The sequence below is a fragment of the Arvicola amphibius genome, chromosome 4 (assembly GCF_903992535.2).
Source record: "Arvicola amphibius chromosome 4, mArvAmp1.2, whole genome shotgun sequence".
Classification (NCBI taxonomy): domain Eukaryota; kingdom Metazoa; phylum Chordata; class Mammalia; order Rodentia; family Cricetidae; genus Arvicola; species Arvicola amphibius.
In genome coordinates, this window is record NC_052050.1 from 138,466,629 (window position 1) to 138,537,897 (window position 71,269).

At 46.1% G+C, this 71,269-nt stretch overlaps 2 protein-coding genes across 2 annotated transcripts; one reads left to right on the forward strand and one right to left on the reverse strand.

Annotated features, from left to right (window-relative positions):
• Positions 1–5,619: 5,619 nt before the first annotated feature.
• On the reverse strand, positions 5,620–13,025 carry Mboat4 (membrane bound O-acyltransferase domain containing 4). The gene is made up of 3 exons (XM_038329123.1): positions 12,907–13,025; positions 8,436–8,660; positions 5,620–6,589 (listed from the first exon to the last, which is right to left on the reverse strand). Exons 1-3 carry the CDS (start codon positions 13,023–13,025, stop codon positions 5,620–5,622), a joined length of 1,314 nt encoding a protein of 437 aa, XP_038185051.1.
• Positions 13,026–18,499: 5,474 nt separating this feature from the next.
• On the forward strand, positions 18,500–38,235 carry Dctn6 (dynactin subunit 6). Its single transcript, XM_038328741.1, has 7 exons — positions 18,500–18,594; positions 25,651–25,715; positions 32,023–32,128; positions 33,543–33,631; positions 35,106–35,153; positions 36,083–36,225; positions 37,802–38,235. Exons 1-7 carry the CDS (start codon positions 18,569–18,571, stop codon positions 37,898–37,900), a joined length of 576 nt encoding a protein of 191 aa, XP_038184669.1. The 5' UTR covers positions 18,500–18,568; the 3' UTR covers positions 37,901–38,235.
• The last annotated feature ends 33,034 nt before the right edge of the window (positions 38,236–71,269 follow it).

Below are 71,269 nucleotides of genomic sequence, written 5' to 3' on the forward strand. Positions count from 1 at the left end.
TCTCAGCTGGAGGAGTGTTTGCTATGTATTCATGGACCAGGGTGGACACTCAACCCCCACATAGGAAGCCAGGTGAGCCAATGAGTATCTGTAGCCCCAGTACTTAGCGGCCGATCCCTGGCGCTCACTGGCCGGCCAGTCTAGTCAAAACTGAGTTCCAGGTTTCTTGGGAGACTCTTGTCTCCAAAAATAAGGTATAGATAGGACAATTGAGGAAGGAAGCTAACATACCTGTAGCCTCTGTGTGCCCGAACACCTCCACACAAACATGCACTCACAAACATGTATACAGAACAGGCGCATCTTTGAGACCTAGTTACCAGTGGAACAGTGAAAACTGAAGACATTGGTCTCCCATCAGGAGAGGGATGTGATGTTAAGGCCATACATCCTATTAGTACTGGCATTTGTCACCAATATAAGTAAAAGTAATTCCTTTCAAGTGTATTGCTCAGAACAGTGATTTTAAAGTAGTCGTTTTTTAAAAACTTCAAGCATGGCATTGTTAATGTCTGTAGTTCCAGGGCTCTCGAAGGAAGGTTGCAAGTTTGAGGACAGCCTGAACTACAGAGACCTTCAAGAAAACTAAGTAAGCAAATAAACACATAAATTGGAGCACATAGTCTCCCATTTACCTAAATGGTGAGATAAGACACCTCAAAACAGATCAAAGGATGCAAGCCCTTGTCTCTGTAAGGAGAGAACTATGAAGACTCCCAAAAGGGAAGATTTGAGAAGCAGCGGCGTTGGCAGAGCGGCGCTCAATTCCAGACTGCCCTGGCATGCAGGACTGTGGAGCTGCGGGTGTCTGGGGCAGAGCTCTCCTGTTGACTCTTCCTGGGGCTTCAGCAGGAAACTGAGGCAGCTTCAGCTTCCTCCCCCTGCCTTCCCCCATCTCCCTGCCTTTCCGGGACTCCTGCCCCCTCTCTTCCTTATAATTTTTATTTGTTCACCAAATTGCATTTTAAAATTTTACTTACTATAATTGCATGTGTGCATAATGTGCACATCCCACAGCGTTCATGTGGAGGTCAGAGGAGGATTTCATGACTGTCATTGTTTTGATCTTTATGTGGGTTCCAGGAATTGAACTCAGGTCGTTGGGCAAGTACTTTTTATCCACTGAGCCTCCTTGCTGACCTGCTAGAGCATTTTAACTTTTATTGACCAATTTCTTTTAAAATTTTTAACATTTCACTCAATGTAAAAAGTGACCTGCCAGAGCATTTTAACTTTTACTGACCAATTTCTTTTAAAATTTTCCTCAGAACCATTTCACTAATTGCGAAAAGTGCTCAAAGGAAATATATATATGTTGAAATATATATATATATATGTATATATATATGGAAATATTCATATGAAAAAAGAGAGAGAGGGAACCACAAGCCTTAATGACATCTTGAAGGATATTTCTTAAGCTGAATACACCCAAACAGACAGCTCTCCAGAAGCATCCCCATACAAAGTACTCATTTTTAATCTCTGTGACCATCAATCATAATTTAATTCGTGTTATTGTTTAATGCTCTAAATCGTCAACTTTCCCAAATTTCCTTTTCTGTAAATAATGCTGCAATGATAGTTAAATTTCTTGCCACGTAACATGTCCCTCGCCCCGCACTACCTCTCTGAGTTAGCCAAAGAATGGCCATCATAATGACATGTTCATAGATCCTTATACCCTCCTTGGCCACCAGTCAGTACCTCTTGACCACTTCCGGCTGAGGGAAATCCTGTGTCCACCTTGGCTCTTCTGGGCTGTTGGATATTGAGAAGAAGTACAGAAAACTGCTCTGGGTAAGACTGTACAGAGTCTGCCATCTCTGTTCATCAGATGGTGGTTGCTGGGCCATGCGCTCTGTGCTAAGATTTGGGTTTGTCTCCTTGCCTCAGTGTGAATAAGTCTCATGGGCCTGTATTTTTCTAGATGACCTATATTAACTCACTCACCCTCTCTCTACTCCCCCCCCCCCCCCCGTGTGTGTGTGTGTGTGTGTGTGTGTGTGTGTGTGTGTTGGAGACTGAATCCAGGGCCTTGCACATGTATAGTCCCTGTACAATGCCTTCTACAATGGAAGTCCTCCCAGGTAAGCAGATTCGTTCAGTTGGCACACAGACATTTTTATTTGAACAAGCGTGTGCTTCTTTTAGCGTGTGCTAGAATGGCTTAAAATTAGTGCACTGGACATGGCGATGAGGCTTGTAACCCCAGTGCTCAGAAAATGGAAGCAGGGGAGTCCTGGTTTGAGTCTAAAGTGGGCTGCACAGTGAGATGGTTTCTCAAAACCGTCCAAAACTGTGAAGAAAAAGTGAGTTGACATAAAGCTGATTTAAAGAAAAGTCAGGCTGGAGCTACGACTCAGTAGGTCAAGTGCTTGGGGAGCGAGCATCAGGACCCGAGTTCAATCACCGGCTCCTACATGAAAGCAGGGAACAGCCACGCTGGGAAGGAACAGCCGCACTGGGAAGGCAGAAGGACTTGCTGGCCAGCCAATCTAGCTGAACCTTTGAGCTCAAGATTCTAGTGAGGGACCATGTCTCAAACAATAAAGTGGAGAACAATTGAAGATACCCAGTGCTCACATATATGCCTATGAACACACAACACATGCCTTTTGTTTTTTAAAGAAAAAAGAGTAATTATATATAATCCAGGTGCCCACAGGTGTGGTGTTACTTCCTGGCTACGTTGGAGGTTCTGAAACCATGCGTGGGTATGTGTTGAATATAAGAAATGTTTGTTAAGGTGAGCCAGGGGAAGGAAGGAAGGAAGGACCGCTGCCTTACAGTTCTTACCGAGACTGTTTGCCTTCTGCAGTGGGTCTCTCCCTTTGTTACATTTCAGTCGGCTTTGGTTTCAACAACTACATAAGTAGTTACTAAGTGTTTGGTGGTGTCCTAGTTTGGTTTCTGTTGCTGTTTTTGTTCTTGCTTTCCTCCTTGGGGAGGAAAGGGCTTATTTCACCTTACTTCAGTCTGTCACGGAGGGAGGCTGAGGTTAGAACTCAAGGCAGAGACCATGGAGGTTTGCTGCAGACAGGCTTAGCTTCTGGGGCTTCTTCAGCCTGCTTTCTTCCACAGCTTAGGAGCACAGAAATGCCCACACTCCATCCAGCCTAATGGAGACGGCTCCTCAGCTGAGGGTCCCTCTTCCCAGATGGCTCTGCCATCTTTGAATCAAGATGACGCAATAATCGACACAGGTTGGTTTTCCACTTTTTCTCCTCTGGGAATAATAAGAGCCTTTCTATTTTTCTATCCAAATTTCCAAGTTTAGTCCTGCATGGATTAAACACATTAGTGACTGGCTTCAGGTTTGCCAGTAATGCATTGCTGTCTCATTAGGGAAAGAAAGAAAAGCACTTCCCCTTGGAGACAATTAACTGACAGCGAGTCCAGATTTGGATAATCTGCTTCCTGCTCTATGTTTTCTGTCCTCTGTCTGTCCTTTGAGGCTGTATCTGTGCCTGCCCTGTTTTGTTTGTGTCTGTCCCTGACAAAGGGCTTTGCCCACGGAGAACAAACGGGATAATCTGCAGAAACACTTAATAGGGATTAAGTCTCTGGCTCCCAGCTGATCCAGATAGCAAGTATTATTGTTTATCAACCAATAAATGGATGCTTTCAATGTTTAAGGTAGATCTTAAGAGATTTCTCTCAACTTTGAGATTTCAGAAGCTCAAGCCAGGCCCCGTGTCACTCTCTCTTCCTGCCGCCTGAAGATCCAGATGTAGGACTCTCGGCTCCTTCTCCAGCACCATGTCTGCCTGCACCCCGCCACGCTTTCCACAGCGACGATAATGGACTAAACCTCCAAACCTGTAAGCCAGCCCCGGTTAAATGTTTCCTTTTTACGAGTTGCCACGGTCATGGTGTCTCTTCACGGTGATAGAAACCCTAAGACAGCTGCTTTCAGCACCTGACCACACCCGCATTACCTGGGTCAAGGACACAGAAGAGCATATAATTTAAGATTACAGCTACTCATTAGCTTAGGTTGTAAAAGTTGGCTGCGTGGGAAGTCCAGGGCAAATAAAGTTGGTTGTTATGTTGTCCTCTTAAAGGCAGGTTAAGCCAACAGTCTAAGTATACAGTAAGAGAGCCGACACAAGTCTTCCGTGACCTCAAGGTGCATTACCAGCTCAGCCGTGAGGTCCAGCAAACGTTCCAGTCTCTTAGGATGTAAGAGACATTTTCAGAATTTGGATGGCCACATAGACTAAATTTTTCAAGCTTGTGGCTAGGGATGAGTTCGTGGGACAGAGTACTAGCACACGGTTGAATTTTGTCACTTTTGCTTTGTGTCTGATATTCTCTTTGTTTTCTGGCTGATTTGAGTGTTTTCGTCTGTTTAAGGCAGGGTCTCACTGTGTGGACCCCAATGGGGTCCTGTCCCCCAAAGAGTTGAAGGTGACGCCTCTCAGTGTTTTTCCCAAGAGGATTGTTAGGAAAAGCTAGTGCTGGACCTGACAGCTCTCTGGTTTTCTGTTTGAGTTGTGAGCCACCATCCCTACCTGCTTCTGCTGTGATGTGACAGCATCCACCATCAGGGTCTCAACAGAAGCCAAACCCATAGGACCAACCAATCTTAGACTTTGTGTCTTTAAATAAACCTCCATTTCTTCATAAGTTAGCCCGTCTCTAACATTCCACTATAGCAATGAAAAGACGGTTCATGCCAGATTACTATAATCCACATTCCAGAGTCAATGGGGCCCATCAGACACTGGGCATTTGAATCTCCATGTATTTAACATGTGGTTCATAGTACTTGGAGGTTGGAGGGGTTTTTTTGGTTTTTCAAGACAGGGTTTCCCTGTAGAGGTTGGAGGTTTTATCTGGGTTTTTGTTTTGTTTTGGGTTTGGGTTGTGAGTTTTTTTGTTGGGTTTTTTTTGGGGGGAGGGGATGTGGTGATAAGGATTGAACCTAGGACACGTGATGGGCACACACTCATTGAATTATGCCCTGCACACACACCTTACATTTTGATACAAACTTCACTTCCACATCTAGAAAACTAAGTCCATATGCTTCTCTGCTTTGTATCCCAGTAGCAACAGAATAGCCTGTTAAATGTAGGTGTCTTAGTCACTGTTCTATTGCTGTGAAGAGACTCCATGACCACGACCACTCTTATAAAGGAAACTATTTAATTAGGGCTTGCTTACAGTTCAGAGGGTTAGTCCATTATCATCATGGCAGGAAGCATGGCAGCACGCAGGCAGACATGGTGCTGGAATAAGAGCTGAGAGGCCTACATCCTGATCTACAGGCAAGCTGCAGAGAGCCTCAGCCTGGCCTGGGCTTTTGAAACCTCAAGGCCCACCCCTGGTGACACACTTCCTCCAACAAGACCACACCTCCTAATCCTTTCAAATAGTGCCACTCCCTAAGCATTTCCCTTTCAACCTCTGTGAGCCATTCTTATTCAAACAACCACAGCCAGCAAGTACATTTCTGTGGCCAGCCATCACATTTATCCATCCAATACTTAAAAACTTTTATCTTGAAAAAAAATTGATTAATCATCAAGGCATCCTCTGGTGTTTTCTGAGCTCTGGTGTTTTCCAAGCTCTGTTTCATGGCTGAATGAGATGGAAAGCAGAGGAAAGATTTCAGTTACGTTTCTGTTTTCTCTTCACTAATAGAAAAAGCAAAACACAGTACACCCCGGGGAAGATACTGTTATAAGAATAACACAGCCGACTGAGAGAGGCAAGGCTCCTGCCCTCCACGGCCAGCATTATGTAGGCGATGATGAGCTGGGTATGGACCCAAGTGAAGGCTCTATAGAGCAGCTGCAGGGACCAGGAGCTGAACCATACACTGGCAAAAGCGTGAATCAGATAATCGGCTTCCACCATCACAGACCAGCATAGGAAACCAAACACTTGTCCCGGATGGAGCCCGTGCCACCAGGCGGAGAAGGCAAAAGTCTGCAGCACCGGCCAGCACCGGCTGTTCTGAAAGATGAGCCGCCTGAGCCACCGAGCCGTGCTCCGGTTCCACTGCCTCGCGAATAGGGAGATCCTGTGGGTAGTTTCCAGTGTCCATATGTCCCCGTCGGGGATGTATCCCTCCTCTTCCTCCCCAGATCTCTGGCCAGGCTCAGACCCAAAGCCCGCCGCATGGAGGAGAGAGTCGTCCAGGATCCAGTGCGAGTAGTAGGTGAGTTTGAAGAGCCCAGCTGTGGACCACATGATGTAGACGCATTCCAGATGCTGGCAGTCGTCCAGCCCGGCTCCTGCGCTCACCATCCTCCTCAGCGCCACCTTGAGCCACTGCAGCCCGACGATCTGCAGACCCCTCCAGGTCAGAGCCCGCAGAGAGAGACCGGGCTGCAAAGGGCTTGATCTTTCAACGCAAGCCTGAAACCTCTGAAAGGAACACAGGGGGCCTCCCAGGAGGGCAGGGAAAAAGAGCAAGTAGCTGAAGTAGGGCAGAGCCTTACTCAGGCACTCAGACAAAGAACTTCTGCTCCCCAGGCCGCCCGAGGCTGCCTCCACCTTCCCCTCACGAATGTCCAGTGAGAGCGACGTGACTCTCTGCGTCAAGAGCATGAGGGAAGAAAGAGCAACGTAGAATCTGAAAGAGATTTAAATTAATCCATGTTTGAAGCCACACTGGACTTATTCTCTCACTCCTGGCCCGACCTGCCCACAGATCTCATAGCAAATCATACTCCACAAAGACTCTTACATTCTATCAGAACCACACACACATTATTCCAGGGCAAAAGCACTAATCATTGGTTAGAAATGGGGGAAAAATGATGAGGAATACTAGGAATATTGACGATAATTTTTTGACATAGGGTTTCACTTGTAGCTCTGACTGAACTGGGGCTCCCAGGGCTACTCCTGACTATCTCTGAATGCATTGTGCCACCATATCCGACTGGCTATCATATATATAATGTGTTTAAATTTTTATTTTTATGTGTATGGATGTGTTGCCTGCATGTAAGTCTGTGTAATACTTATGTGCCCGAGGAGGCCAGAAGTTGAAGTTTTTAAATAAAAGTCAGGCCCCGGCTGTGATATTCTGATGACTGGAGATATGCACTGAAAAATGCATGAGGGTGAGCGGTGGCTCATGAGCAATTGACGTTTGCATCAGGGTGAGATTGTATGTGTGTATGTCTGTGTCTGTGTGTATCTAAGTGTGTGTCTCTGTGTGTGTGTGTGAGATGTATTCCGTCTGTGTGTGTCTGTGTGTCTGTGTGTATGAGAGATATGTATCTGTGTGTGTCTGTATCTGTATATCTGTGTGTCTGTATCTGTATATCTGTGTGTGTGTGTGTGTGTGTGTTGTATGCATGTGTGGAGGCCAAGGGAGAACATGGGATGGGTTTCCCGCTCTACCACTGTCTACCCTCTTCCTTTGGTATACAATGACAGTGGTTGTCATCAGGCCCCGTGGTCCTCCTGTCACCTCTCCTCCCCCAGCAGACACACAGAGCTGGGGTGGCAAGTGCACACACAGTCATGCCTAGCTTTGTCCATGCATTCTTGAGGTCCTAAGATCTATCTACACAGCAAGCGTTCTTGCCCGCTGCACCATTTCTCTAGCCTGCAAGTCTGAAGTCTTGGCGAATACTGCCTTATTTTTTTTGTTTGTTGTTTTTGAGACAGGGCTTTACGCATCCCAGGCTGGTCCTCGATTTGCTATGTGAGCATCACCTTGACCTCTGGATCCTCCCACTTCCACTTCCTTGTGCTGGGATTACAGGCAGGTGTCACCAAGTCTGGTTTGTCATAATAATTCCCAAAGGATTCTAGATGCAGTGGGAGTGGCAACTCCAGTGAGCTAATAGCTTAGAACCAGACAGGGGACCTGCCCTGTGCTGACATAGCCTGTATTCTCCGAGTGGCACAGACCTATGCCAGCAGACAGCCACGGGGCACCAGGAACACAGACAAAGTTACCTATTCCCCTAACCTTGTCAACTCCCCTGGCTCATGACACGCCTCTAGTCTGTAATTAGCTCTTGGGTTTTGTTCTTTATTGGCCCCTAGATGGGGTCGATATCCTTCTTGGGGGTGGAAGGAGAGATGAAAGAGCTGAGCCGGAGTAAAGAAAACGCACGGCGGTGGCAGCCAGGCCCTCTGTGGTTTGGCTGGGCCCAAACTTCCAAGGCTGAGACGAACAAACTGTCATCACTGCCAGGCACAATGACAGTTACAGCAAGTGCCAGATAACTGAGTCTCTGGACATCAGCACGGAATGGCTCTGTGCAGTTACGGAGCCGCTTTTGCATTGATTATCTCTACCGCCACAGCCTTTCAAGAAAGCTATGCCAACTCCGTTACTCTTTGTCTAAGGAAAAGAGACTGAGCCTTGGGAGAAGCCAAATAGCTTAAGAGCATGCTCCCCGGATGCGCAAGGATTAGAATTGGCTCAGTACAACCAAACCAAGGGCCGCATTTACCCCACAGGCGGAGGCTCTTGTAGGTAGTACTCGGTGTAGTGAAGACCCAGGTGGCACAGGGTCTGCCAGCCCATCTGAGAGCCGAAGGTCAGCTTGTGGACTTCCCGTGGGCCGAGTGAGCAGACCAGAGCCACGGCGCAGAGGGCAGGGATGAAGACGAGCAAAGCATAGGGACCCATGGCAGCCAAGGCCAGGACACCGCCTCCAGCCAGGAGAAAGAGGTACCTGAAAGAGAAGAGACCACGGAGGTGACTCTTAGGACAGTACAGCAAGGAATTCCACTGTCATCATCCCCAGGAATTTCATACAACATGTAAAGAAGCCATGTGTCGCCTCAGCGAGTCATCCGTTCTGAAGGGAATAAAGCCCACGTCCCCTGTAAACTCCCGCCGCGGGAGACAAGTCATGCTTTCCTCCCTTTGTGACCCTGGTGGCTCTGGCATGTGTGTCATACAAGTGACTGTAACCACTAAGAATCTGTGATAATTTGAATGAGAATGCCCCCTCCCTGCTCATATGCTTGAATGCTTCATCCACAGTTATTGAAATGTTGGGGGAAAGGTTAAGAGGTGTGGCTTTGTTGGAGTAGGTATGGACTTATTGGAGGAGGTGTGTTTTGAGGTTTCAAAAGCCCACGGCAGGCTCTCGCTCTCTCTCTCTCTCTCTCTCTCTCCTCTCTCTCTCTCCTCTCTCTCTCTCTCTCTCTCTCTCTCTCTGTGTGTGTGTGTGTGTGTGTGTGTGTGTGTGTGTGTGTCTCTGTCTCTCTCTCTGTGTGTGTCTCTCTCTGTCTCTCTCTCTGTCTCTCTGCCTGTGGATCAGAATGTAAAGTCTCAGCCTCATGCCTGCCTGCCTGCCTGCCTGCCTACCACCATGCTTCCTGGCAGGATGATAATGGACTATAACCCTCTGAACCCGTGCAAGCCCCCAGTTTGATGCTTTCTTTTTTATAAGACTTGCCTTGGTCACAGTGTCTCTCCACAGCAACAGAACAATGACTATGACAGTCCCAGACAGCTCGCCGATGGGACCACTCACGATCTAACTGAGAAGCACTGTGAACAAAAGTGGGGGGGGGTGGTGCTGGGGGCTGGAGAGATGGCTCAGCGGTTAAGAGCATTGCCTGCTCTTCCAAAGGTCCTGAGTTCAATTCCCAGCAACCACATGGTGGCTCAAAACCATCTATAATGACATCTGGTGCCCTCTTCTGGCATGCAGACATACACACAGACAGAATATTGTGTACATAATAAATAAATACTTTTTTAAAAAAGTGGGGGGTGCGGAGGAACTAGCAAGTCCTCCACCCACAAAGAAAGAAAAGAAAGAAGCCATCTGGCATGGCTTTGTCTGTTTAGTCAGTTTTCCCCAGTTTTTTGTTTTTGTTTTGTTTTTTTTTGGTTTTTCGAGACAGGGTTTCTCTGTGGCTTTAGAGCCTGTCCTGGAACTAGCTCTTGTAGACCAGGCTGGTCTCGAACTCACAGAGATCCGCCTGCCTCTGCCTCCCGAGTGCTGGGATTAAAGGCGTGCGCCACCACCGCCCGGCTCCCAGTTTTCTTTTTTATATTGTTGCCTTCCTAGTGTAAAGATTCATTGCCACTGAAGTAGTCACGTGGTCAACATGTCTTCCATGATGGCGAACAGTCGTTCAGATAGCCAGGGAAGAAAAGTGTAGCGTCTTCTTCAGCACTGTAAGGTGCCCACCTCGAAGCAACAGTATATGTCCCAGTTCTTGCTCAGAAACCTCAAGGGGGAAGGTGTGCAAAGTCTGGGAGAGTCCATTTCGTGTGGACTTGGTTCTTCTTTCTGCATTATATGGGAGGTTTTTATTTCGATTTTGACAAATGAATAAAGCTGGAGGCAGGCATCAGAATGCCCGCAATTCTGATGGGTTAGGCCAGGTGCAGCGAGGTGGGCGATCAAAGCTTAAGTTTCTCTCTAGTACTCAGAACTCAGAGCCACACATCCTGGGGTGTGAGTACAGTGCCTGACACGCGTCAACCACAGACACTTTCCTGGGACACCAGCAGATGCCTCAGTGTGAGGAACTCGATGACATAAAAGTTCCAGAGCATTCGTAGGCCTTCCTTTTTGAGCCTCTGCCTCATCACCCCGATTAACACTATACCTAAGCCTTCACTTGCTCTGTGTGGCAGTTTGAATGAGAATGACTCCCATGTGCACATAGGAACATCAAATACCTACACGTGTCTACAGTGTAGGATGCATAACTTACTGATTTCATTTCTAGGCCTTCTGCTAGTAATGAGCAGCACTGAGGAGGCTGAGACCGCACAAGCAGGAGTTCAAGGCCAGCCTGAGGTATACATTGAGACCCTACCTCAGAAACAAAAAAGTAAACAAAGGCGAGGGTTAGGGCTGTGACTCTGGTAGCGAGCCTTTGATAGCATGTCCAAGGCTCTGGGTTCCATTCCCAGCACGGATGTGAACTTGGCTGCAAGGTACAAGAGACAGGCTTTGTGTTTGTGCGTGCGTGCGTGCGTGTGTGCGTGCGTGCGTGCATGCGTGTGTGTGTGTGTGTGTGTGTGTGTGTGTTTTATAGGTAAGGACAGGTGTCTCAGGAAGCTTATTCCCATATACAAGGACTTATAGAGAAAATTAAGACTCAACAGTCTTGGGGCTGGAGAAGTGGCTCAGTAGTTAGGCGTGGTTATGCTCTTGTAGAGGACCTGGGTTTCTTTCCAAGCACCCAAACAGGGTGGGCCACAAGCATCTGCAACTTCAGTTCCAGGGATCTGATGCCCCTCTTGTAACTTTTATCAGCTCTTGCACACACACGCACACACACACACACATACACACACAAAATAAATAAATATTTCTAAAAAACACTCAACAGGACAAGAGTTAAGGACAATCTCAACCCTAGAGTTAATCCTTAGTTTTAAGCTTTAATGCTTTGTGAGTCTTTGTATACAGAAAGTTTCTTTAGAACTATCACCCTGAAACCTGGTGGTGCATGCTTCTAATCCCAGAACTCAAGAAACAAAGGCAGGCAGATCTCTGAGTTTGATGCCAACCTGGTCTACAGAGTGAGTTCCAGGACAGCCAGGGCTTTAAAGAGAAGCCCTGTCTCACAAAACAAAAACAAAACAAACAACGAAAATCTGTTCCCCTGTCGTCATCCCCCAGAAACAAGGTTAAGAGCCATCTACAAGATGGGAACACAGGATAACATACCCTAATTTAGTCAAACTCAATAATTACAAATATTAAATGCAGCTAGATTTTACTTAAGATGATTCCCTAGGTCTAAAAGGTGGTGCTTAGCAGTAGAGAGCATTTTCAGCATGTGTAGAGTTCTGGGTTCTACTCTGAAAACCACACACATGCACACACATGGACACACACACACAGCTCCACTAAATAAAAATCTTAGCTTCCTAAGTAAGAAAAATTAGGAGGCTTATTGCTTTGGGCAGTAGACTGTGGGCTTTTCAGAAGGATCTTCCACTAAGTCCTCTTCAAAACAGAGTGTGCTTCTAAGGCATTGAGCCTCATAAAGAGAATGTATAATCAGCTCTTCAGTGACACCAATTTTAGATCAAACTGAGGTAGACTTTACCAAGATTTGTTTTGACTTATTTCCCAAAAACAAAGAAACAAAAAGCCAACCAAAGGCAAATTTTAACACTCCTACTTTGTTATAGATGTATACACAAGCTATATTTTCCACACAGTTAAATTTCATGGCACACATAATCCTACAAAAGTAAAGACTGCTGAAAACTAACCAGGATCTGTGGTGAGCACAGAGGTAGACGTTTCGAGACTTCCAGTATCAATCATCTCAGTCTCTCCACTTCCCATTTCACACAAACCTATCTGTCCATTTTTTTTTTGTTTGTTTTTTTTTTTTGGTTTTTCGAGACAAGGTTTCTCTGTGGCTTTGGAGCCTGTCCTGGAACTAGCTCTTGTAGACCAGGCTGGTCTCGAACTCACAGAGATCCGCCTGCCTCTGCCTCCCGAGTGCTGGGATTAAAGGCGTGCGCCACCACCGCCCGGCTCTATCTGTCCATTTTTGAGTCAATGCAAACATGAAGTTAATTTCTGAATCAGTTTTGTGCTAATCCAGAGATTCTCAACCTGTGGATCACAACTCCCTTCGGAGGTCAGATATCCTGCATATCAGATATTTACACTATGATTCATAACAGTAGCAAAATTTAATTATGAAGTAGCAACCAAATAATTTTATGGGTGGGGGTCACCACAACATGAGGGATATTATTAAAGAGTCTCAGCATTAGGGAGGCCGAGAACCACTGCTAATCTATAGACAATCATTATGGAGCACCCAACGATTGGTAGCAAGGCTACTAAGCACAACACGTGCATAAAGAACAAATTGAGAGTAGTTAATGGGTGGCCTTCTCATTTAGAGACCACTCTGTGCTTTCTACCCTATTATTGTACTTCTAGATGGAAAAGCAATATGAGCCATTCTGCCTACCTGGCCCAGGTGGAAAAGGAATCCATGATGCAGAGATAATTAAACAGAAGTGCAAAGGGGAAAGCAGCCCCTTGATAAAATGATACGGGATGGAGAAAGAAGATCCAGAGCCAATCCATTATGAACCTGAAGCACGCGGTCCTTCCTAGAGTTCTGCTCTGGTGCCCTCCTGCAAGAGAAGTCACAGCCGGGCCCTCTCTGGCCTCTTTACGGGGTGCAGAAAGGCCTGAAGGAGCACAATGAAATGGAAGCTCTGGAGATAAAGCAGTGGATATCAGGTTGGCTTCCTGATAACGGGACCTCGCTATGGAAACCAAATCACACTGCAGTGTTCCCTCACCTTGCTGTGTTTACTGAAAAGTCGCTCTAGAGGTTGTACCTCGTGGGCAACGTGGCATATTGTTTGTCTTTCCAGCCACCACGCTGTCCCATATTTTCTTCACTAAGTTAATGAAAACAAAATCTATTGCTGTGGACAAGCAGGTCCGGACTAATACAAAAGGAAGGCAGATCCGCAAGAAAGAAAACAAGAGTCTTCTTCTCAACTGCCTTTCTCCCAGTGCCTTGTCTTCCATAACAGCACCCTCCCCACCCTCATCATGTACCTACATCCTGATTAATTTATTTTCACTCTAAGCTAAGCGAGAGCTCTTCAAGAGGCAGGGCCCTGTTTCATTTATTGCAACATCTCCAGCACACAGAATAGGGATACAAACCTATTTTGTATTTAGTAAACATTTATAGAAGTTAAGATTTGAAGGACGAAAAACTGTGGGGAGGAAACACTTAAAGAGAGTACTTTATTTGAGGGCTGGGTAATACTGAGGAGATGTCCTCAAAGCGAGACAAGATTGAGAAGCCGTCTCTTAGCTAGTGGAGACTGCTGCTGAGCCCGGGACATTCAGGGCTGACCTTACACAGTAGGACTCAACACATTTGGGAGGGAGTTATCAACCACACATCACTCTGGAGCTAAAGAAAGAACAAACAGCATTTAGGGTCTCACTCTCCATTCTGGGGGAGACGGTTGTGTTGAAAGCCAGCTTTGACAAAACTCGTACGTTCCAGGGTAGGAGCATGAGGATTAGAAATATTAGGCAAAAGCCCGGCGGTGGTGGCGCACGCCTTTAATCCCAGCACTCGGGAGGCAGAGGCAGGCGGATCTCTGTGAGTTCGAGGCCAGCCTGGTCTACAAGAGCTAGTTCCAGGACAGGCTCCAAAAGCCACAGAGAAACCCTGTCTTGAAAAACCAAAAAAGAAAAAAGAAAAAAAAAAAGAAATATTAGGTAAAAGGAATAGATATAGGAGATATGAGACAGAAACACATGGATGCTGAATTCACCTGGTTTATTCTCCCACATGCTTATATACTTCACTCCAAAAGGGGAGGAGGGGGGGCAACAGACTTCATTAACATGATAGAAGGAATAGACTTGAATTCTCGACCTTTGGTCCATGTGGAGTGGGATCCACTTCTACAGCCAAAATACTAATTAGCCAAACCCTATGTTAGAATCTCTCCTTTGTAGCCATACCTGTTGTCAACAACTTTGAGAGAGCAAAAATAAGTTCAAACTTTGAACTCCAGTCAAGGTAGAACAGGCTCACAGCTCTGTAGGCCCTCACACAGTTGTCTTAGTTAGGGTTTCTATTGCTGTAAAGAGAGACCACGGCCACTCTTATAAAGGAAAAACAATTAATGGGGTGGTAGCTTACAGTTCTGAGGTTTAGTTCATTATCATCATGGTGGGACATGGTGACATGCAGGCACAAATAGTGATGTGCAGGCAGACATGGTGCTGGAGAGCTAGTTGAGAGTCTTACATCTTGCAGGCAACAGGAAATGGACCATCTCACTGGATGTGGCTTGAGCATATATGAGACCTCAAAGCCCTCCTCCACAGTGACATGCTTCCTCCAACAAGACCACACCTGCTCCAACAAGGTCACAACTCCTAATAGTGCCACTCCCTTTGAGGGCCATGTTCTTTCAAACCACAACAGAAAAAGAACTAATGAGTTCATTTTGAGTTCTAATGAGTGCTTATGGAGAAAAACAATCAGAATAGGGGAACTGGAGAGATGGGGTAGTAGTTAAGAGCACTGTCTGCTCTTCCAGAGGTCCTGATTTCAATTCCCAGCAACCACATATTGGCTCATAACCATCTGTAATGAAATCTGATGTCCACTTCTGGCCTGTAGGCATACATGCAGGCAGAATACGATATACATAATAAACAATTTTTTAAAATAAACAATCAGAATAGAAGGGTGGTGGTGTTTTATTACATAATGCTGTGTTCAGAATGTCTATGTCCTTAAAACCTAATCCTCAAGGTGATGGAAAGAGATAGATGCTCAGAACCTTTACTGGTAAGCCACAGCCTCCTGGCAATACACAGATTAATAGAAATGGGTCAGTTCAAGATGTACGAGCTAGCTAGAAATATGCCCAAGTCATTGGCCAAACACTGTTGTAATTAATATAGTTTTGTGTGATTATTCGTGTCTGGGCAGCCAGGAAACAAACGACCAGTCTCCTACACTTCCCAGCCTCTAGAACTATGAACAATAAATTTCTATTATTTAGCTCCCACATGACGTCACATAAAAGGTGCTAGAGCCAGAGAGATCTGAGAACTTTGCCTTTACCTTGGCACAGCTGTGCTGGCAATTCACACCACAAGAATTCCTTTTATCTCACATTATCTACTATTTAACTTCCATTATTGCATATATGTCTCATGAGGTTTTTGCTCTTGCTTGTGTTTTGCTCAGTTAGGTCTTAGGACTGTTGCTTATGTCTCTCCATCAAATTTACTACAACACATTTTTTTTAATTATTTATTTTTATTTGTTGTGAACTGCCATGTGGGTGCTGGGAACTGAACCTGGGTCCTCTGGAAGAGCAGCCAGAGCTCTCAACTGTTGAGCCATCTCTTCAGCCCCCATCATGAACTCTTATCCTTCTGGAACCATAAGTAAAAATAAAATTTTTCTTTCTTAAGTTCCGTTTGGTCATGATGTTTTATCTTAGCAAGAAAAAGATAATATATAGTAATGCATTTAAAGTTTAAAAAAAGAAGTTGTGAAAGGCTAGGCATGGTTCCACATGCTTCTAATCTCAGCAAGCAAAGGTAGGAAAATCTCTGTGAGTTCAAAGCCAATCAAGCCTGGTCTACACTGCCAGTTCCAGGTCAGCCAGGGCTGCAGGGTGAGACCCTGCCTCAAAACAACAAAACCCAACAAGAAACCCATGGAAAAAGAAACAGACAGACCAAGGAAAGGACAGAATATTTGATCTTAGAGACATCTGTAGAAACAAGAACAATCCAACAAGGACAAAGGTGAAATAATTTTCAAAAAGTATAACTGGGAATCCCAAGATCTCCTCAGCATTCTAAGACAAAGTCTACAGCTTACAGGCATACGAGGTGAAGAATCTCATCCTAAAGGCATAGAAAACATTTTCAAAAGAATTTCAATGGGAAGTGTCCCAAGGTTCTAGGAGACAAAGGAAATGTTCCACACACAGGAAGAGTTTAGGACACTAGACAGACCAGAAAAGAACCTCCCTTGCCATATTGTAATTAAAACACTAATCTACGGAACAAAAGTAAGTATGCTGAACATTGCAAAAGAGAAGCACAGTGCCACATGAACAGGCAGGTCCATCAGATTAACAGCAGTTTGTTCAACTGAAACTTTAAAAGCCAGAAGAACTTGCAATGACTTATTTCAAGTTCTGAAAGCTGACAACTGCCGTCCCAGAATAACGCATTCACTAAAGCTACCTGTTGTAACTAAAGGAAAACTAAAAACTTTCCATGACGAAAACAGTCTAAAGGAACACAAGACAACTAAGCCAGCTCTACAGAAGATAGTTACTGAAGACAGAAACAAATTCCTCTGCGAGCCCACCAAAAAAAAAAAAAATCAACCAGCCAGGTGGTGGTGGCGCACGCCTTTAATCCCAGCACTTGTGAAGCAGAGGCAGGTGGATCTCTGTGAGTTTGAGCCCAGGCTGGTCTACAGAGTGAGTTCCAGGATAGGCTTCAAAGCTACAGAGAGTAAAACCCTGTCTCGAAAATCAAACAAATCAACCATACTAGAAAAATTTTAAAAAAGGCTAAGCAATCAGAGGAGATAAACACCACTGTAAAAATCAACATTGCTCCTTCAAATATGGCAGGAGCAATATACAGTTCTGACTAAACAAAAATGACCTTAATATTTGTGGGCCCCCTGGGCTGGGATTATGGGTGTGCTCTGCCATGCTCAGTTCCACTTGACTCTGGGGAAATGAACTCAGAGCTTCATGCAGGCTAGGCAAACGCTGTACCAATTAAGCCAAACCCCTGGCCCTCATTAAGGCATTTCTTGGTGTGATTCAAGCTCATTACCTTTAAATTTAAATTATCTTTAGGAAACAAATTCTCCCAGATAATTTGGGTGGGCCTGATTCAATCAACTGAAGCTCTCTGGGCAGCACCAAAGTTTAGAGTTGTGTGGGGGAAAACCCCACTTTTGGTCAGCAACTTAGACATCCAAATATAAAGTCACAGCCTGCTGTACAGGTTTTGATCTTGCACAGCAGGTCCCGAAGAAACCAACTCCTTGCAAAACTGTCATGATTCATATCTTCTGCTGATTGCTTCTCAGAATGAATCCTGAATATGCCATCTGGGACTTGAAGAATTAGAACAGTAGTTCTTGACCTGTGGGTTACAACCCCTTTGGGAGGTTGAATGACCAGGGTCGCCCAAAGACCATCGGAAAACACAGATATTTACTTTACAATCGTAGCAAAATTACAGCTATGAAGTAGCAACAAAAATAATTATATGGTTGTGGGGGGTTCATCACGACATGAGGAACTGTATTAAAGAGTCCTAGCGTTAGGAAAGTTGAGAACCACTGAATTAGACGATGCCACGGGTAGGGGAATAGCAGTAGTTAGAGGTGGAGAGTTAGCTCCGTGTCTTGACCGTCAGAAAAAAAGAGCCAAATACACACACACACACACACACACACACACACGGAATGCAAGGTTTAAAATTTTGATTTGATGTTCAAAAGAAATTTTTTAAAGACTTATTTATTTATTTATTTATTTATTATGTATACAACATTCCTTCCCTGTATGCTTGCATGCCAGAAGAGGGCACCAGATTTCATTATAGATGGTTGTGAGCCACCATGTGGTTGTTGGGAATTGAACTCAGGACCTCTGGAAGAGCAGTCAGTACTCTTAACCTCTGAGCCATCTCTCCAGCCCGTTCAAAAGAAATTTTGACGAGAAAAGCCCTGGCTAAGGCGTGGGGAGGGGGCTTGGGAACGGGAATCTAGCCACTAAAGGTAGAGCGAGCTAACGATAAGGGACAGGGAATCCGGGGTTAGATCAGACTTGGAGTAAATACTGCCAAGTGAAGAACGATTTCCCGGGAAACGACCCCGCAGAATCTGCGCGTGAATTTCATCTGCTGGAGTGCAACAAGCCAAGCCCACTCGGGCAAAAGCAAACCATCCGCGGTGCGCAAGCGCGAGCCGGTCTCTCAGGCCCCGCCCCACCAGCCGAGCCAGGCTCTGCAATCGGATGTAGAGATCATCGCTCTAGCCAGGCAACAGGGTCGATCTCGGCTCTTCCTGAGTTCCGGGTCTGATGATGGCGGAGAAAACTCAAAAGAGGTGCGTGTGCTGCTCGGCCGGCCGGAGCCTGCTTTCACTCTCCAAAAGGGCGGAACCTGTTTCTGGTCGCACTTAGGGCAGTGGGGGGATTGAGACGGTGTTTAGGTGGATGGTTCCAGAATCCCACACTTGGCGATCGCAGGGGGCGGGGAGGGTTTGTTCCTGGACCCCCCATACACACAACACACACACCAACAGACCCACACACACAGCACCACACACACACCAACAGACCCACACACACAGTCCACCCCAGCACGCCTGTGCAGACTCTCTGTGCCACCGAGACGCCGCCCAGCAGTGGCGGCTCCATCGGCCCTGTCTCTTGTCGGGAAGAGGAAAGGGCCTGGAAGATGTCACTGGAGCAGTCACCCTCTCTCTACCCTGCAGCCGGGGACTGGGAGCTATGGCCGCTTCTGTCACGGTCTTCACTGATTGGGGCTGTGTTGGGAATAGACTGCGTGGGTGACTGAGAAGCAAAGAGAACAGAACCATTTGCAACAGCAGCAGTGTTGAGCACCCTCTGTGTCAGACATTTTTGTAATTTTCTAACGCTTTCCCCCCTTCTTTTGAGATAGGTTTACAGTATATAGCCCTGGCTTTTTTTTTTTTTTTTTTTTTATTCTCTATGTATACCAGGCATGTCTTGAACTCACAGGGATTCGTTTGCCTCTGCCTCCTTGTTGCTGTGATTAATGTCTTGAGCCATTAGGCTTAGATTCATTTGTTTCTTTGTTTTTAAAGTTATGTGTGTGCGCATGTGCGTACAGGTGTCCCTAAGGCCAGAAGAGGGCGAGGGCTCCCCTGGAGCTGGAATTACAGGAGGTTGTGAGCTGTCTTCTGTGGATGCTGAGAGCCGAACCCGGGTCCTCTGGAAGAGCAGCAGTTGCTCTTAACTCCTGAGCCATCTCTCCAGCTCTTGTGCTGACTTAACAGAACCCGTGTTGCATCCACTGCTGTAAACTAAACTCTTAAGTTTTTCTTGTATTTGTGCTGGCAACCTGTCGCCCTTTTCATGAGCTGAAGAGAAACAGATCAGCAATAAGTGTCACTTGCACAACAGTGTACGCTCACACAGCCTTCAGAGAGTGGGGCTGTTTTGTCGTTTGCCAGGTCTGAGCCCCACCTTCCAGCTGCCTGCTTCCCACTGTGTCCTACCACCCATTACAAGGTGCAGTGGACCCGTGGGGAGATGTTGGTAACAGTGTTTACTGCTAAAAGCAGTTGATCTAGTAGTAAGTTTATTAATAATTAATGTTCTGCCTCCCTGAGAAGTGTGTTGATGCACATGAACAATACTTGGGGTTTCTCTTTAGGGCATTAAGCAAGGCGTACTTCAGAATCTCTTCTACCCTTAGCTGCTCATAAGGCTTCCTTCATGAGTGGGAGTGAGCATTATTATTTATTTGAAGGAGGTGAGTTGTGACAGGAAGTTAGAGGTAAAATTGGAGCTTATGGAAGCTAGGCAAGGTGTCAAATAACCTTAATACCAGCTCTTGGGAGGTAGGGGCAGAATCTCTGAGTTTGAAGCCAGCCTGGTCTACGTAGCAAGTTCCAGGCCAACCAGGGCTACATGGTGAAATTGTGGGGGTGGGGAGGTGTTACTATAAGGAGTCTTTCTCTGTCCTGCCCTCCAGCTTCCAAATCATGAACGACATGGAGACTTATAATTATTAAAGCCAATAGCTTAGGCTTGTTTCTAACTAGCTCTTATAACCGAAATGAACCCATTTCTATTCATTTACTTCCTGCTTGTACCTTTCCTTTGTGACGCCCATGTTGCTTGTTCCGCCTCTGCTCATCTTTGCCTTCTTCCCAGTGTCCTCTCTGCCCTGAAAATCCTGCCTAGCTATTGGCCATACATCTTTTTATTAAGCCGGTCCAAGTGACAAATCTTCACAGTGTGCAAGAAGATTATCTCACAACATATTATAGGTTAGTGTATTTGAACAGAGCTTTAAACAGTGCTGTGTTTTAACACCAAAACCACTTTAAACGAAAAAGCATCTAATATATGACACTTGAAAGTGATGAGCCGTGCAGTGTGGTGGCACACGCTTTTAATCCCAGCACTCAGGAGGCAGAGGCAAATGAATTTGCAGATCTGGGTTTGAGGCCAGCCTCATTTACACAGTGAGTTTCCGTGCTGCCAGAGCTACATTAAGAGACCCTGTCTCAACAAACAAACAAACAATAACAACAAAACACCACAAACTAAATAGTAAATAAATCACAGTGGGCCCTCCACAGAGAACCATCCAGTTACCACTGGACTAAGATCCGCAGAGGCAGGGGCTTCTGGGCAACTCTCGCCTAACAGCAGAGAATACCCTTGAGAGAACAGTGATGCCCTAGGAATGGACTTTGCTTCCAGAAAGTTCTGGTATGCATTTCCGTTTGACCATCTATAAAAATTCTAGGGTTAATGTCCCAATTACTTTTTACCACCTGGGAAGAGGGAATCTCAGTTGAGATACTGCCCAGATCAGGATGGTCGGCTCTGTGTCTTGATGGATGGTTGCTATGGGAGGCCCCGCCCACTGGGAGGGACAGTACCGCCTTGGTCAGCCAAGGCTGGGCTGATTAAGAAAGGACCAGCCAGAGAGCCAGTGAGCAGCCTCCCATTTGGACTCTGCTCACACTCCAGCCTGAATCCCTGCCCTGACTTCCTCGATGAACTGTGCCCAGGAAGTATAAGGCAAACACATCCTTTCCTTCCCAGGATGCATTTGGTCATGGTCTTTATCCCAGCCACAGAAAAGCGAGCTAGGACAGGTAGAACGTGTGGTTTCTTTTCTCAAGCCCGATAGGAAACTTACCTTCTGATGATTTCAGCAGACTAACTCTTGATCGGACTTGTGGTAACCCAGGGTTGCTTGTAGGATTTTGTGAGCTTATTCCTTATGGTAAACCCGTGTCTGACCAAACGGTGGGCACGGAGGTGTTATCTAAAGTCACTGTGGCCTGAAGAGGTCTGCCTGGAACTGTCGCCTCTGCCCGGTTCCCTTTACGTCTGTTCATTTCTTTTGTTTTTGAGACAAAAATCTCGCTGTGGAGCCCTGACTGGTCTGGCCTTGAACTCAAGGTGAAATGACTGCCTCTGCCTCCCAGCGCCGGTATAGCAATGTCCAGCCATCGTTTGATTTCTTGAACTGGTGTCTTGCAGTGTGGCTCAGATTGGCTTCACATTTGTGGCAGTCCTCCTGCCTCAGCTGGGATTACAGATGTCCACCACCATGCCTGGCTGATATATTTTATCATAATTTGTAAGAATATGTTCACTGAAATTGGTATTAGAAAATTTATGTGTCTTTTTCAGTTCTTCATACTAGTAGGAAAATTGGTGCAATTTTAAAAAGTAAATATTTTCAGTGCTGTTTTTGCATTATTAGGGAGCATTTGGGCAATTCTGCAGCATAAATGATGAGACACATGTTGAAAAGGAGACCTATGCTGGTCTGACGACCAGAGACATCTTAGGCCCTTTTCATGAGTTCTGTATGGATACTTGCAGTTGCTTTGACTAGCATTCACACCTTGGTTGCATTCGTATACTGTTCAGTGAAGTTCATAGCTGTATCTTCTGTCAAGGTCATTAACACTATGTCTCCATGCAGGCAGCCAGTATCCATTCCTGTCTGCCATCCCAGAGCGTTAACAAGGTGGCATAGAGCTGTAGCCAAAAAGAGGTTACTGTGGGTTTTTCTTTTTCAGCATATTTTATATTAAAAAAGTCTTGAAACACAAGTAGAAAATAGCATTAATCTCTTGTTATCTGCATGAACATACGCATGAATAATGAACTTCACCTAGAAGGTGAATTGATTGATACAAGCAAACCAGCGTGATCTGGATTTCCCGTCTGGCTTGCTGCAGAACCTATGTGCTGAATGACAGCCCTTCTGGGCGTCAGTAGAGCCAGCTCCACTGTTTCCACCTGCAACGCTTCGACTGTTGGACTTACCAGGTCCTAACTTGGGAAGCGTGAAACTCTGAGCCTAAGAGAGTTTCCAGGGTTAGTGACTAAAAGTATTCCCTCCGCCACTGGAAATAAGACGAAGAGGCATGGTCTCCTGACGCCTGTTTAATAGTGATCAGCCCCTAAAGCCAGAGCTAGGTCGTGGCTCAGTATCCAAAAGCACCAGCAAGTTCTGTGGAAATTGTCTTCAAATTAAGACTAAAACTTAGTCTTTAGTCAGTTTGTACTACAGTTTTTATTATTTGGTAGGTAGCTTTAAAACTTATTTGTTGAGGGGCTGGAGAGATGGCTCAGCGGTTAAGAGCATTGCCTGCTCTTCCAAAGGTCCTGAGTTCAATTCCCAGCAACCACATGGTGGCTCACAACCATCTGTAATGGGGTCTGGTGCCCTCTTATGGCCTGCAGGCATACACACAGATAGAATACTGTATACAATAATAAATAATAAATAAAAAAAAACTTATTTGTTGAGCTGGAAAGATGGCTCAGTGGTTAAGAGCACTGACTGTTCTTCCAGGGGTCCTGAGTTTGAGTCCCAGCAAGCACATGGTGACTCACCACCATCTAAAATGAGATCTGGTGCCCTCTGCTGACCTACCAGCATATATGCAGGCAGAGCACTGTATACATAAAAAATAAATAAAAGATAAAACTTTTATTTCCTGTTGGAGATTAATAGAAACATCTGCTAATTTTACCTTTCCAACCTGTTGCTTTGCTGTCTATTAAACAGAATGCACACCACCACCCCACTTACAGAAATAATGGCACATTACATACTGCCAGCATGTAGGGCGTTGCCATTTGCTTTAACTATATATCCTGGAAGTCATCCCACATCCTGTCCTTTCCCTTCTGCCTGCCCTTGCTGATTTCCGCTCTTCCTCTTCCTTTTCTCTCTCTTCCCTTTCTCCCTCCCTCCCTTCCTGTCTCCCCTCTTTTCTTCCGCTGCGCTGCATAGCTCAGGCTGGCCCATGAATTTACAATCAGTCCTTCTGCCTTGTTCTCCCCAATGCTGGGATTACGTGCGTGTCCTACCGTGTCCAAATCTTTATATGAGGAATTGCTCTTTTTGACCACTGCTTATTAGTCCATACCATAACTTCTTAGCCAGCCCCTGCTGATGGACATCTCGGGGGCGGGGTTAGGTTCTTGTTTAGATACAGCACCAATCTTAAATGCTAAGAAAAGATCCAAAGCTGTTTTCTTAAGCATGTGAGTTTGGCCTACAGGACTATGTGTGGCTTGAGAAGCCTGTAATATATTAAGCCCTGTAAACATTGATTTTCCATTTTTTCTATGAATTTTTTAAAACCTTTTTCTTAACTACAGAGTCAGCATACCTTCATTAAAGATTTTTTATTATTTTTTGGTAGTGTTAGGAAGGTTTGGGAGGCGTGGCCTTGTGGGAGGAAATGTGGTGCTGGAGTTTTTTTTTTTTTTTTTTTTGGTTTTTTGAGACAGGGTTTCTCTGTGGCTTTGGAGCCTGTCCTGGAACTAGCTCTTGTAGACCAGGCTGGTCTCGAACTCACAGAGATCCGCCTGCCTCTGCCTCCCGAGTGCTGGGATTAAAGGCGTGCGCCACCATCGCCCGGCTTTGGTTTTTTTTTTTTTAACTCTTTGGGGGCCCACCACCCAGCTCCCAAATAAATACAGGGAGACTTATTCTTATGAATGCCCAGCCTTAGAAACAAGCTTGACTTGTTTCTAGGCAGCTTTTCTAACTTAAATTATCCCATTTCTCTTTAATTATATTTTGCCTCTGGGCTTTTTACCTCTCTTTGTTCTTTGTATCTTTCTTTCCTTCTTACTCAGCGGCTGGCTGTGTGGCTGCCCCTGGTGTCCTCTCCTTGCTCGCTCTTCCCTCTCTCCTAGATCTCTCCTCTTATTTATTCTCTCTGCCCACCAGCCCCACCTATGTCTCTCCCCTACCTAGCTATTGATCGTTCAGCCCATTACCAGGTCAATCTGGAGTTTTAGACAGGCAAAGTAACACAGTTCCACAGAGTTAAACGAATGCAACATAAAAGAATGCAGCACATCTTTGCATCATTAAACAAAGGTTCCACAGCATAAGTAAATGTAACACATCTTAAACTAATCTTCCACAACAACTGGAAGGCTTTGAGAGTTCAAAGGCTCTTGACATTTCTCGACACTGAGTGCTTGCGTGTATTCAATCTGTCTGTCTGTCTCTGTGTACTAAAGGTGCACACTTGGTTCAGAGTGTGATGTCTCAGCTTCCTGTTTGCTGCCACTCGCTGCCTGCCTCCCCACTGTGATGGACACTTTCGTTTCGTGTTTGTTTGTTTGCTTTTTAAGACAGAGTTTCTCTGTGTAGCCCTGGCAGTCCTGGAACTCACTCTGTAGACCAGGCTAGGATTAAAAGGGCGCACCAACACTGCCCAGCAGATTTATTTTTATGTTATATGAATTGGTGTTTTGCCTGTATGTGTTTTGCCCTGGGATTGGAGTTACAGACAGTTGTGAGCTGCCATGTGGGTGCTGGGAATTGAACACCGGTCCTCTAGAGGAGCAGCCCGTACTCTTAACCACTGAGCCATCTCTTCAGCCCCCACCCCCATCTCATGATGAACTCTTATCCCTCTAGAATCCTAAGCCAAAACAAATTTTTTTCTACCAATAATTTCTCTGGTTAAGGTGTTTCTTTCTACAACAGAAAGGTAATCAGTGCACATACATACATACATTTATTTATCTATCTATTGTGGGTGTTTACATGTATGGGGCTACACAAATGCAATCGTGTGCATGTGGTGCTCAGAGGACAACTTATGGGGAGTTGGTTCTCTCCTCTTACCGTGTGGGATCCAAGGATTGAACTCAGATCATCAGGCTTGGCAGTAAGTTCCTTAGTCAGCTCCTTACCCCACTGAGCCATCTTGCCGGCTCCAACACACCTTCTGTAACAATACGTTTTGAAATTTAATGTTCTTACCTTGGGTTCCAAGAATTGAAGCCGGGTCACCAGGCTTGCTCAGCAGTGCTGCATCAGTGGCTCCGCCTCGGGCAGTTAAACCCTACTGAGGAAGAGTGTCACCTCTCTCTCCCTGCAGTGTGAAGATTGCTCCTGGAGCCGTCGTGTGTGTGGAAAGTGAAATCAGAGGAGATGTGACCATAGGTAAGGATTGTTCATGGTGATCCTCTAGACACAATGCTGGGTGGTGATGCTCTAGTGCTCCATGCCGTGTGATCCGCTCTAGTGCTCCATGCCGTGTTATCCGCTCTATTGCTCCATGCCGTGTGATCCGCTCTAGTGCTCCAAGCCGTGTGATCCGCTCTAGTGCTCCATGCCGTGTGATCCGCTCTAGTGCTCCATGCTGTATGATCGACTCTAGTGCTCCATGCCGTGTGATCCGCTCTAGTGCTCCATGCCGTGTGATCGACTCTAGTGCTCCATGCCGTGTGATCCGCTCTAGTGCTCCATGCCGTGTGATCCGCTCTAGTGCTCCATGCCGTGTGATCGACTCTAGTGCTCAATGCCGTGTGATCGACTCTAGTGCTTCACCTTTACTTCCTGTCTTCCATGTCTGTTTCGCTGTAGCCTGCGATTTCTTTGGTTTTGTTTTTAAACTTATTTCCTTCTATTAAGTGTTTAGTACTTACAAAACGATACAGTGTGATGGAGGCCGTGTTAGAATTTCTGTGGGAAATACCAGTGAGTCAGTGTGGCTCAGACACTGCTTGAGTTGAGAGAGAGCTGTTGTTTACCAGAGGTGTGCCAGCAGTGTGCCCTGGAGCGACAGCCGTGAGCCGAACTCTAACAGTGTGGACCCTGGAGACCGCAGACCCGGGATAGCCTGCCACTCCAATGCTGGGTTTCCTCGGATGCATTACTCAGCCTCTGTTTTTCTCTGTGTAGCCTTGGCTGTCCTGGAACTTGCTCTGTGGACCAGGCTGGCCTTGAACTCCCAAGAGGCCTCCTGAGTGCTGGGCTCAAAAGCGTGTGCCCACTGCCCAGCAAACAGCTCTGTCATTAAAGAAGGAAAGGGTGCAAGAGAGTGATGTAGTTCTACGGTGTCGTCTCCCACAGTTTCTCTCCTATTTGTTATGAATATTTCTTTTTTGAAAGATTTTTATTATTTATTATTATGTACATAGTGTTCTGTCTGTGTGTATGCCTGCAGGCCAGAAGAGGGCACCAGATCTCATTACAGATGGTTGTGAGCCACCATGTGGGTGCTGGGGATTGAACTCAGGACCTCTGGAAGAGCAGCTAGTGCTCTTAACCGCTGAGCCATCTCTCCGGCCCTGTTTTGAATGTTTCTTATCTTTCCTCCACCCTGTGCTCAAGCCTTGTGTTTCTTTGGTTGTGTATATAAATAAGGATGTTTTTCCCAGAGTTCGTGCTTAGATAACTGTTTCTATCGTTACGTTATCTCTAGTCTTTGGGCAGCTAGTCATTTTTTTGAAATAACACCTCTGATTCAAACCTTCCTGAGAGACACAATTATAAAGTTTAATCAGAGCAGAGTTATCTGGCTCCAGCTCTCCCACCAGGTCTTGGTTTTCCTTTTCAAGCTTTTTGGTTTGTTTTTGCTCAGGTTGCTGGCATAATTGATGTATCCTTTCTGCTGCGCTGTGGAGTTGGCTGTTTGGGCACTTGATAAACTGCTTACCAGACAGCTCAGGAGCAGTGACAGAACTGTGGTTCAGGTGACCCACGCAGGGCCACTCCGTGTGTGGACTGTCATTCTTTTTCACACTTATTTAAAGAGGGTAGGTTTTTCTTTTGCCGTGTTTAAAGTCTTTGGAACCTTAAATCAGATCTGCGGTTTTCCAGAAACTTAGTTATCTGTGTGAATGTCGGGGTTCCCTACAGCACATTGTCTGGAAATGAGCAGGGAAGGGGGGGCTCGTATGCCAGAGGTACAGAGAGAAGCACTCTGGCTTACAGCTCTGAGGAAGCACCCCCCCCCCCCCTTGGAGGTTGCTTAGACCTAAGAGTCCTGCTAATTTTCATAGCTTCAAGCCTGGTTTTCATTAGACCGCTAAAATTATTTTTCTGTAAATCCTCCTTGTGAGAGCTGACTAGCGGATGAGGAGAGCCCTAGGCCACATGCTTGTGCGAGTGAACTCGCACAACATGAGGGGGCAGATTGGGCACAGTGGGAAACTGTCCGCGGAGCCGCTCTCCCGGTGGAGCACACTCAGACCCAAGCCTCCTTGCTGGAGTCTTTTTCAGTTCGCAGAGCAGTGGTCAGGGGGGTTGTTTAATTTTCAAAAGAAAGAGCTTGAGTTTATTTTAAAAACTATTTATTGACATATGAAAGCGTACCCAGAGATGGCTGCTGCCCGTGGCAAAGGTGAAGAGCGCCCTTTACCAAATGAGGGAAAAGGGGACATGGTGCAGGAATGTCTTCCTGGCCGTGCTCCGGAAGCCCGGCCAGCCGTTTAGAAAAATAATTCATCCGCCAGTTAAGGCAGCTCCGACTCCAGACACATTTGTCCAAACAAGGAGATAAGCCAAAGGGCCTTTCGGCACACTCAATGGGAAAACACAAGAGCTACCCTGCCAGGAGCAGCGCCAAGAAGGGCTGCACCGGAGTTAGATGGGAAAGGGGACTCTGCGTGGTGACAGTTTAGGTTTTTTGTTTGTTTGTTTTTGAAAACATTTTAACTTCAAGACCCTTAAACATGGCTCTCAATCAGACCCAGTCTAGGTAAAAGTTTTCGTGAACTGGAAAACCCGGAGGAAACTGCCTGGCGACAGCATACAGCCGGGTCTGCCCAGACTGCCCTCCGCTCTGCAGCCGCCATCGTGAAACTGCAGACAGATGTGCCTCCTTCCCGTTCTCCAGACCACACTCTTAGCTGTCACATGTGCCAGCCACGCTCTGTTCAGTTATCGCTGCCTCCGACATTTGTTTTCATCTCTCAATTCAAAGCAGATTGGTTTACCTCAGGCTCTTCCAGCCCTGTGCCACAACCTGCAGTTGGGCCGTGACACCAGCAGGTGGCAGTAGTGTCAAAATCAACCGCCTAACCTAAGCTGTATCTGCCTTAGCTCCATGGGAAAGTCCCTGAGATTTATAACCAGGTGCTTTCCAGTTACCTATTAGTAACTAATGATTAACAGATAATAATAGTGGTAATAAAACACCAGTTTAAACTGCTCAGACGCTAGACAGTGGTGGCACACGCCTTTAATCTCAGCACTCAGGGACACAGAGGCAGGCGGGTCTCTGAATTCAAGGTCAGCCTGGTCTTCACAAAGTGTTTCAGGCCAGCCAGGGCTACCCTGCCTCAAAAAAAAAAAAAAAATCATCCTGATTAGGTTTTGTTATATAGTAGCTTCATTTTATTTTGCTTGTTTGGCTTTGGGTTTTTTGAGACTGTCTCATGCAGTCTAGGCTGGCCTTGAACTTAGATCTTCTTGCTCTCGGCTGAGTGTCAGGATTGCAGTGGTGCCCCCATGCCAGGCTGTATTGTGTATGGAGGGTGTCGAGTGTGCGTTTGAATGCCGGGTACATCGGGACGACCTCAGGTGTCACTCTCAGGCATTCACCTTTCATGCTGTAGAACCCAGCAGGTCCAGGGGTCCCGACCGAGCTCTCAGTCCTGCGTCGTGTGTTTTTTGAAAGAAAAAACAGTGCCATTTATTTTCAAAGGTATACACTGGAGCAGTGTTAAAAAGGAAAGAACACACGTCCCAGCCGGCCCCTCGTCTTCATAACCATCTTCAGGTGGCTTCTCTTAGGTTCTGCTTGCCAAAGCTGCAGCTTGCCGGTCAGCAGGCGGCCTGGCACCTCTGGCTGCTTAGTCAGCACTCACGGGAGTTCTCCTGAGCTAGCAGCGGTTCCCATGATGCCTGCGTGAAGGAGAAAAGCAGGCCCTGCTCTGTCCTTGGCCTAACTTAGCCATTTTGTTTATTCTTCAGAGGTTCTTAGCACTTGTGGCAAATGGTGGACTTCCCATTGTTACTGTTTGTTTGTTGGTGTGGGCAAGGGTGTGTGGAGGTCAGACAACAGCCCCAAGAGTCATTTCAGCATGGGCTTAGGGACAGAATGCAGGTCACTAGCCTGGCGGCAGTGTCTTTACTGGGCCACTGTGTCAGCCCCTGAATGCCACCTTAGGAACTGTAGGTTGGGTCCTGTGGTCCCCCTTTCAAACACTGTTTCTAGTATACAGCCCACATTTCCACCCAGTAGGTAGGTTGTTAAGGATCTCGTCCTTCTGTAGACGTGAAGGTGGGCCCTCAGAGAGTGCAGGCCGCTCAGCGTGAGTGATGGAGCCCAGTGATGGAGCCTACTACAAGTTACAAAGAGCCTACAGTAGACTGCGGCCCTATATTTTGAATATTTTGAAGCAAAATAGAAATCCATATTGCGGGAACTATAGCTCTCTATTGGCTCGTACCACTAGACGATGTAGAACTTGTTATTTCGGAAGAATCCAGCATTTGTGATCGCATTGTTGAGCACCTGGAGACTGTACATGTCTGAGCGGCCATTGACAGGAATGAGTCGGTGGGTGGTATTGTATTAATGGAATGTGAGATGTTTTGTAGCCATGGAAAAGAAGCATTTGAATACTTTCCTCCAAGTTTTATTTATTTTTAAACTCGTTAGTGATTTTTGTATGTACTGGTATTTGCAGGTCTCAAGTGTATGTGCCTATATATGTACATGTACAGATATACATGAGAAGAAAAGGCACATGTGGTCGACTTGGGAATCTTCCCAGGGATCTCAGCAACCTCATCTTCTCTCCTGAATCGCAGACTTTATTTGAGAATTTAATTAGTAGTGAAGGTGTCGGGGACTATCAAGCCCACTTATACTATTTCTTACTGTGTGCTGTGGGACTCTGAGGCCTGCTTTGGACCCCCACCCTCTTTATCAATTCCCCTCAGTTCTTCGTCTTAGGAAAAAGAATGAGGTGCACTGAGGTCCCTCCCAGATCTCACCAGGAAGGCCTCCAGGAAGGTTTGGGAGCTGGTGCACTAAGTATTCCCAGTTTCCAAGAGAAGCTTAAAGGGACAAAATAGTTTGTGTTCTCTCTCTCTCTCTCTCTCTCTCTCTCTCTCTCTCTCTCTCTCTCTCACACACACACACACAGAGAGAGAGAGAGAGAGAGACAGAGACAGAGACAGAGAGACAGACAGAGAGAGAGAGGAGAGAGGAAAGAGAGAGATTTGGTGCTGGGAACCTACCCAGGGCCTTGTCCCTACCCACATTGCTCACCAACTGAGCTGCAGTCCTGGCCGGTCATATGTTAATTTTTGTTGCCCTGTGACATACAACATTGTGTCTTACCTTTTATAACCCGAAAGTAACTTTTTATCTAAAAGTTAACAGTTTATACCACAGAGCCCTGGGAAGTGTCACCTCTGCCCCTTTCCTTCTGTCCACCTTCCTTTCTGAGTGAGTTGCTATTTGTTGCCGTTTCCAAATAGAAATGGCCACGCTCAGGAGGTTGGGCAGAGTCCAGGCCAGCCTGGGATACAGAGTGGAGCCTGCCTTAAGAGACAAAACAAAACAGGGAAGGAAAACAGCTTCGATGCTGAGATAAGGGTGGCTGGGTGTGGGCCTGAAGGAAGAAATGCTTTCTTATCAGTGGTTTCCCTATCACCAGAGTACAGGCCTGAGGGCAGGTGTGCGTGTGTGTGTGTGTGTGTGTGTGTGTGTGTGTGTGTGTGTGTGTGTGTATGCCGGTGTGGGGGTGTGTCTGTGCCCACCCACTTCCACACAGTTGTCCAAGGGCACCCTACTTGTGCCTTTAGATTGATACTAGAGGTATCTCAGGTCTCCAGACCTCAGTGTGACTGGCCCAGCATTCATCTCTAGCTCCTCCTCTTCTGTCCTCTTTGGTAGCTGAACTGTCCGGTCACGCTTGTGCTCAGATAACACAGAGCAAGGCTGAAGATAACATGGACAGAATGTTGTTGTTGCTGCTGAGATGGGGTTTCCCTGCGCACCCTTGCCTGTCCTGGAACTAGCCCTGTAGACCAGGCTGGCCTCCAGCTCAGAGATCACAGGTGTGCACCACCAGTGGCCGGCCATGGACAGATCTAAATCATGTTAAAGATGGAAGTTCTGTGTTATAAGCAGGGCTGGCCTGTCTAAAAGACACGGCTCCACGAGCCACACTGTCTTCAGTGTCACTGCGTCTGGCTCTTCCCACACTCCTGCGGGACTGCTGCTCTCGTCCCCCGCGTGTCCTGCAGAGGCCACCGAAGGCTGGAGCTGGAGGCTGGGCTGTCTGGCCCGCTGCATGTGCCTTCCGCTTACTTTGGCTCTAGATCTGGCACTGCCCGCTGCCGCTAACAGCCAGAGATAGCGCTGGTAAGGTACCTAGCATGGTGCCTGGCGCAGACTTAGAGAATGCTCCTCCCGACAGCCTCACCCAGCTCCATCACCTCCCACCCTCCCCCTGGAAGCAGCGCCTACACCCACAATGTCTTCTCACCTGCCCCCTTTTCACAGGTCCTAGGACGGTGATCCACCCCAAAGCACGAATTATTGCGGAGGCCGGGCCCATAATTATCGGCGAAGGTAACCTAATAGAAGAGCAGGCCCTCATCATAAATGCGTGAGTAAGACTCGCTGGTGCTCCCAACTGAGTGCCTGGGGTGGGGGCGTTTTCCAACGTGGCTGCTGCACAGGAGCCTTTTACAGCTTAGCTCAGGAAAGCACACGTTCAGAGCTAGAAGGGGGTGGTTAAGGCGTCAGCGTAAGCACACGAGGAACCCAGGAGAAAAAAAAAACCCAGACCAAAAAAAGACTGCCCAAGGTGAGAGAACAGAGCGCCCCGCCCTGGGTCTGGTAGTCTCCCAGCGTGACACTGCTTTATCCATCATCAAACCTGTAATGGTTTCTTCCTGATCCACCCAGTATCCTCTCTTGTGCCTGTCAGGCTGAAGACGTTTTGGGTTGGCTCTCTTGATGTTCCTATGTGAATTTAACTCTGTTTTCCATGTTCCACATTGGTAACACCGAGACTTACATTTACACAGTGTGGGATCCTTGTAGCAATTCGTAAACTTTAAAGATTAAAAACGTGGTGTTAGACGATGTGTAATCTCTGTGAGCACCCAGTCTGTTTTCAAGAGTGAGCATAAATTTTTCTAGATAAAAGTTTGGCAAGAAATTCATGCTTTTACCTAATTTGTAGCAGCCATGTATGGAATTTGCGTGGGAAAATGTTTAGCCGTGATAAAAAGACTGATTTGTCTGACACTTACACAGGACATGTGGGCGTTTCTTACGGTGTGAGGCCATTCCCCCTCCATTAATACCCTTTATTTGGCGGTGAGTCTGCCATTGGATAAAGCCATCCTCCTAGAGCAGAGTCTCTTCTAGTCCACGGACTTCACTAAGTATCCATCTCACAAAGTAACTGCTTCATGTGGGGGACTGTGTGCATTTCACAGTTTTTTGGGTTTTTTTTTTTTTTTTTTTTTTTTTTTTTTTTTTTTTTTTTTTTTGGTTTTTCAAGACAGGGTTTCTCTGCAGCTTTAGAGCCTATTCTGGAACTAGCTCTTGTAGACCAGGCTGGTCTCGAACTCACAGAGATCTGCCTGCCTCTGCCTCCCAAGTGCTGGGATTAAAGGCGTGCGCCACCACCGCCCGGCCTGCATTTCACAGTTTAAATGGTTCCTATGAGTGGGGGGCACAGGGCTGCTCCGTAGCCCCGGCTGTCTGGGACTTGCTTTATACACCAGGCCGTTGTGGAGCTCACAGAGACCCACTTCCCTCTGCCCCCAAGTGCGGGGTTAAAGGTGTGGCACCCTCTTCTGAGGTGGTTTTTCTGTCTGTGACGTCTTCCGTTTCTGTAGTTCTGGACACCTCAGAACCTAGCCTTCCCTGGCCCGAGAGCTAGATAAACACAGCTGTGGATTTTAAGTTTGATACAGGTAAAACTGAGACAGTTGCTCCAAGTTCTGAAAGGGATGGCAGCCGTTTCCTGTGTGGCCAGCCTCTGACGATCGTCTGTTCCTTCACAGCCATCCGGGTAATATCATCCCAGACTCTGAGGACCCAGAACCCAAGCCAATGATCATTGGCACCAACAATGTGTTTGAAGTTGGCTGTCGTATCCTTTGCTGTAACCTGCCATCCCAGATGAGTCTGTTGCTCAGATCCCTCCCCGTGTCACACACATTTAAAATCTGTGTAGACAAGGCCGGCAAGACTTTAAACAGCACACCCATTTGCGGTGTGTTAAGAAATCTTCTGGGGGCTGGAGAGATGGCTTAAGAGCGTTGACTGCTCTTTCAGAGAACCTGGGTTCAGTTCCCAGCACCCCCGTGGTAGCTCACAACTGTAACTCCATTTCTAGGGGATCCGACACCCTCGCACAGATAATACATGCAGGCAAAACACCAGTTCATATAAGATAGAAATAAATCATTAAAAATTTTAAGAAAGAATTCTTTCCTAGGACGGGCGAGTGAGGGGACAGAGCCATGACAGGGATCTGTCTTTCTGGGGTGGGGCTGTGTGTAGGACGCACGGCTAGCGTGTCTCGTCCCTGACACCACAGGAAACAACGTCCCTCGGGAAGGTAAATATTGACCCTGACACACACGCGCTCTCGCACGCACGCATGCACTCTCGCACACGCGCTCTCACACACATGTGTGCTCTCTCACACCCGCACACGCATGCACTCTTGCACACGCGTTCTCACACACACACGCTCTCACACACATGCACTCTCGCACACACGCGCTCTCTCACACACGTGCTCTCATACACGTGCTCTCACACACGCACGTGCACACATGAGCTCTCTCACACATGCACACACACGCTCACACACATGCACGCATGCACTCTCGTACACACGCACTCTCACACATGCGTTCTCGCGCACACACGCTCTCACACCCTCTCTCACATGCACTCACGCACACACGCTCTCACACACGTGCTCTCTCACACACGCAGTGCACACATGCGCTCTCGCACACGCGTGTTCTCACACACACGCTCTCACACACATGCTCTCTCACACGTGCACGTGCACACATGCGCTCTCGCATGCACTCTCGCACACACGCACAGCTTTAACACTTTGAAAGTCATTGACTAGGACTGCTCCACGGCAGATAACTGTGGGGAGGACATTAGACACTGAGAAGCTAATTCTAGCTCCTGTCTGATGTAAGAGCTGGCACACTGGCTCAGAGGTCAAAACACTTGCCCCCAAGCCCGACCACCTGAATTCAGTCCCCCGGTTCCACAAGATGAGGGAGAGAACTGACTCCCTCAGTTTGTCCCTGATCTAAACACACAGACCTGGCACTCACATGTGCTCGGGCACAAACATTCACATATATGCAGTAAATAAGTAAATGTAGTCAAATATTTAAAGGCTTATGGGTCATTTCTTTATACCTGGGGGTATTTGTGTTTCGGAATCAAAGCTGTGCTGTAGATTGGCCCTAAGCAAAGAATTCTGGCAAGACTGAGTCTGCGCAGCCTTTCTCACGCCTCTGTCCTCGGTACACGGCGAGGACATTCTGCATTCATGGGAAAGGTGTTTACTTAATTCAGGCTCACAGATTCCCAAGCCATGAAGATGGGAGACAATAATGTCATTGAATCAAAAGGTAAGCTGTGTCCAGAGTTTTAGTGTCAGAATAATTGCCTCCTTTCTCTTTGCTGTGTCCAGGGAAACGACCTCAGTACAAGCAAGGTGGAATGCCTGGATAGGAGCAGAGTCGCCGTCACGTTAATTCTTTGCCTCAAAGGAACCTAACCTAGTTACGTGGTCATCTGATAACGTGGTTATAACTGCATTAAGTTGAAAGGCCAGCTGTGTACAGTTATGGGCTGGATTAAGGCTCTACCGAAAGACCCGACATGGGCTTTTGCTAAAGGTGTTGGCTGTGCTGTAGTTGATGAGCACTCTTGCAGAATGAAAGAGACAAATGGCAGTTTCGCCAGGAATCACCTTCTTTAGTTTCAGATCTGCTTTACCCTAGCCAGTCAGAGACGAACCGCATCTACTTACCAAAATTAGAGCCGGGCAGGGGATTATGTGAGGTCCCCAACCTTGGTGGGAACCAGCTCCCACAGGTCTCCCCTGCCGCTCAGAGAGAACACTGCTTCGGCTTTCTGACCCTGGCTGCCGCTTCTCGGAAATAGCGAAGGTGCCCTTTCCGTTCATCTGCTCAGCAGTTCTAGTTTTCACTATGGACTGTGGCCACCGTTGGGCCGTTGTGTGTTTCTGAGTGTCAGCCATGTGCTCGGCACTGTATGCTCATTGCCTATGGATCCTTAAAGGGAGCAGAGAAGGGGGTGGACTCCCTGCTCCAGGTTCGTACACTGATGTGCCCAGGGCCCCACAGCCTGGGGGCAGGGACTCTAATCAATCCACCTGCGCTCACACCCTGCCTGCTTCCGTGCTGTCTGCCTTCACCGTACCTAGGCATTGCCTTTCAGTTTCTTCTTAAGGCCTATTTGTGGGAAAGAGTAAACAATGAGAGATGTCAGAACTCACTCGCTGTCTTAAGTTGTGATTCCGTCTTCACCGCAGCGTACGTGGGCAGAAACGTAATCTTGACCAGTGGTTGCATCATCGGGGCCTGCTGCAGTCTAAACACTTTTGAAGTCATCCCTGAGAACACAGTGATCTACGGTGCAGACTGCCTGCGAAGGGTGCAGACGGAGCGGCCACAGGTACTAGGACCTCTCGCTAATAAAGGAGTTCATCTAGGGCCACTAACTTTCCCAGAGTCCGTGTGATTGCCTCAGTAGGCACCAGATGATTAGGGGTTGGGGGCGTGACTCAGCAGTTTGATTAGCATGCAAGGCCCTGGGCTCCATTCCCAAAGGCAAATGAATAAAACATTAGAGAAACATTCCCCAAATTTGGATTTATTTGCAATTCAATCATGATCTTTAGATTAAAATCAAATATATAGAAAGTGTGTGGATCGGGAATTGTTATTCTGATGCACCACTGACCCTCACACCAAAATATTAATTCACTGATAATCACTTCCAAAATACAAATCTTCAAGATGAGGAATGACCCTACAAATGGCAGGCTGGGTTTCTAACTTAGTTTATGAAAGTACTGTGACTGGATCGTAAACACAGCTTATGAATAAAGGAAGTATGTTTAGATATTTCCCAGGCTTACAAGAAATCCTCCCCTCCTAATAACCCAGGTGGAGAGTAATGCTAGACTAGGGGATGAAAGGCTTAGGCCTTTGGGCGTCCCATCAGCACAGACGAGCAGGCTGGAATTGTAAAGCTCGTTTCTTGGCATGCTCAGTATAGATTTCTTGAGCTTCCCTTTCCTCCCCCCAAAGAAAATATTTTCAAGACATTTGATACTTGACCTTCCTTAACCATATTTTTAATCATAAATTAAAACCAGTTCTTTCTAGATGATTCCACTTTTCCATTCTCAGAGTTTCATATAGTCCCTGCCAGTCTGGAACTTACTGCCAAGGATGACCTTGAACTTTTGTCCTTCTGACTCCAACTCCCTAGGGCTGGGATTACTGGCGTGCAACGCTGTGCGTGATTTATGCAGTGCTGAGAAGCAAACCGAAGGTTTTATACATGCTAAGCCTCAAGCTACTGACTTCCTCACCCCCGTGGGTCACTCTTCCTTTGTAGTCTTGGCATTATTATTATTATTATTATTATTATTATATTAGCTGGTATTCCATAGGCTACAGGGGAAATTAAGTCTTTTAAATTATCTTTTTGTGTGATAGCAGAAGTGACTAAAGGAGGGGAAATAAAGCTAGAATTGGGGAAGACAATGAGTGACACGAACGGGAGCATCAGAATCTAATGTCGTAGGTGTGGTCTCCGAAATGTCACCAACAGTAACAGAATGACCCTTTATCAGGACGGGTTCCTGGGACTCTGACCCAGTCTCTAGGGTGGAGCTCCTGCTTTCCCTCACGTGAGCTGACTGTCGGAGACGCCAACGCTGCTCCGTGCAGAGAGGAGCTCAGCTGACGGCATCACAGGCTGTGTGGGAAGCACTCTTAATGTTTAGAAGCCAAATAAAAATCTATAGACAGAAATTCGAAAAGATGTTCCTGTATGTTTTTATATGGTAAAGTCCTGGGCTGTATGTCTTAAGACATGACCATTAGAGGTTTAAGACAGCAAACGGACGGGTAAAGAAAAGTCGGTCAATGAAAATCATGTTGAACGCACAAACTCATAGCATTTCTACCTGGTGTTGTTGACCATGCCTCTGCCATCTTCATCCTCTTCCTCTTTTCAGCCCCAGACACTACAGCTGGATTTCTTGATGAAAATCCTGCCCAATTACCACCACCTAAAGAAGACAATGAAGGGAGGCTCAACTCCAGTTAAGAATTAAGAGGCGGTCCAGATGGCGCTCCGTCTCTGCTGGCTTTTGAAAAGACCCAGTACTTTACGTCCTGGTGACTTTATGTGGGACACTTGAGTTAAGGAGAGAGGTAGGCCCCATTGTAACTTGTGTGGACTGTACTGTTTATCTAATTTATGCGGACTGTATTGTTTCCCTGTCCTTGTTCTGGTCATTTATAGACTCGGTTTTTCTTTTGTGATACAAATATTAGCCATGCATTTATTATGTAAAAGATTACCCATGATGACATGTCATGTGTTGATAGTCTGATGTAACAATAATAACTAAATAAAAGTTTAGCTACTTGCATTAATCTTCCCAAATTGCTGCCTTAATTTTTATTATTAATATTTATGATACATCAAAGCTGAGGTTCTTTATGTCTTGTACATTTATAGCTGTTTAGAAAATGGAGGTGAGGGACTGGAAAGATGGCTCAGTGATTAAGAGCACTGGCTGCTCTTCCAGAGGACCTGGGTTTGATTCCCAGCACCCACATGGTGGCTCACAACCATCTGTAACTCTAGGTCCAGGGCATCTGATAGCCTCTTCTGACCTCTGAGAGTACCAGGCATGCAAGTGGGGCACATACATTATATGTCAGCAAAACACACACACATAAAAAGTGACTTCTAAGAAAATTATAATACATGTGAAGGCTGGGAGATGGCCCAGTGTGTGAAAGCTGCAGGCTCGTGCCACCAAGTCAGGTGACCTGAGTTCGTTCCCAGAGCTCACAGTAGGAGAGAAGTGACTCCCACACGCTGTCCTCTGAGCTCCACACATGCTCCATGGCACAAGCACACATGTGCATACCCACAGATGCTCAAGCAGAGCAGTAAATGAAGTTATGTTGACGTGGTACTCATCACTATTAAGTATGTATAATGTTGTTGCTTGTCTACTCACACACCTACGCCTACAGCCCCTCATCTTAATGATCCAGTACAGTAGTACCTGCAATCAATAGAAAATAACTTTCAGCTTGCGAATGACAGTAATACAAAATACTAAAGTATAAGGTTAATGCTGGGTGGTGGTGGCACGTACCTTTAGTCCCAGCACTCAGGTGGCAGAGACAGACAGATGTCTGTGAGTTTGAGGCCAGCCTGGTCTACACAGAGAAATCCTTTCTCAAAATAAAATAAAAAATAATACTAAGAAATACTAAGAAGGTAAAATACTAAGATAATATCTTTATACTTAATTTTCATATGAATAGGACCTAGAACTGAGTTTACATTTCTGAAACTGGTGAGATTTGATTTGGGTAAGAATCCATGACTCGGGCTGGAGCATTCAGCTGTAGTGGACTGAACAGGGCCTTGGGTACAAGAAAACATGGCTCTGATGCCCCATTTATAGCAACTGTCCCTTTTCAACACCTGACAGTGAAGTCAGAATTCTGTTGGTCGTGGAAATTCCAGTAGAACATCAGAGATTACAGACCTGAGCTGGGGCTGGTGGTACAGCCTGTAACCTCAGCTGTCCCAGAGACTGAGTGGGAGGAAGGAATGTCAAGGCCTTCCCTCTTAACGGCCATCCTGAAGCCCTATCATAGGCTATTTTCTAATAGAAAGCATGCAGGGTTTTCCCAAGTACCAACTAGGTGTGTCTTGACTCAGTTTTCTTCTGACACTGGGCCCAGACCCTACAGACTGGAGACTGACTCTATTACGTTTGCTAGCTGCGAGTGGACAAAACTCTTCATTCTGCTGCCCAGTGAAGCAGAAAGACAGAGTTCCTGTGTTCACCTCTCTGGGTTTAATAATTATCTAAAAAGACTCGTGGGACTCAGTAGAGTGTGCTGGCCAGTTTTACGTCAACTTGGCATAAGCTAGAGTCATCTGAAAGGAGGAAACGCCAATCAAAAAGATGTCTCCATAAGGTCCTGTTGTAAGGCATTTGTTTAAATTAGTGGTTGATGAGAGAGGACCCAGCCCGTGGTGGGTGATGCCATCCCTGTGCTGGTGATCCTGGCTTCTATAAGAAAGGCTAAGCAAGCCGGTAAGCAGCACCCCTCCATGGCCTCCACGACAGCCCCTGCCTCCAGGCTCCTGCCCTGTTTGAGTTGCTGTCCTGGTTTCACTAATGGACTACAATGTGGAAGTGTAAGCCAAAGGAATCCTTTTCCTCCCCAAGTTGCTTTAGGTCATGGTGTTTCATCATAGCCACAGAAACCCTAACTGGAACAAGAGTTACACTCACTGTTACAGACCCACTGTAGAGGGTACAACTTAGGATAGCAGAGCAAAGAGGTGAGCAGGGTAAGAAGTGGAGTTGGGATGGCATGGGGCTTCATTTCCTTGGGGGTACCATTCTCCCTGCATGGCAGTGTGTTGCCAACTGGCAGTTCAGCGAATGTCACCGGAGGGGTTTTTATCCACTTTCTGGAGTGTGTAGGGTGGAACTGGAGCATCACCTGGTCTCAGCACCCACAAGATGGTAAGTTCCAGAAGTTTGTGGAAGTCAACACCAGGAACCGAGACAAAAACCAAATATTTTTGTCTTACCGTTTAGAAATGCCACTAAATATAACATAGATCTCACTAGGCAACTTAACTTGTCTAGGCTTAACAGGAATTAACAAAAGCCTTGAAGGGTAATATTCAGAGGGAGAATGCTGGAAACGCTAAACTATCCCAGCACTAATAAACACATATTCCACCCTGAATCTGAAAAATTGTGTTTGTTAAACTTGTATGGAGGAGCTAGAGAGATGGTAGATAAGAAAGTGAAGTGCCTTCTAGAGGACCTGAATTCAGTTTCCAGGACCCGTGTCTGACAGCTCACAACCACCTCTAATTCCGACTCAGGAGGATCTGGTGCCTCTAGCCTTCAAGGGTGCCTGCACTCCCATGCCCACTCCCTGTCTCCTCTGTACACATAATTAAAAACAATAAAAAAAAATAGTGTCTACCAGGTGTGATGGCGCACATCTTTAATCCCAGCATCGGGGAGGCAGAGGTAGGTCAGCCTAGGTTCCAGGATAGACAGAGAAACCCTATCTAGAAAGAAAAAAAACTTTATGTGTGCATGAAGCTTACAACACATGGTAGCTCGTTTATTATATAGTGACTCCTTCAATTCTTACAATCAGATAAAGGCATCTATCTATCTATCTATCTACCTATCTATCTGTCTGTCTGTCTGGATATCTGTCTAGATATTTATTTATTTAGGTTTTTTTAAGACAGGGTCTACTCTGTAGCTTTGGAGCCTGCCCTGGAACTCACTCTGTAGACCAGGCTGACCTCAAACTCCTCTGCCTCCCGAGTGCTGGGATTAAAGGTGTGCACCACCACCACCTGCATTTTGCAGATGTGGAAACAGAACACAAAGAGGTTAGGTAGCTTTCCAGGATCCCTTAGCTAGTAAGGGACATTAGGGCCCCACAGCTGACAATCTAAATCATCCTCTGTGTTGCCTCTGGAAGTCTCGTTCAGCCTTCTAAACTTCAGACTTTATGTAGTGAGCTCCCTAGGTACTACATAGGAAAATGGGTTTAGATTGAAATTTTTCAGTCTATAAAGTTCTTCATCTGCATGAAAACAAAAACTGGGTAATTTCAAGAAGAAAAGGACATTTCGTCTTTCTACTGAATTTGATAAGAATTAACCAAACAGAGGCCCTCATGTTTGAGGCTCCCTGCCAGTCTGCCCAGAACTCTAAGTGGGGCCTGCATCAATCACATTACTGCTGGGGCTTTACACTGGTGTTTTGCTTTTTAGTTCTTGGTTTTTGCTGATTACAGTCATATAATTTCATTTACAATGATTTAGGAGGTGGGAACCCTTCCAATTTCACAGCCCACCCTCAGGCACCACCTTTTCTCATTTTGAGGGCTCCTTCCTGGTGTACAAACTGAAGAGCTCCGGGTTCCCTCTGCGAGTGTTAGAGTCCCTACTGCGGACCATCTGTTTTATCCAGAGACACCAGCAGTGGAGTATTGCCTCTTCCTGGTGCTCATAAATGCTTGAGAGTCCTTGTGGAGACTTTTGTCACCTGTGGTAATGACACTCAGACTTTAATCAAACATAAACCAAGAGCAGGGTCTTTTCTGACTCCTCTAAAGTGTAAATATGTTTAAATATTTTAGAGTGTTAGCAGAGATCAGTCTCCCGTCCCTAAACACATTGTACAGGAGATACCAGCCACACTGTCCTGTGGGAAGTGCTACCAATCCCACTAGAGACCTGCAAGAAGGGTTTGACCAGATCCTCATCCCTTCTGAAGCTTCCAACAGTCCTTGCCGTCCTGTGATTTTGAATGGCGTCAAGGTCCTGAAGCTAGATTTTCCTTTTTGCTTTTGTTTCTTGGTTTCTATTTATTTTCTTTTGATGATTTGCTTCAAGACAGGATTTCCCTGTGGTTGGTTTAAAAGTTGCAATTCTCCTGCCCCCTCCTTCTGGCATGCAAGGATTACAGGTGTGCACCACCAGGTCTCACTTAGAGATTCCACCTGTGATGTCCACTCAGCTTCTCTTCACTCCCTGTGTGCCTTAGACCTTTGAACTGCCTCTGCTCCCAAGGCTCCTTGCATTTTCACAGCTAGTGAGTTGCCTGCTCTTTGGTGGGCTAATCATATCCCTCCCTGGATCCATGCTTTCCGAAAGCTAATTATATTTGTTCCCAACCCTGTTTATGCAAGCTGTACTTTGAAATTACATAATTTAGTTCAATATCACCCAAAACAAACAATTCTGAGTGTGAAAGAGAGCTGTAATCTTTATGAAAATAAATTGAATGTTTAGGAGTTGATAAAGACTTAACTAAAAAAAAAAAAGGAAAGAAAACTGTAGAATTACGTGCGGAAAAAACAATCCTGAAGGTTTGGGCAGAAGGAGGAAAACTAAATTCTACAAGAATTTTTCTCACACTTTTCAAGGGTTCTGAGTCCTCACAACAGTGAACCTTAGCTTGTCAATGCTGGTCTACCACAGTCTGGCCTTACACAGCCCCAGCTGGGAGCCTGTGGCCGAAGAAAAGGCTTATGCCTGCTGCCAAATGAGGGAAGGAGGAACTGAATGGACTTACTTACATTTTTGATTTTGTATTAAAAGTAAAATGTTGGTGAGCTACATTGTAATTTTATGAATCCCCACTTTCAAAGCTGACGCTGACCAAATTCCGATTCTGACTACACGGGGAAGCGAGGCTTCCACAGCTGAGTGCCATGAGCTGGCCAGCATGGGAGCACAGCTGTGACCTGCTAGCCTTGGGCATGTCTTTGTGCCTGTGTGTACCTTCAGAAGAATAGCCTCTGCTGGTTCTGGAGGAGCAAGTCTGTAACCCCCTCCCGTGGAGGCTGAGACAGGAAGATCCCAAGATTGAGGCCAGCCTGAGCTACATAGTGGGTTGGAGACGGAAATACAGAAAAGACCTGGCTGAGCCTAACCTTAAAGCCCCAAACACGTAAAAGCGATAATACATTTTCTCATTGTTTAAACTAGAACGAGAGGGGCTGGCTTAACTTGCAAAAGTTTTGGGTCCTGTTAGCAAAGCAATAAAAATTATTATTTGCCGTTTGACTTTGCTGGCCTAATAAGCGCACCCTGACATACACTTTCAGATGCTGCCGAGGTGGTGAGCCAAGGATAGACCAGATGTGTGTATGCGAGGAAAACAAGCTTTGTTTAACAGGAAATGGTGGAGGCTTTGGGACTTGGCAATAAAAACATGGACAAGCAGAGAGGGGAAAAAAAGGTTTAGGACACGATATGACTCAGACATAGACTAGATATTAAAGTTGGACGGATTTGGTTTAATGTATTAGTGTCCCTGCACTGAACTCAAATATGAGCTCAGTTCATTGCCTATATCAATCAATCTATAGCAATTCTGAGAGGTAACGTTTCCTACTCTGGACACTGTCAAAGGGGCAGGAAAACTAGGGGCATACCCCTCCCACGTGCACTACGATTAAACTCAGATTAAAGGAGGTGGGCTTTGTGCAAACCAGCAGAGTGGAAGCTCTAAGGCTGGGTCCCTCCAGATAAACAACTATGAACCTGGTAAAAAGTCAGAATAAGCCTCAGCATGCTGGGATCTAGAGGAACACAGCACAACCGGGCAGGTGCTTTGCGAAGCTGGCCTCGATCATCTGAAGACAAAATTATATAACAATTTAAACTTTCTAATTGGTGCTTTTTTATTGCTGAATTCATCATCAGGCCACACTTAGTTCCATAGAATGGACTGGGTATTACTGTGGGCTGTGGAGAGGAGATTGGTTGGGTTTGTCAGGGGGACAGGCTACAGAAAGCAGGAATGAAAAAGACGAAAACAAATTGGTCATTTCAATGTTAGTCCTAGTAATGGACGGGGAAAGCAATGGGTCACCATCAGTTGCTTTGGTTTTTGTTGTTGTTGTTGTTTGTTTTGTTTTTTGTTTGTGTTTGGTTTGGTTTGTTTTAATGTATGGATTAAAACAGAGAGGGCTGGAGAGATGGCTCAGAGGTTAAGAGCATTGCCTGCTCTTCCAAAGGTCCTGAGTTCAATTCCCAGCAACCACATGGTGGCTCACAACCATCTGTAATGGGGTCTGGTGCCCTCTTCTGGCCTGCAGGCATACACACAGACAGAATATTGTATACAGAATAAACAAACAAACAAATAAATAAATATTTAAAAATAAAATAAAACAGAGAGAATCTCAGCAACACGTCAGTTCAAGCTGGTTTGTGTAGGAACTGAAACTGGCTCAGAGGTGGACTGCTTTCCTCATAAGTGCAGGGCCCTAGGTCTGATCCCAACAGTATCAATTAAGAAAATAAAAAAAGGCCAGGAGATGGTGGCACACACCTTTAATTCCAGCAATCCTGAGGCAGGAGGTAGGTGGAGGTACTGCTCTTCCAAAGGTCCTGAGTTCAATTCCCAGCAACTACATGGTGGCTCACAACCATAATATAATGAGATCTGATGCTCTCTTCTGGTGCAGGCATACATGTGGGCAGAACACTGTATACAAAGTAAATAAATCTTTAAAAAAAACCAAAAAACTATCCCCTTCATGGGAACCTGGAAAGAGAGAGACACACAGAGAGAACATAATCCTGAGTTTGGAAAGGAAAAGTTGTGTGTTAAATGCCTCTCTACTTTTTCTTGGGGGAAAAATATCTGCATTTTCCCTTCTAGTCACATCTTATAATACCAACTACTCAGGAGGCTGAGGAAGGAGAAGAGTGTTCAGGGTGGGCCTGGGCTACAAAGTAAGTGTGTTCAAGTCTAGCCTGGCTACTTAGTTAGACTCTGCCTCCTAACAAAAAGTAAAAAGTGGGCGGGGATATCACTCAGCGGTAACACTGCTTACCTAGCATGTAAGAGGCCCTGCGTTCAGTCCTCAACACCGCACACGCCAGGGGAGGGTGGAGTAAGGAAGGAGTCAGACAGGCAAGCAGATGGGCCTATCAGCCCTTGGTCCTAATCCACCCAAGGAGTGCATCTTTCTTAGATATATTTCTGACTTGACTCATATTCATCTTTATAATCTATCTAGCCTATGGAATGTATATTTAACCAGAAAAAAAATCCATACTAATAGGTGTATAGTTACGAGGTGACCATGAACATTCAAAAGGGGAGAAAATGATTTATTTGTAGATCCATGCCATCATGGTGAAACCCTCCAACCCCCTTCCTCATTCCCATATTCCAACATTCAAAATCTTCCGAGGAGATGGTTCAGTGGGTAAAGGGCTTACTGGGCAGCGTTAGGACCGGAGTTCAGATTCTCCAGCACCCATGGAAATGCCAGGGGATGTGGTGGTTCGCCTAGAATCCCAGCACTCTGGAGGAAGCCGGCTAGCTAGTCCATCAAGCTCCAGGTGCAAGTGAGAGACAATGTCTCCATGGAGACACTGTATATCAACAAATGTGGACCACACACACATGCACAATTACAAAAAATTTTCAGTGAGTCATATATAAAAAAATTATAGATGTGGTCAAAGCTGCTTGTACTCATGTGAGCTAGAACTGTAATAGGCATGGTTCTGCAGGTGATGTCACCGTCGGTAAACGAACTCTTGGTGATCCTGTTACCAAACCCGGCCCATTTTGCCTGCTTCGTCTATGTCAATGATGAGAAGAGGTACGGGGAAAGAGAATGTGTCCACTGGGCGCCCAAGAGTGGAGATAGCAGAACATGTCTTAAGCCTGTCTCCTCAAAGATGGGTTTTGAGGGGCATGTATGAGCTGCAGCATTGGAAAACGGGATGCGGGGGTTAGAAGTTACCAGTGTTTTGAGCTTGCGTGGTCAAGTGTTTCTCAGCTGCTACCGTCATGGAAAAAGCTGTTCTCTGTACTCTGGACATTGCTGAGTTTTGAAGTCACCTCACATCAAGCAACTAAAAGTGACGAGAGTGAGCTCTGTAGGCTCAACGTGAGCTTTTCTGTGGTCTTAACCCTGTTCCACACGATTGCTCATTTCTCTAATGAAGTCGAATATTCAGCCCGCACGTGGTAGTTTTTAGAAGTGCTTAGCCACGAGGGCCGGCAAGATCATAAGTGGCTGACAGCATTCTGAATTCTTCTGAGCTCAAGACAAAGGCTTTGCTGGGTCATGACCTTCATCAATCAGCCCTGCACCCAATCTTTCAGTGAAGGAGCAGCAGATTCTTCATAAGACTTCTTCCCCAACCCTATTCCCCAGGAATGTCTCTAGTGTGAGATCAAAGCCATGCTCAGAGAAACCAACACAGAGAAAATTTTCTCAGCCCAATGCAGCAAAGAGAGGTGTTGGCTCATTGGTCCAGATGAGGAGAGAGGGCTAGCGCATTCTGCTTGATTTACCTTCTTACTCACAAGGCATAGGACCCTAGAGGTCAAGACTATTTCCTCCATAGAGCCTTGAAGTATGAATCAATAGTCAGCCAAATGGAGTCTGGATGTTCTGTTTATTTGTTTGTTTGTTTTCTGAGGCAGGGTTTCTCTGTGTGGCTTTGGAAACTATTCGGGAATTCGCTCAATAGATCAGAGCTGGCCTCAAACTCACAGAAATCCACCTGCCTCTGCCTCCGGAGTGCTGGGATTAAAGGTGTGCACCACTATTGCCCGACTGGGTCTGAGTGTTTTAAGGTTGGTACATGGAGGTAGAATGGTCCCAGAGGTAACCAAGCCATGTGTGACATGCCCCAGCGCCCCCATGTTAATACACTCCCTCTTGCCCTGCCTGTCCCCGTTTTTGGCATGTACTGGTTCACTGGATTTTCCTTGCTGCTTTCCTCAGTTTGACCAATCACACAGCGGCATTCCTCAGCCTGACCAATCATACAGCAGCTTCCACAAGCTTCTGCTCAACTCTCTCCTTCTTCACGTCCTACCTCAAATCCCACCACAGCCTCTCCTAGGCAGCTCCCTAAGTGTGTTCCTTGGCTTGCTGTCCTGGGGATTTGTTTGTATGATTGTTTTTGGCTCTGTTTGTTTGTTTTGTAGCTTTGGAGCCTGTCCTGGAACTAGCTCTTGTAGACCAGGCTGGCCTCGAACTCACAGCGATCCACCTGCCTCTGCCTCCCCAGTGCTAATGCTGGAATTAAAGGTGTGCGCCCATCTGTCCCGGGGATTTTTACCTCTGCCTCTGGCTTCACATGCTCCAGCATGCTAATTTTTTGTAGTCCAGATCTCCTGCCTAGCTGCTTCCTGACTTCCGGCTGTCTACGGGCCTTCCCAATAGTTAGCCTCCATGTCCTGCTTAAAATCCACAAAGCCTGTGGTTGCATTTGAATGTCCTAGACATGCCCAATCCGGGGGAATCTAGAGTGTGAGTCCCAATTTCCACAGCAGACAGTGGTTATCATCGATGGTATTATTGCAGACCTTAAAAAAAAACTGGCAGGGCTGGGGCGGGGGGGGGGGGGGGGGGGGGGCGGAGTGTCAGATGCCTTCAGTTTCAGCACAAGGGAGGGAGAGGCAGGCAGGTCTCTGAGTCTACAGCCTGGTCTACACAAAGAAACCCTGTCTCAAAACAAAACAAAGAAAGAAAAATCCAGCAGGACTCTCAACCTCAGCACTGAGGCCTGTTTTTTTCTACCCATCACGTTTCCATTTTGTCTTCTGCAAAATCTTCAGGCAACTGCATTTTCTTACTAGTTTAATATGATACTCAAAGGCAGTTTCTGAAAAGCGTGACTGTCTTTCAGATAGACCAGAGCCCTACATGATAGGCCGACACTAGCAGACTTCGTTCACACTTCCTCTTCTCCTCTGGTACCCTCCCAGCTGCCCCCTGCATCCGAAATCTCTCTTGAAGATGTCCCCTTTCTGCTCGTAAGTATTCTCTGTGTTCTTCACTTTTCTTATTACTGCTGAGACAAGATACCTGAGGAACAGCCTAAAGGGAGAAAGGGCTTGTTTTGGCTCATGGTTTCTGAGGCTTCGGTCCATGAGGAGCTGGACTTTGGGTCTGAGATGAATTAGGATATCTTGGCAGCAGGGGCCTATGGTGGAAGCTGCTGAGCTCACACTGGCCAAGAAGCCAAGAGCAAGTATACCCATAATGGTGGGCTCCCCCTTGCCACCCTGAACTAAGCAGGTTTCTCCACAGACACACCCAAAAGTGTGTTTAACAAGTCAACAAATCTCTCCTCCATACACAAAAGCAACTAAAATAACCACGCTATTCCCTGCTGTCTGTATGGTGCTGTGGGACTCCTTCAAAGCCAAAGGCCTTTGGGATGCTGGACCACTTTGGGTACTATAAAAACAGATGTAGAAGTGTGTGCACCCTCTCTTGGCTGCTGGGCTCCCTTCCTGTTCTCCGCTGGTGCCAAGGACTGTTGACCTGTGAGTCTACCCCTAAATAAAGAAATCTTTTTATTATACTCCATCCCGAGCTAGTGTGGGACTGCTTCATTGTAAGTGGCTACATCTGGCGCCTGCCACAGTATAATCCCCCTCCTACAATACAAAACACACTCCTTTAATCCCAGCGCTAGAGGCAGAGGCAGGTGGATCTCTGAGTTGGAGGCCAGCCTGGTCTACAGAGTGAGATCCGGGATAGCCAAGGATACACAGAGAAATTCTATCTCAGAAAAAAAAAATAATAATAAACATAGCATGCCTAAACACACTTGACCACATTCGGCTGTGGGTTGGTAAAGCACTGTGAAAATAAAAACAAAACACCTCCATCAAACCAATCAGCTAACAGAGTAGAGAACAAACCCCATCCTGCCACACGAGCAAGGGTGCTACTCTGGCAAAACAGGGCAGGCACGAGGAGGCATCTGGGCTCGGCGTCCAGTGTGAGCAGGAGATGGAAGATGCCTGTTCACTAGCAGGGAGGATCAGCTCTCAAAGCTACAGGGCAATAAGGTGCCACCCGGCTCGGGCAACCAGCACGAGAAATCCAGGCAACAAGAAATCTGCAGTGTGTGGCTCTGGCTTTTAGAGGATGTGTCTAGAATCCAGCCCCTGGGAGGGAGGACCAGCAAAAGCAGGATGCGCAGCAAGAACCACTTAGACCAGGTACACAGCTAGATGCAAGGGTTAATGGAGACCGAGGCCAACAACCAACTGAATATTTCCAAATAGCTCCTAGAGAGAATTTTGACTGTTCTAACATCTTTTTTTTTTAAAAAAAATAATGTGCTGTGCATTTTATCTGTGTATTTAAAAGTCCTAGTGTACCACTAAACATATACAATTACTGTAAGTTGATTAAAAATATATCTTAAATTAAAACAATAATTTACAAATAATGCAGATTTCTTGTTGCCTGGATTTCTCGTGCTGGTTGCCCGAGCCGGGTGGCACCTTATTGCCCTGTAGCTTTGAGAGCTGATCCTCCCTGCTAGTGAACAGACATTTTATGTGTAATGATGAAGTTCTGAGCTTTCCCCCAAGCTCTGGAATTCCTAGTCCCACCTCTGCAACTGGTAGCTGGGATTAAGGTGGGGGGTAGATATTGCAGGGGCCAGTTAGGAGGCCAAGGCTCCCTAAAACCCCCAGGAGAAAGACTTAATTACTTCCTGTCTGAGCACTGGTTTAAGAACCTGCAGCTTGTTGGAGGAGGTGAGGTCAGGATCATAGGTGCACAGCCCATATCCTATTGAATCCAAATGGACCAGATGCTCAACTGTCAGTGTTGGTCAGTGCTGGACGGTGTTGCTACATAGAACATAGGATACAAGCAGTCGGGCTGCAGATATTTCTATATATGCGCTTGCGTGGCATGTCACCATCTCTAAAACATTTCACAAGCACCGACACACTGGTTCCTCTGACCAAGCCTGAGAAATGGGAAAGGAGCTGATTTTTATGCCCGTGACATAGATGAAGACTTGGTAGTGGTATAAGTGTTGTCACATAGATAATAAGCTACAGGTAGGGAAGAATATCCAGGACCACCAAAGAAGATGCTCAAGACTGTTGTGTAGGGGGCTGGAGAGATAGCTCAGTGGTTAAGAGCATTGCATGCTCTTCCAAAGGTCCTGAGTTCAATTCCTGGCAACCACATGGTGGCTCACAACCATCTGTAATGGGATCTGGTGCCCTCTTCTGGCCTGCAGACATGAACACAGATGGAATATTGTATACATAATAAATAAATAAATTTTTATAAAGACTGTTGTGTAATAACTGCATATAACCTACTCATATTGTCCTGCATATCTTAAGTCACCATAAGTTTCTCATGCCAAATAACTAACATAACGTGGAAATCTGTGTAAGTCATTGTCATACTATACCATAGAAGGGAACCAACAGAAGAGCTTCTGGCTTTGTTAAGTACAGACACAACTTATTTCCCAAATACTTTTGATCCACTGCTGGCCGAATCTAGAGATGTAGAGCCCACTAATGTAGAGATGAACTGCCAGCTATACTTTGAAAACCGCTAAGAGTAGATTTAAGTGTACTCACCACACATTTAAAAAAAAAAAAAAAGCTCATTCGTTTGTGCGCTAATCAGCTTGGCATCATTATTTCGCCAAGTATGTGTGTGCATATCAGAATTAGCACTTTGTTCATAGATACGCACAATTTCTACTCGCTGATTAAGACAGGATGAGGTCGAGCATTGGAGTCTTACAAATGAGATTAAGGCTCAAAGAGATCAGACCATTTGCCAAAGGACACAAAACTGGCAGGTGGCCCGATCCCAGCATTCACCAGTCTTGGCGGGTGCCTCGTGTTTGTTGTCTTTTTCCCTTCCCTGCAGAACTAACTGTTCTTCTTCCTGGGGGACCACCTCAATCCGTCCTCCCTTTCCCCGGTGTTCCTCTTTGTCTCTAGGAAGACGCATGGTCCCTTTGAGCACTCTGGGGAGTGCAGACCTTTCTTAAAGATAAACAGACAAAAGGTGATCTGGATTGGGGACACCCGACCTCCTCATTCCACAGCTCCCTGAGCTTTGATGCCTAGTGCCCGGTTCCATGTGTGTAGACCCCGGTCTCTGGCCTTCTGTGTTTATTCTTGGGCTAGCCAGATACATGGGAGGCTTTTCTCAAGCTGCTTTCTGGTCTCTAACTGCTGAACTACTATGACGGAGAAAGGATGCGAAACAGGCAAACGTTACACCAGGACTTGTTGAGCAGGGACACCCATCGCTTAATGATCCAGTGACTGCCGTAGCTGAAGACATTAGTAGTAGGTGGCCTAGTAGACGCCACTGTGACAACTGGAAGACTTAGAGAAGACGTCACTGAACCCTGGAATCTAGAAGGATGAGTAGAAGTTTGTCAGTGGTAACTAAACATCTGCTTTTATCTTACTCTATTTTATGAACAAAAAAAAAAGGAAGGAAGGAAGGAAGAAAGGAAGGAAGGAAGGAAGGAAGGAAGGAAGGAAGGAAGGAAGGAAGAAAGAAAGAAAGAAAGAAAGAAAGAAAGAAAGAAAGAAAGAAAGAAAGAAAGAAAGAGAAAGAAACCTGAGGAGATGACAAACACACTGGCTCTTGCTTTGGCACCCCAGGCCAAAGTTATTCCGGAACCTACAAGCTTAGTTTCAATGTAACATCTTCCAGAGCAATTAGAAACACTTTCCCCAGAGACTGACTTTGGAGACTTATTAGATCTAAAATAAGACCTGATTATAAATAGCCTACTTTAAAAAAAAATCAATAAACTCTCCTTAATCCCCACCTCCAGTGGGGGCAGGAGGGGGGAAGAGACCCTCCAAGTCTTCCCTAAAAAAGTCAGTATTTACACAAAGGTTTTGCAATGCCAGATCGCCAGCGCCAAGATGCCCTGGGCTCCTAGCAGCCGCCTGCACGCTCGGAGCCTTGCATGACTTATTTGGCGTTAGCTAATCTCGGCTCCAGGCTTGCTTACATTTTTGGGTTACCCTTTTCTCCTGGAATGTATCTCCGTGTTCTCATTAGAGCTGTCTCCCCAGGCCCGGGCCGCACTCTTTTGTTGCTCTTACTTACTGTACTGCCATTCGTAATCTTGACTGCCCGAGCGCGGAGCCAGACCCTGGTGTGTTCCGCATCAATCTGACACTTTCCCTTCCTGCGCCAGGCTGGATGGAGGTCGAGACTCCTTCTCTCCCCCGTCCCCGCAGCTATGTCCAATTGCAGCCTTTCTTGTGGTATTTACAGGAATATTAAAATGAAGATGACGACGATGATAATCCTGAACACAGGCAGGATGGTGAAGCTCTCCATCCTGACCATCGCGTCTTATGTGTGCTGGACTGTCCGCGGAAACGACCAGCAACTTCGCTGACACTCGCCGGTAAAGCGGGCCCCTACCATGTTGCTCTTGAACCCCTATTCTCCAGTAATGACTCTCTTTTCAGAAAACGACAATGTGCTTCCTCTTAAAATTCGTCACTTTTAAAAAAATTTTTCTAACTATAAAATAATTTGTTTTGCATATGTAAAGTTATCAGAAAACACTCAATTCTCTAGAGAAAACACTGATGGTGTGGTACTTACTTAAGAATTTATTTCAGCATACACACAGACAGAATATTGTATACATAATAAATAAATAAATAAAAGAATTTATTTCATTTGTCATATTATTTCATTCATCACAAGAGAAATGCAACCTTTGATATGAGGAGATGAAAAACTTCTCTAGAGTAATTTTCACCCCAAAATTTAAAGTGCCAGTCTATTTCTGAGAAAAACATAAGGCAAACTTAAACAGAGGCTTACTCTACAATATCTAACCAGCGTTAACAAAGCCATCAAGGGCAGCGGGGTGGTGGTGTCTCAGGCCTTTTAATTCCAGAGCTCAGGAGGTAGAGGCAGGTGGGTCTCTGAGTTCAGAGTCTAGCCTGGTCTACAGAGCAAGTTCCAGGGCAGCCAGGGCTACACAGAGAAACCCTGTCTTAAAAAACCAAAAGCCAAAATTCAAAACATCCATCAAGGGCATGAAAACCAAGGGAAGTCTGAGAAAATGCCTTAGAAGGTATGCTCACTAAGCAAGCGATGCAGTCAGTTGCTAAAGGCCAAATCTGAGGCTGGGAAACATTAGATGAAGTTTGGAAAATCCTCACAAGAAGCAGAGCAGAGTGGACATGTCTGTAGCCCCAGCACTCAGGAAGCAGAGGCAGGACTGCAAATCCAAGGCCAGCCTGGGCTACATACTAAGACCCAGTCTCAAAAAACCAAAAAGGACTTGGGATACATCTGCCTCATGTGTCGGAGGCCCTGAACTCCATCCCCAACACTGCAAAATAAACAAACAAACAAAAAAATTCAAAGCCGGGCGGTGGTGGCGCACGCCTTTAATCCCAGCACTCGGGAGGCAGAGGCAGGAGGATCTCTGTGAGTTCGAGACCAGACTGGTCTACAAGAGCTAACTCCAGGACAGGCTATAAAGCTGCAGAGAGACCCTGTCTCGAAAAACCAAAAAAAAAAAAAAAAAAAAAATTCAAGTACCCACCGTGGAAATATGTCAATACTAGAAGCCAGTATTGGTTCATTAGTTGTGCTAAACAAAGATTTTTGCACTCGTGCAAACAAAATATTAGGTTTGGAAGCTCTCTAAATTATTGCAGCATCTCTGTAAACCAAACTGTAAAAATTTGTTTCTTTTAAGATTTATTCATTTGTTATGTATACAGTGCTCTGTCTGGACGTATGTCTGCACACTAGAAGAGGCACCAGATCTCATTATGGATGGTTGTGAGCCACCCTGTGGATGTTGGGAATTGAACTCAGGACCTCTGGAAGAGCAGCCAATGCTCTTAACCTCTGAGCCATCTCTCCAACCCCTAAAAGTTTATTTCTTAAAAGCATGACATTATCAGTGGGAGGGAAAAAATGCAGGGAATCTAGAAGAATGTAGAATCGGAGGTGACAGGTTCTCTGCTTCCTTCCCCACCCCACAGGCCTTGTTTCCAGGGACTATCTGAGCTTGTGTTGCAAACACAACTTTCCATCTTGGCTTTTCTTGTTTGTTCGTCCATTTGTCTAATGTTACAACATATGCCCTTTCTGGTGCTCTTAAAAAATTCTTCCTAAGGCCATTTTATAAATTGAGTATTGTTCATTACACTGTTTTCTTGCCAAAATAAACTCTGAGCCACGCCTATGTTTCTGAGAGTTTTGTTCTAATTATCTATGTTTTAGAATGCTTCCTTCTGCAGAGAAGCACTCCTGCTTTCTCTGGGCAACAGGGAAGTCCAACAGCGGAGTGGCAGAATCTTCTGCGGTGACCTCTGCGGTCACTATGGAACTTGTTTCATCAAATGTAATTCCAGGTTTGAGTTTAAAAGGTTTTCTTGTCTTTGTTCCTTATGATAAAGAATTTATCACCTAGATACTGGCATAACTGTTGGCTAAAACCAGGAGTCACTGAATGTTGATGCAGGTTGAGTTATGTTTTCTACAAACATGTCCTCCTGGAACCTCACTCCTGTGGATGGCCCTTGGACTAATGTGGCCTTCTTCCAAAACAGGGTCTCTGTGGATGTAATTTGGCAGAATGAAATCAGACTGCATTAGGGTGAACCCTAAATCCAGTGGCTGATATCTTTATGACAAGTTTATTTGCTGTTCTGCAGTGTCCCCCAAAGGCAGGGGTCCTCCTAGTCATGGGTGTCATAGTTGCGAAGAGGAACAATGGGACCTTGTCCCTGACTTTTTTGAGTCCTAGCCATAAGGCAAATTATTTTGCTCTACTATGTACCCAAGTCAAAAAGTCCTTACTCAGCACAAATACAAAAGCAATGGAACCAATCAACCATGGACGAACTCTTTCAGAACTATGACCCCAAATAAGCCTCTCCCACTTATAAATTGTTTATCATGGATTGTTTGTAAGGGGAGTTTTGCATTGGGATGGCCAGTCAGCTCTATCCTGCCAGCCACTCCCAAATAACCACACAGAGATTTAATATTAATTATAAATGCTCAGCCAATAGTTTAGGCTTATTACTTACTAGCTCTTACAACTTAAATTAATCCATATTTCTATTTCTGTTCTACCATGTGGCTTGGTATCTTATCTTAGTACAATATATTTATCTCCTGCTTCCTCTTCCTCTTGAGACTCCTGAGACTCCACCCTTCTTCTTGCCAGCATCTTCCTACTCTGGCTCTCCTGCCCAATTTCTTCCTGGCCAGATGTAGGCCAGTCAGCTCTTTATTAACCAATGAGAGTGATACATATTTAAAGTGTACAAAGATTATTCCAAAGCAAATGTTTTTTGTTTCTGTTTTTTTTATTTTGTTTACAGTTACAGAGCCCCGACTCACACACAGGGACATGCACAGAACCCACTGTGAAGGCAGAAGCAGGGACTGGAACTATAGATCTACAGGACACAGGACACAGGGACTGCCTGCCTCCCCCAGCATCAGGAAAGAGCAGGGAACAGAGTCCCCCTCTGAACCCTACAAAGCAACCGGCCTGCTGACATGTTCCACGTCCAGGCTCAGAACTATGAGCTGGGAAGTTTCTGTTGTTTTAAGCCACCCAGCTTGTGCTGTTTTATTACAACATCCCTGGGAAATTAAATGCAATGGGCTGCGGCCTCAGATGACTCCTGTTCAAGCCAAGCCCTGGGAAAAGGGAAAAAGGAAAAAGCTGCAGATCTGCTGGCTGGAACGCTACAGCCCACGCTAAGGCCAGCTACAGGTGTTTGATGTCGGTTCCCAGCTCGGCCCTCCTCCTGAAGGCCATCTCTTTTGGTTGGCTAGAGGGTCACAAGGATCACTTCCTTCCCTTTCAGGCCCGTCCATGATATTTTTGAGTTGTCCCTCACCAGGATATGCCTTTAATACACAAAATCTCTGTGTTGAGAAGACACTGGTTTCAAAACTTTGGCTGTGACAGGATGAATGACATCATCGTTTTATTCCCTTGCAAGTCATTTGTAGTGAATTTTCTCTGGACGCACACCCATACCCAACTTTCACAATTACTGCTGTGTACTTTTCAATTTTTCTGAAGTGAGGATGTATTTCTTTTATGATAAACACATTGCTATAAAAGCTCCTTTAAAGGAGGATCCCATACACGCGCACGCATGTGCACACACCCACACCCTGCCTGGTGACAGATTCCCTTGGAAGAGAGAAAAGTGAGGCTAATGAAGAGAATGAGATGTTAGAAATAGCTTTTGAAGGGCATGGTGGTGCGCATACTTAATCCCGGCACTGAGGGAGCCGAGGCAGCAGGATCTCTGTGAGTTTGATGTCACCCTGGTTTATATAGGTGAGCCAGAGCTCCATAGTGAGATCTTGTCTCAAAGAAAAAAAAAAGAAAAGAAAAGAAGAGAAAAAAAGGGAGAGGAAGAGCCAGGTGTAGTGGTGCCTGCCTTTAATCCCAGCACTTGGGAGGTAAAGGCCAAAGTCAAGTAGATCTCTCTGAGTTCAAGGCCAGCCTGGTCTACGAAGTGAATTCCAGGACAGGCAGAGCTACGTAGTGAGACCCTGTCTCAGGAAGGAAGGAAGGAAAGATGGAAGGAAGGGAGGGAAAGATGGAAGGGAGGGAAAGATGGAAGGGAGGGAGGGAGGGACGGAGGGAGAGACGGAGGGAGGGGAGAGGAGGGGTATGTGACTTGGGGGACCTCTCAGGTCTAAGGCACAGCTATTTCTAAGGGGCTGTTCAAAATGCAGCATGAGGTTTGAAGGTAAGCATGTCGAGAAATACATTCCCTTTGTGATATAGAGAGTAGAGTTCTAAAGAAGTTTAATGATTTTTATAACAGCTCTAGAGTTTGGCTGGGCAGTGGTGGCGCACACCTTTAATCCTAGCATTCCAGAGACAGAGGCAGGTGGATCTCTGTGAGTTCGAGGCCAGCCTGGTCTACAGAGCGAGTTCCAGGACAGGCACCAAAGTTACAGAGAAACTCTGTCTCAGAAAACAAACAACAACCAAACAAACAAAAAACAAAATAAAAAATAAACAAGGCCTCTAGAGTCTGGATAGCAAATTGAACCATTTCTCAGACTTTCTTTGGGCTTCTGTAAATTTGAAGTAAAGTTGTCGGCAGAGAGAAGCATCTGTGGCTCACCATACAAAGGCAGCCCACACACACCTGCAGGATGGCATCTTCAGTGTTGTCTGACATCACTAATCTAATAGCATAACCTCAAGACTTCCAGCCTCACGCAGCAGCATTCATAGGAATCTGCGTTTCTCTGGGCAGAGGACTCATGAGGACTGGGTTAGCAAGATGATTCTGACTTGAGCCCTCTCAGGAGGCTGCGTGTGACGCATCTACCAGGTCTGGAGGATCTGCTCCCAAGATGGCTCATTCGCATGGCTGGCAGGTGATCCCGGCTGTTGGCAGGAAGGCATCTGCACAGGAAGGCACCTCCACAGAGGGCACCAGATCTCATTAAAGATAGTTGTGAGCCACCGTGTGAGTGCTGGGAATTGAACTCAGGACCTCTGGAAGAGCAGCCAGTGCTCTTAACCTCTTGAGCCATCTCTCCAGCCCCCAAAGAAGAATTTAAGGAGAGTTCCATGAACACAAGTAGTTCCCTGATTATATCTAGAAATTATTCACCTTCTGCCACAACTTTGGCTTCTATTCTTTTGGTATCCCTTTTTACTGAGCCACTTGAAACATGCAGATGCCAAGAGACACTTCATCCCTAAATACTTCAGCATGGGCTCCTAAGAACAAGGACGTGGTGTGACCATGATGGCATTAAAATGCTCAGAGATATTTGGCATCTGTATAACTATACTGATAGGGACCCCATGTTCATGTTCCCTTGTGACAGTCTCTACATGAAGGCAGGTGTACATCCTAGGAACATGGTGGGGTCTAAGGATATAGGTTCAGTTGCTCTAACCTTGGCACTTCCTCATCCTGCTCGCTTTCAATGCACACCCCTTCCTCTCCTCTCTCGGCATTCATTGCTTCCCACATCTAGAAGCCTGGCATCATGGGTAGTTGACAACAGCAGCGTCGGCTTCCTTCTCCAAGTGCCAGAGCTAAATAAACAGAAAATACCAGGTATTCAGTGTGCAAAGAGAGAGGAAGCCCCAATGGCTGGATTGGGGTGAGCCCATCTACCAACATTCACCCTTAAAACCCTACAAGGTTGTTACAAGCCCTCCATCTCCAGGCATGAACCCTTCTGAGTAGCTCAGGCTAGACTTGAACTATGTAGCCCAGCCTGTCTTCAAAGCTACCATCTTCCTGCCTCAGCCTTATGAGTCCTGGGCTACATGGCTCAAGTCTAGCCTGAGCTACCTCATGAAACCCTGTATCTAGATCAATCAATCAATCAATCAAATAAATAAATAACCAGGCCCTACTGTCCTAGTTAGGGCTTCTATTTCTGTGGTGAAACAGCGTGACCAAAAAGCCAGTTGTAGAGAAAAGAGTTTAGTCAGCTTACACTCCCACATCACTGTTCGCCACTGAAGGAGGTCAGGACAGGAAATCAAATAAAACAGAGCAGGAACCTGGAGGCAGAAGCTGATGCAGAGGCCATGGAGGAGTGTTGCTTACTGGCTTGCTCCCCTGTGGCTTGTTCAGCCAGCTTACAGAACCCAGGTCCACTAGCCCAAGGATAACACCCTTCACCACAGGCTGGGCCCTCCCCCATCAATCACTAATTAAGAAGATGACCTACAGGCTTGCCTGCGGCCCATCTTTGGAAGCATTCTCTTAATTAAGGTTCCCTGCTCTCTCAGGTGACTCTAGCTTGTGTCAATGTAATGGGATTAAGTAAAAAGCTACAGGTTCCCGAGGGGCTCAGCGGGCAGCAGTTCCTGAGACTAGCCAGTCCCATGAAGAGATGGTGCAGTTCCCAGAGTGGCTGCAGCAGGCCATGAGGAGAGACAGATAGACGGACACGCCATGAGACCACACCGCAGGTCTCTGAAGGCGGCTGGTTGGCTGGTCCCAGGCAGGGAGCCATGTCGTGGGCGAGAGACAGAGACATGGATAGGCACACCATGCAGAGTGAGACTGGATATTTATTTAGTGGGTTATGGAGGGTATTGAACCCCAACCTTTTGAAAGAGCAGCTAGTGCTCTTAACCACTGAGCGGTCCCTCCAGCCTCTCTGAATTACCAGGCTGGGCTTTAGAAACATCTATTCCCTCCCCACCAAAACTGAAGATAAAGTGCTCAGCCACTGCCCTTCGATGTCCTCTTATCTGGGGAGATTCTGACTCTTTGGATGCCTTGAACAGGGTTTTGGACGGAAGTTTTTCTTTATTTTTTGGGTTTGGGTGTTTTGGTTTCTTTCTGGTTTATTTTATTTTATTTTCATTTCTTTGGTTCCTTTTTAATCAAATAAACTTAATGCTGTCACGGCTAACTCCACTGACAGAAATGAGAAAAGCCACAAGCTATGGAAATAGATAAGGAAAGGACAAGAAGGATGGGAGAGGCATACTAAAGCTTATCACGATCAAAGGACAGAAACGCGTCAGTAAAAAAGAAAACCAGATCCTGAGCTTCAACCAATCGCCTAGAGCAAAGCCAGACCCTGAGTCGCCCCTCACCCAACCCTCTGAGAGCTGCTGGGGCACCCATGGCGGTGGCCAGCCCATAGCACTTCTGTGTTAATGCTACTCCCCAGTTGTTGTTGTTGTTGGTGTTGGTGGTTTCATGCTCCTCATGTGTGGCCTAGAATTATTAACAGCTGCTTCTGCAATCTCCGGAAAGTGACGACATTCTTCCTGAACAGTTTGACTGATTCAAGCTGCAGAATTCGAAGTGACCAGCAGGTGTCAACCAACTAACATGATTTCCCCCCCTTAAGAGAGGAAAAGAAATGAACAAGTTCTATGGACCCTAAAAGGGTACAATGGTAGTCCACCTTCGTCAATGCTTCAGAGGCTGTTCAGAGTTGCTCTAATATATTCCTTCCTTCCTTCCTCCTTTTCTTCTTTCCTTCTTTCCTTCCTTCTTTCCTTCCTTCCTTCTTTCCTTCCTTCCTTCCTTCCTTCCTTCATTTTTTCACAGTACTGGGCTCAAACCTCACCCATCCACCTAAGGACTCTGCCTCCAACACTACACTCCAGTTCCACCACTCACTTCTTACAGCCTCGCTTCCTTCCAATTCAGCAGCAGTGCTTAACAATTCATCAAACACTTATTATTTATAATTTTGGAAGTATGGAGATAGAAAGGGAGCCATGATTTCATCTCTGCCCTAGAGAACCATCTGGTGCTTGGCCTAGAGAGGGCTAAGTCACTAGAGGAGAACACTGGTTTCATCGCTAATGGCGTAAAGAAGATACAGCTGATTTATGTCTCAAGCAAGAGACCAGAGCTGAGTGGTCCAGGCTGCTGGCGCTGTTGAGCTCCTTTGGGTCATCTAGGGACATGGTTCCCTCCCATCTTGTTGCATCACAGTTCCTAGGATGTTGTCCTTAGCTGCGTGGTCAAAGCTGGGTCATGATCATTTCTATGTCCAGTCCAGAAAAAGAGGAAGAGAGAAAGCAGACAACAAAACTATTTCCTTTTAAGCAATGAGCACAGATGTCATGCTTATCTCTTATATCCACATTCTAGGGCAGGGCCCTAGTCATAGGTTTGGCCTTATCTAACCACAAGGAAGTCTGGGAAATGTAGTCATTTGTTAGGTTGTGATATGCCTAAGGGATTTATATGGAACAGCTAGTAATCTTATCAGAAAGCTCTCTCTCTCTCCTCTCTCTCTCTTCTCTCTTTCTCTCTCCTCTTTCTCCTCTCTCCCCCCTCTCTCTCTGACTCATGAAACAACTTATCTTCTGATATTGTTCCAATTGTAACGTCCCTGTCACAGTTTAGAAATTCTAGGTCATAGGAACTTGGGGTGAATGGAATGCCCTACAGCAATTTACCTTGCACATCACTTTACTAATGAGACGTACGCTCCTGCCTCCCGGGTGACGCATATCACCATGACAATTAAGATGATTAATTCCCAGTAAGATAAAACTTGGACTCGAGATTATTTTCTACGCATGAGAATGTGACATTTGAGTTGACTCTTTGAGGCATGATTAGAAGCCAGTCAGGTGGAAAAAGAGGAAGAACATTCCAGAGTGCGAACAATCTGTACAGAGGCCTGCCCATCATGAAGGGTCAAACGCTTTCATTAGGGAGAGTGAGGCTGGGTAGGGAGGCGGGCAGGAAATGGGAGAAAAGGAGGAGTCAGGTTACACCGGATCTATATTCCAACATGAAGAATTAGTTTGCCTTGCTGGGTAGGTGATCTGGACTCTTTCCCCTTGTTGGTCGCTTGTTTGTTTGTTCGTTTGTCTGTTTTTCTCTTTCTCTCTTGCACATGTGTGTCCAGGTACACTCACCCACGTGTGTGCACATGGTGGCCAGAGATCATGTGTCTTTCTCTGTTGTCCTTTGCCTGATCTTTGGAGACAGAGTCTCTCTCTAAAGCTGGAGCTCACCTCACCAGTTGGTGTGCTCTGAGGATCGGTCTGTCTATGCTAGCAGGTTCTCAACCTGTGAGCCGCAACCCTTTTGGGGGGCTAGATAGCAGATATCCTGCATATCAGATATTTAAATTATGATTCATAACTAACAATTACATCTGTGAAGTAGCAATGAAAATCATGTTATGGTGGCATGGTGGCGGGGGGCATCACCACAACATGAGGAACTGCATTAAAGAGTCGCAGCCTTAGGAAGATTGAGAACCACTGGCTATCCGCTCCCAGCGCAGGGGTTAGAGGTGTGTACTTCTGGACTCTGCTATTGTGTGGCTGATGGGGATTCAAATTCAGGTCTGCATTGCTGTGTGATCTATTTACTAATTGAGCCATCTCCCTAGCTCCCCACCTTTCCATTCTGAGAACCATTCTCAAGTCCTTGCCCCTTTAGGGAGAGCTAATGTGTCTGGCCCTGCTGCATTGCTCCCAGCTGACTGGCATCACTGGGGATGACTCGGGAAAGACTCCTAAGATCAGTCCCCTCAGGAAAGTGAAAGAGGGACTGAAGACATCAGTCATTGCTCACCTGAACTACCACGTGCATTTTAAAAGCCGAATCGACCAGGGTTTGGGTTTTTTAAGGGCCAAAGGTTGAGGCAGGTGTGCAGAGAGAACAGGGATGAGTCATAGAAGCTGCTTTGGATCCCATCCCAGCCTCCAGTTCCTTCCTGAGCCTGAGCTGTGTTTTCTGCTTCTTCTTATCATCCTCCGTGCATTCAGCTCCCATAGCCAATCATGTCCTGAAAACATTAAAAATATTAAGTGGAACATTCCAAAAAAATTTTTTTTTTTTTTTTTTTTTTTTTTTTTTTTTTGGTTTTTCAAGACAGGGTTTCCCTGTAGTTTCTAGAGCCTGTCCTGGAGCTAGCTCTTGTAGACCAGGCTGGCCTCAAACTCACAGAGATCCACCTGCCTCTGCCTCCCGAGTGCTGGAACAGGGATGGGATGATAGCTGGGTAGGTCATGTGCTTGCTGTGTAAGTGTGAAGGCCTGAGTTTGGGTTCCCAGCCCCGAAGAAAACTAGTGTCATGGGGTTGGAGAGATGGCACAGCAGTCAAGAGTACTGGTTGCTCTTGCAGAGATCCCCAGCACCCATACAGAGCTTACAGCTAGCTATAACTCCAGGGGATTAGACACTCTCAGGCACACACATGATATACATACATACAGGCAAAACATTCATTACCATAAAATTTAAAAAAAAAAAGAATACATTTTTTAAAGATTTATTTATTTATAATGTACACAGTGTTCAGCCTCCATGTATGCCTGCAGGCCAGAAGAGGGCACCAGATCTCATTACAGATGGCTGTGAGCCACCATGTGGTTGCTGGGAATTGAACTCAGGACCTCCAGAAGAGCAGTCAGTGCTCTTAACCTGTGAGCCATCTCTCCAGCCCCAAGAATAATTTTTTTAAATATATATAGAGAAATCTTGTGTGGTGGTGGTACAGGCCTTTAAACACCCCCCCACCCCAGCCCTGGTTGGGCAGAGACAGGTAAAATTAGCTGATTGGTCTCAGTGAAGAAACCATGCCTCACAATATAAAGCGGAAGATGATAGAGAAAGACACTTGATGTTGCCGTCTGGCCCCTGTCCAAGCTTGCATCCGGACAAGTGAGCACACATGAACATGCCAGATACACATCTACCATACACACAGCAACATTCAGTATATGTGATACTATTACTTATCCTATATTATTTTAAATTAACTTCTAGATTCACGTACAAGGCAATGGGTTTCATCATAGCATTCTCGCCCAGGTTTCATTTCTCTTTGTCATTATTCCCCTCTCTTCCCCTGCCCCTGCCACGCCCCCTCCTCCCCTTTCTTCCACCTATGTCATGCTTTCATTCCATTATCCTCATCCCCCCATCTCCCTTGAGACATCCTCCTCCTCTCCCATAATGTCCTTTCCAGTTTCGTAGTCCACAAACATTACACACACACACATACACACACATAATTTTAATTTAAGAGACAGTGATGCATTCCTATAATTCTAGCATTCAGAATGGTAAATCTGAAGACAGCTGGCAGCCGAGGCTATATATTTAGACCTTGTCTCAAAAGCATAAACAGAAACAAAATGATTCTCTAAGAACATAGCAGAGGGATTGAGACAAACCAATGGAAGACCAAGAAAGCCCTGAGGGAATTGGCTTGAGCTTCTCCTCAGAACCAAGAGTCCTGTCACTGCAGAGGCCTAGGCCCCAGGCTGCCTCACTGGGAGTAGGGCAGGGGGAAGGGGAGCCACTGGAAGGGTCATGAAGACGCTAAGTTCATTTCTTCTTCTTGCCCTGGTTTGTCTCTGGGAATATTTATGCCGTAGACATGCTCTCTCCCCACCAGGGAATCCTCATCACAGGAAGAAGTGGGAGCCTCACAGACAAGGAGCACCCAGGCTCCCAGGTGCCTTGACAGCAGCAAACCCTGAAAGCAGCAGGTCCCTCCAGCCTTCCTCGTCATCTGACTGCACTAGGCCACCAAAGTACGGTCGCCGGGTGACACAGAGAAGGCAGAAGAGACCCATCCTTAAGGTCCTATGTGACTGAGAGTTTCTTTTCATAGGTTCCAGTCGTGATGAAAAGGGCCAGGAACACAATGGGGGCTATGCCCACCCCCACTTTGCCTCACGCTGTAAAGGGTTTGATTTGCCAAGCAGATCCCTTCTGTGTGCTGAGTTTGGGAGCCAGAATTCCCTGCTGGGCCCCTACCATTGACGAAAGATAGAGTTTACAGAAGCAGCTCAGGAAGCCGCTAGAGTTAGGGTGTCCAGCAAATGTCCACGTGTTAGAGCCTGATTCCTCAGCAGTAATGTCAAGAGGAGGGTCCTAGAGGGAGTGTCCAGGTCATGATTCTGCTGATGGCTTTCTCGGGGAATGGCTCAGCTGTAGTGAGTGTTCTGCCCCCTCTCCTCTGCCTCATGTGTGCCCACTTGTCCCTCCAGCTTCCACAGGAAGCAGCAGAAGGCTCTGGCCAGATACAATTTCAGACTTTCCAGCTTCCAGAAGCATGAGACTAAAGAAAAAACAAAAAAACAAGAGGTGTTGTTATAACAATACCTCAAAATGTGGAATTATCTTTGGAACTGAGTATTGGTGAGAAATTGCTAGAGTTTGGGGTTATCAGATTTAAAAGGCCTAGAATGTTCTAAATGGGGTATTAGAGAGACAGTCTGGGAGAGCTCAGAACACAAAAAGGCTAGGAAAAATCTGGAATTTCTTAGAGATTGTCTGAATTGTCACCACCGTTGATAGAAGAATGGGCAACAATGGCCATGTTGATGAGGCTCAAAATGGTCTTGCCTGGTCTTGCTCAAGGAGTTCCCTGCATCTGATGGGCTGCCTGGAACTGAAATAGCCAAGACTTGGAGGGATGACTGAAGACTACGAAACCTCTCTGTCAACAATGTACTCCAAACATCCTTCTAAGGCACCTGGCTTCCAAGAGGGTCAGTTCCAACATGCCAGGGCTGATCAAACCTCTGCCGGTCACCGCTCTACCTCATTAGCCTAACAAGTCAAACAACTAAGCCCAGGGGGCACTGTGGGAGGAGACTACCCAGGGGCACAAATACCAATATCACAAGGCCAATTACTGGAAGCCAGGTGTAAGAGTACATATTACCTCTTGTACTGACACATAATTGCTATGGTCACCCCTCTTTATGGTTGAGGAATCTAAGGTGCAAGAGCTCAAGGAATTTGCCCAGGGTCCTCTGCAACAAAGTGATGGAACATTCCAGTCTTCTCTCCCTCACCTCCACCAAATTCTGTTATTTTTTGCTTTTTATAGTCTCCTCCTGCAGAGGCCTGGTATAGGAAAAAGGATGCAGCTCTAGAGAGAATTCCAACCTATCGCTTTCTTTTTAAAAGATTTGTTATATTTATGTGTAATCGTGTGTATGTCTAAATGAGTCTACGTGTAGCATGTACCTGCAGGTACTGATGGAGGCCAGAAGGGGGCACTGGAAACCCTGGAACTGGAGTTACAGGAGGTTAACGCCCAAGGTAGGTGCTGGGAAGATAGCCAGGGGCCTCAGTAAGTGCCCATAATTCCAGCCCTCCATCTTTTGATTTTGATGGGAAACACAACATGCTTGACTTGTTTTTTTGATCTTGCTGTTTACATGTACTAGAGAAGGTGAGATAGATAGGTCACGTTGGACTGGGGAGCCAGTAGCTCTCCTTGGTCTGGGTCCATATTACCTTGCGTTGTCTAAAGCACAGCAGGCTCTCAACAAATATTTGGCGAATGAATGCATGACCTGCGGTCAAGAGGGCCAATGATGAGCCATGGGGAGAGTCAATAAATAGTTAGGGAGTGACTCCTCAATGGGACACAGGGCGGACATGAATCACGTTATTATTTGAAGAACAAAGGAGAATTCATGAAAGCAGATGTTTTGGTTACACAAATAGGTCAAACTTTGTGACCTTAATAATAAAGACTAAAACCAATTGATTTATGCCTTTAAGTTGCGTGTAGATTTTTAATATAAAAATGTTTAATTTGTTCCAGTCTACTAACCTTGATTTTGTTTGTTTGCTTGCTTGCTTTGCTAATTTCCCCCATTTTTTTAAATCGACAATGTCCTTGCTCTGCAAAGAGGTGTCCCAGCCCACACCACTGTCTTTTAAACTCTAGCCACTTTTTCTATTCATAATGGTTTCAAGAATTAATTATGTTTTTTTCTACAATGAAAAGTAACCAAGTTGGGCAGTGGTGGTACACGCCTTTAATCCCAGAACTAAGGAGGCAGAAGCAGGTGGATCTCTGTTGAGTTCAAGGCCAACCTGTTCTATAGAGAGAGTTCCAGGACAGCTAGGGCTACACAGAGAAACTCTGTTTTTTGGTTTTGACAAAAAAAAAAAAAAAAAGTAACCTGTCCCAAAGAAGGTTTGTTAGAAACCAGAACAACTGGCAGGTTTTGGCAGGTTTTGTCTCTAGATATTCACCCGTAGAGGATTTAGACACGGGCCATGCCAGGTCCAGTGAAAGGCAAGAGCGAAGCAAAAATTAAATTTAAATGAACTAAAATTCATGCAGAAGTGCACAACCTGTACATGACATGTCTAGACATTTGAGAATGGTAAATCTAAGTGGTGCTGACAAAATTCCCTACAAAATGCAAAATGAACCTTCAACAGAAAAGAAAATTTTAGGAGGGGGTAGTTATGTCTTTCCAAAAATAATACATTTTAAGTGGTGACTTACTATCCAGTAAAAGGTACAGAAAGGTGAGAAGGGTGTTTAATTAAAACCATTAGCTTTTCTTGTTCTTTCAAAGTTACAGAGGAAACACTCTAAAGTTCACGGCATGGGCACTAATTCACAAATGAGTATTACAACACACTTCATTTTTGCAGCTTCTCGGAGCAAAGGCAGCAAAGGCTGCGCCAAGTCTCCCAGGCACCAGTGCAGGCTGTGGATGATGGGAGACTCGGGAGCCAGTCTGGTTCCAGCTTTGACTTGGCCTCTTACAAATGGCAAGGACTTCGTCCCTGGAGAAACCGTGGACGGATGACAAGCCAGCTGATACAGTGGGGAAGTCTGAGTTCCAGGAAGCTGGCACAAGTTTCAGAGTCGTTCTGGACGGCACCTTAGCCCAGAAGAATGTGGTACGGTTCCTGGCAGGGCCCTGCCTCAGAAGGGCAGATCTGTCTGGTAGCTGACGTGTGGTATGGTGTAGCTCAGAAGCAAAGCTTCTAAATATAGGCCTCACTTCCACCGGGCAAATAAGGCAAGTGTTAGTTACTCTATGCTAGGGAAACACACAAGCTAGGCCTAGAACCCACTGTGCAAGTGTATGAGTGTGTGTGCGTGTGTGTGGCTGTGCATTGCATGTGTGTACGCGTGTGCCTGCTCATACCACATGCATGCTTGTTGCCTTCAGAGGTCAGAAGAGGTCATCAGATCCTCTGGACCTGGAGTTAGAGACAGGTGAAAACCACCGACTGAATTAAGCCCCATTGTGTGCCTGTGCCATGGGTACCTAGATTGGTTTTATAATTCAGTTATGTATCATATAGTAGAACCAGCTTTAGTTTATTGGGGCACCCCCTGGACTGGTTTCCGTATTGGCTACGCTAATTAGCATTCTCACCAACAGTCTCGGCGCTTTCCGACACCATCTCCAGCGTGCAGCCCTCCCGTGAATTTCATGTGAGAATTCGCTCTTTGTTAATTTAGCTGCAGATTCCCCAGGGACTGAGGTTTCAGTGTTTTTCTCATTGTGGCATCTCTGTTACCCAACGCAGGGTACTCGGAAACATTTGTCAGATTGGTAAATGGAAAGACGACTAAGACTTCAGTTCCCAACGATCCTAGCACGCAGTGGGGGCCGGTGGACAAATAGCTGTAAGCCAATGCTTTGCAATTATTAATTAACTGCATTATTAATTCCACTAGTATTACCGACTATCTGTAACATGCTGAGTTTCTCTTCCTGGGGAGTTAAGAAGCCTGTGGGATGGGGAGAAGTTGAGCTGAGAAACAGCATGACCCACAATAAACACTGCCTGTGAAGATAAGCTCGCCTAAAAGAGGGGTCCATGCACAAACCTCGGTGGATACAAGCCTCTGCGTTTGAGTAGCATCACAAGGACGTCCTAGAAAGCACAAGCGGCTTCACTGTTGGGTGGGAGGCATTTGCAACGGGCATGAGCCTGGTAACAAAGAGCATAAGGAGACAGTGCCCTGGAGAGGTGGGCAGGGCCAGCTCACAGTGACGGCCAGTGGCTGTTGCTAATCCACTCCTAGTGTTTAAGGGCCCCATTGGCTTTTAGGAAACAGCCTGACAGCAGAGAGAAGAAATTCCATCCGAGTTTCCTTGTACTCTCTGACTTGGTCCCCACAGACGTTAAGATATAGCCATCTTCCTAGTTCACGGTCACAGAAGAAGGACCCTGAGGACAAGTGTGTCACTCTGTGTGTGGTGGAAGAACTGGGCCCTCACTGACTGCCTAAACTGTACTTCCAGTTTTCTGGCTTGGGCAGAAGCTGCTGCTTCTCTTGGACAATGTCTGTCTAGGGCAAGAAGGAGGTGATGGATCTCTCCGTTGTCCCCAAAGCAGATGGTCTTCTTTCCAAAGAAGTCTGTTCTGTCTGTCTCACCCATATGTGTCTCAGGCTCTCACGTAAACAGACCCTGGGTGGTCTCCCATCCTGCCCCTTTAGCCTGAACATGTCTGGGTTCCCATGGATGCCCTGGTTAGACGCCCTGGTTAGACGCCCACCCTGTCATGCTCACGATCTGTGTAAACACAGCTATACCACATGCAGGGAATTATGTATGTCCACTGAAGTGTTTGTATATATGGGTGACATTCCACATCACACCGAGCTAAAATTATAGGAATGTGGTTTTGAGTCTGTATGCGAGAGTTTCTACTCAAGTTCATGTTCAAATGATCGGGTTGCGGGGAAAGAACAATGTGACTTTTCCATGTTGCTGTAAACGTGAAGAAAGAGCCCATTTGTGTGTTATTACAGTTACTATAATTTTAGATTAATTGAGGGATGATGGAATTTTCCATTGAGGCTCTGACCCTCCACTTGAAAGTCTATTGTCTGACACTATTTCTATTCCTTTTTCTGCTTAAAGCTTTCGTTGCTTGTGTGTTTTCTTGTTGCTGTGTTTCAACACAGATACTCAAACACTCGGTATTCAGGACGCAGGTCGGGTGGCCATAAAGTAAGAGAGGGTGAAGCGACAGGATCCGTGCCTCCTTTTCCACCCGAATACATGTCGCCCCCTTCTAGCTCAGAGCCCCTGGCTCCAGTACCACCAAGGATCTGCAGAAAATGAATCACTCTTGAACCTGGCTCAAGATTCAGGTAGAAGAAAGGAAGGTAGCTCACAGAAACTAGAGCTTTAGGTCAGTTTGATCCTCCTATTAGAAACAAACAAACAAACAAACAAAAAAACTGTGACAGTTACTTGGACAGTTAAAGCAGGAGGAGTTCAAAGCCATCCTCAGTTACATAGTAAGTTCAAGGGCAGCCTCTTGGCATGAGACCCTGTCTCAAAAAAAAATTATTGTGGAAAAAACTGGAAATATAGCACAATGGTGAAGTACTTACCCAGCATGCACAGGGCCTAGGTTCCATCCCCAGGACTGCAAACAAACAAACTAATAAATAAATAATTCGTTATAAAAGAGATTATATTAAAACTTTCTCCCCAGCTTTATAACAAAATGGCTGGGGAGGCAGATCAGTTAGCCATGTGCTTGTCATGCCAGTATCAGAACCTGAGTTTAATGCCCAGAATCCCTGTGGAAAAGCACACACATGCATGTAATCCTTGCACTGGGAAAACAGTGATCCCTGTGGCTCAAGGGCCAGCCAGCCTAGCCTACTTGGCAAGTTCCAGACCATTGAGAAACCAGGAGTTCCAAGTCATCCTCTGCCCCAGCTGGCTCCTGGCCCATCTGGGCTTTTCTGTGAGATCCTGTCTCAAAATTAAGAACAAACCAAGGTGACTAAGCACCTGAAGAAGGACACCTGAGGTGGGCCTATGACCCTCAGGGTGCACACAAGTGCATGCTCTCCCTCCCTCCCTCCCTCCCTCCCTCCCTGTCTCTCCCTCCCTCCCTCTCTCTGTCTCTCTCTGTCTCTCTCTCTCTCTCTCTCTCTCTCTTCCTCCACCCTCAGCTCTCTCTTGGTCTCCCTCCCTTTCACCCCTCTCTTCTCTTCCACTCTCGCTCCCCCATCTCCTCTCACGAATCAGTTCGGTCTGCCGGCCATGTTTAGTCCACTCCTTTCTCTCTCTGCTCTGGACTCTTCCAGACGTCCCTGGCTGTGCTCTCCCTCAGGGCTACAATAAAAACCTTCTCCTCAACCGCACCCAGGAGTGGCCGTGTCTCCATTTCATCCACTGCTAACAAGTATGACCTCTGTAACTTGCTGGGCCATCTCTCCCTCTCTCCACCGCCCACAAGAAGGGCAGTGTGCTCTACCCTATGCCCCCTCCATAGTGTTTCTGCCTCCCGACAGGCTCCGAAACAATGGATCCAAAGGACTACAGCCTGAAACCTCTGAACTCAGGAGCCAGACTCCGTCTTCCCTCCTTTAAGTTGATTTCCTTGAGTATTTTACACAGTAGTAAATCACTGCCTAACAGAGGGCTTGAATCTATGTTAATATCTTATTTATAACATGTTAAATATTTCTATGTACTTGTTGAAAGATGTATTCATATTTATAACACTGTGGGTCAGGTTTCATTCCCACCTGATGATTGTACAAGCCCCTGGGGGTTGGGAAAAGTTCTCTACTGGCTTATCATCTAATGCCAAGAAAATCTCACTTCTGATACTGCTTTTGTTTAAATAATGCAACATAGTTTTTGGAAAGTCTCACATGACTTTTATTTAATCCAAAACTTATAACTAAAATCATCTCTGGTTATTTAAAAGCATTTTTTTTTTTTTGGTAAAAATAACATATAAAGTTCCTTTGGCTCTATGATGCCCCCAACCTTGTTACTATTAACCAATACTCTAGAAAAGGTGAATGGGTCAAAGTGAGTG

What these genes read in the sequence shown, in the direction of transcription:
- Mboat4 (XM_038329123.1), bottom strand. Translation starts at nt 13,025, where the DNA reads ATGGATTGGCTCTGGATCTTCTTTCTCCATCCCGTATCATTTTATCAA. An exon ending in TCCTTTTCCACCTGGGCCAG is followed by an intron (nt 8,661 to 12,906) that starts GTAGGCAGAATG and finishes CTTCTCTTTCAG; the next exon opens with GTACCTCTTTCTCCTGGCTG. An exon ending in CAAGAGCCTCCGCCTGTGGG is followed by an intron (nt 6,590 to 8,435) that starts GTAAATGCGGCC and finishes AATCTCTTTCAG; the next exon opens with ATTCTACGTTGCTCTTTCTT.
- Dctn6 (XM_038328741.1), top strand. Translation starts at nt 18,569, where the DNA reads ATGATGGCGGAGAAAACTCAAAAGAG. An exon ending in CAGGCCCTCATCATAAATGC is followed by an intron (nt 32,129 to 33,542) that starts GTGAGTAAGACT and finishes GTTCCTTCACAG; the next exon opens with CCATCCGGGTAATATCATCC. An exon ending in TGCAGACGGAGCGGCCACAG is followed by an intron (nt 36,226 to 37,801) that starts GTACTAGGACCT and finishes TCCTCTTTTCAG; the next exon opens with CCCCAGACACTACAGCTGGA.